At 38.8% G+C, this 72,089-nt stretch overlaps 2 protein-coding genes across 2 annotated transcripts; both read left to right on the forward strand.

The window, feature by feature from the left end:
* The first annotated feature begins 12,952 nt into the window (after positions 1 to 12,952).
* On the forward strand, positions 12,953 to 24,391 carry LOC308692232 (uncharacterized protein). Its single transcript, XM_081368059.1, has 6 exons — positions 12,953 to 13,014; positions 13,399 to 13,713; positions 13,811 to 14,146; positions 23,497 to 23,556; positions 23,702 to 23,782; positions 23,894 to 24,391. The coding sequence occupies exons 1-6, from the start codon at positions 12,954 to 12,956 to the stop codon at positions 23,947 to 23,949; spliced, it is 909 nt and encodes a 302-aa protein (XP_081224185.1). The 5' UTR covers position 12,953; the 3' UTR covers positions 23,950 to 24,391.
* An 18,581-nt stretch (positions 24,392 to 42,972) lies between these two features.
* Positions 42,973 to 45,648, forward strand: LOC308701954 (uncharacterized protein). Its single transcript, XM_081384449.1, has 6 exons — positions 42,973 to 43,060; positions 43,451 to 43,771; positions 43,869 to 44,207; positions 44,752 to 44,811; positions 44,957 to 45,037; positions 45,149 to 45,648. The coding sequence occupies exons 1-6, from the start codon at positions 43,000 to 43,002 to the stop codon at positions 45,202 to 45,204; spliced, it is 918 nt and encodes a 305-aa protein (XP_081240575.1). The 5' UTR covers positions 42,973 to 42,999; the 3' UTR covers positions 45,205 to 45,648.
* The last annotated feature ends 26,441 nt before the right edge of the window (positions 45,649 to 72,089 follow it).

Consider the following 72,089-nt stretch of genomic DNA (forward strand, 5'->3'; position numbering starts at 1 on the left):
GTTTACAGGTCTGCGTTTCTCTGCGTGGATCATTTGCATGTCAATCGCTCGTGCGCGCGTGGGTGTGGTCACATTGTAGTTAATTAGGACGCGTTTGAGAAACTGTACATGCCGCTGCTTTCGTATGGATTACTTAAAAATAGAATATTTGTTTTTTATATAATTTGCATACTTTAAAAATAGAGATTCCAAGCGTTGTATAGACATGCGTTTCAAGTCTGTGTGACAAACATTCGCTGAGTAACAGGTCATTTTCTGTCGCGTTTCAGAATGAGTTTCACATTGAGAGAGACGGCAGAACGCGCATCATGTTTATTTTCTTTGTTTTACGGAAAACACAACATTTTGTTTTTATTATGAGTGTACACAAATAAAAGAAGACATTTAACAGCTTTGAATGATGTACAACACAAGTATGTAAAATCAAAATCAACAGAGTATTTTGCACTGATATAAAAAAAAACGAGCAAGTGTGTGTGTGTGTGCCGACCTCAGGGGGTTAACATATATACTGAGGGTCACTGTGGTTCTCTGTCTCCATCTGCTGGTTACACGTGTTACTATAGCCTCTCTGTGTGTGTGTGTGTGTGTGTTCAGGTGTGTGTTTGTTCTGCTGTAGGATAATTGTCCGCAGTATTGTCCGCAGGCGTTGCAGAGCAGCTTTCCCTCAGCATCCCGTCTCCAGCAAGTAAATAAAAAATAAAATAAAATAAAATAAAATAAAATAAAATAAAATAAAACTGCAAAAACGTATGCAAAATAAACAATGCAAAAATAAAAATAAAACTGCTGCAAACACAGGAATATTTAAATTGTTTAAAATAAACACTGAAATACTAAAAATCATGCAAAAAAAAAAAAGAAACGCTGAAATTACAAAATTAAAACATGCTGAAAACACTGCAATTTAAATAGTACAAAAAAAAACTGAAATAAAACATTATATAACAAAATAATAAACTTGCTGCAACTGAAACACTGAAATAAAATTAAAACATGCTGAAATCATTGCAATAATAAAAAATTGAGCAAAATAATTAAAAAAACACTGCAAAAATAAATATCTAATAATTTATTATATAAATATTGATTTAATCTGTGTTGCACGTACAAGTTCTTATTCATAATTAAAATATCCGTGGCTTTACCTCGTGTCTCTCTGATAAACGTTCATGTGACTAACAAACCCTGGTTTACCAAATTAAGACGATACAGAAAGTGATATATATATATACATATATACAATTTTATGCACATGTTGATTTTAATGTCCTCCCCTTATTTTATGCAAGATGAAGAGAAATGTGCAGAGAAAGGCAGAATATTGGGTGTAAGTTTTACGAAATGAGAGGAAGGTGTTATTAGAAAACGCTTTATCTTCAATAGCAAGCTATATTAATATATGAACTCCTTTAAACATGATTACATTCTGCCAGTGTTGTTGTAAGCAGTTTAAAGGCCTCTTCACACCAAGGATGAGTCCACACTGCAGCTATTTAACACATAATGACACAGAGGAACAATATCGTTGGAATCGCTTTCAGAAATGTTGTTTTAGGGCTAGAGTGGGTGCAGTTAAGGTTATTAGTGGGTAGGTTTTAGTGTCAGGGTGGATATACCTATTGCCCATAGGTAGGTTTAGGTCCAAGGTGGGTATGACCGTAGGGTTTTCTAACGGCTAGATTTAAGGGCTAGGGTGGGTATATTAATAGGGATTACCGTGGGGTAGGTTTAGGGCGGGTATAGCTAGAGTTGATATAGCCATAGGAATTCTCAAGGGTATGTTTTTTAGGGCTAGAGTGGGTACCATCCCTGGGTTTTCTATTGGGTAGGTATAGGATTAAAGTATTTTTGGGAGGGATTCAGATCTGGAAGGACAAATTGAGCCAAGGCTCTTTTGTCTAAGTCCTTGATCATCATGTTCCCTTCCCTTTTTGGTGTGTTGAGTGAGTGACAGTAGTCTGTAGTGTGTGTGTGTGTGTGTGTGTGTGTGTGTGTGTGTGTGTGTGTCACCTGTCTCTGCGTGGGTCTGAAGTATCCGCTCGTGTCGCTGGACTCTGACGCTCCTGGTTTCTCACACAGTTCCACCGACTCGATCGCCCCGAAGCGGCTGAAGACGTGTCTGAGAACATCCTGCAAACACAACACACACATCTGTGTGTAACAACAACACACATCTGTGTGTAACAACAACAACAACATACATCTGTGTGTAACAACAACAACACAAACACACATCTGTGTGTAACAACAACAAATCACTGGCCAAATGCATCATGTAAAAGTGTGTGAATGTACGTGATCTGACTGGAATGGACAGCGCACTGCATCATGGGACACCTTGTTCTGCAGTGTGAGTGTGTGAGAGAGTTGTGTGTGTTGTAGAAGAAAATTGCTTCATCGTCCAGCTTAAGTAAGGCAGATCAACAATATTGTTGAATATTAAATGTCCCCATCTAAGCAAGCCAAAAGCCAAGGCAACAGTGGCAAGGAACCAAAACTCCATCAGTGACAGAATGGAGAAAGAAACCTTGTGAGAACCCAGGCTCAGTCGCTCAGTTCTCCTCTGGCTAACGAGCGAACAGTGTATGATTATGATCCAGGCAGCATTACAGGTCAGAGGTCAGATTGGTCGTGTTGATGAGGCCTTCACAGGGCTGATGAGGCTGGCACTTCAGGGATGCGTCATGGTTAGGGTTGGGTATTGGTTAGGTTTTATCCGATACCAGTACCTACTCGGTATTTTTCAAACGGTTCCGGTGCTTAAACGGTTCTTGAAACGGTACTTAAGAAAACTAAACCGCACACACTTTATCAAAAAAATAATACCTCTGTGTGTGTGTGTGTGTGTGTGTGTGTGTGTGTGTGTGTGTGTGTGTGATTTTCTGAAAAAGATTTTCTGATTTCTGATTAAATGAAAAATTGTGCCCTTTAAAAGGCTACTGATGAAGCACAAAACACTTGAGTTAAGATCAAATTTTTGTCTTCTCATATTATGACTTTTACAAAACAGAGAAATATCTGACACTGAGCAGAAATATTTAACACACAGTATAGCCATATAAATATACTTGATATTGATATACTTCATACTTGATATTCAAGATTTGCAGTTGGCATTAAAATACTAGACTTACCCGAAGAGGAACACTGGCAGCTGAACTTGAACTTTAGTCAAGCGTGTCAGAGGTTTTGGGTTCTAATCCGCATTCGTAGTTTTTTATTTATTTTTTTAAACCGATTATGCTCATCAGTGGTTGTATATCAAGCAGGGACACTTTGTGTCCATTATATTTTGAGATTTCACCAGAACGAATAGATATGAGGCGCCGTCTAGGGCTTAAATCAAACTTCATTCACGCACATATGAAACCCTTGCATACACATGTACTAGGTAGTCACACATACATGTATCCTGCTGAATGCTCAAACTAATACATATGAAATGCACAACTTCTAAAGTCGCTCACGCACACACACGCAAACTCTACACACACGAGACGCGCGGAACTCTCCGCGCACATACTCATCTGAGACGCGAGCACACACACACACACACACACACACACACTCATCTGAGACGCGAGCACGCACACACAAACTCTCCGCGCACATAATCATATAGACGGCGCCTCATAAATAGATCGATCTCCGCAACGTATTGAAGCGCGCGTCCGAGTGAAGCCAAGTGTGTGCGCGAGCCAAGAGAAAACACTGTATCCGCGCCACTGATCGCAGCGGCAACGAGCACTTTGATCACTTGATTTAAAAAACACATTTCAGCGCTAGATCTCTTATTTAACAAACGAACTAGATGAATGCTCTGCTGGTTAACTGGAGATGTTTTATTATTGGATCATTCGTGCCGCGAGATGTTTTATAGGGGGCGGTAAAAAACGTCAGGCACCGAAATCAGGCAACGAAAGTTTCGTTCTTATTCAGTCTGGTTACTACCGTTTACGTCGGAACCGGTTCCCTATTGGAACCGAGTTTCGGTACCCAACCCTAGTCATGGTTGGGTCCAGGTGCAGATCCACCATCTGATCTGGTTACGGCCGGGGTCCACCTCACTTCAGAAACGGAGAGACTGGTGGACACTTCAGGACTGCGTTGTCGTCGCGTCCAGGCACAGGTCCTTCATCGGCTCTGGATACGGCCTGGATCCGGCAGAAGAGGAGAGACTAGTTGACACTTCAGGACTGCGCTGTCGAAAGAATGAATCAGTCAAGCCTAACCCTAACCGAAGCTCATCATGCAAAACCTGGACTGTTATCATCATCACAAGCGAATATATACGCATGTTATTACATTTATAAACGTTAATGAACTGATTGTTACCAGTAAAACCTCCGGGAATGACCCACGCTTGTTGATCTCCGGACGGCGCCATCTTCGTTTACACGAGTCACCGGAAACAGAGACGCAATGGCTGCTGGGAACTGTAGTTCCTCTGAGGAATTGCGCTGAATGTGAAAATGTCTTCATCAGAAGAATATGATATGGAAAGTTTCTGTTGTGCTCTAAATGTACGAAAAATATCGTTACAATGTTTACATGGTACAATAACTGGTAGGTTACTGTTTTTATTATCGCTTGACACAAATTTTCAATAAATTTATTGTGATTCGATTTTGAAACAGATTTTGATTCAATATCGATTAATTTCGATAAATATTAGGCACAGATACATGTTAATTATTCTCAAGAAAAAAATCTCTCACCTAATGCTGTAAATATAATGCCCTGTCAGCTTTTAAAGGTTAAAAATAACAACTCAAATTAAATATATAATAGGGTTTTATTATAATTATATAATATTATAAAGGGATACTCCACTTTAAAATGAAAATTCTGTCATCATATACTCACCTTCATGTTGTTTCAAACCTGCATGAGTTTCTTTCTTCTGCTGAACAGAAAGGAAGATATTTAGAAGAATGTCAGTAACCAGACAGTTTCTGGGTCCCATTGACTTCCATAGTAGGAAAAAAATATACTATGGAAGTCAATGGGACCAGAAACTGTCTGGTACTTACATTTAATTAAATAAAACAGAATAATTCTCACGTTTTCGGTGATTCCCTAGTTTGTCGAGAGCCGGAGGCGGCACAAAATTTGACGGAGGCGGCCGCCTCATAATCCTCTATGCAGGAAAACGTAACGCGTAAACCCTGGTAACGTAACGCGTAAATGCGCTTAACTAGTGTAAATCAAGCAAGCTAGTCTGCATAGGCCATGAAGTCTTGGCGAAATAACACATTAGAGGAGTGGAATGAATAGGGAATTTTTTATAGGGAATAATAAAAATTATTGCACAAATTCAAGCACTTTTTGTCTCTATTTATGTTTATTTTCAAAAACTTTTTTTTCAGATTCACAAACTTTCAAAGATTTCAAGGACCCGTGGGAACCCATGACACCCCCCCCCCCTCTTAAGTTTAGAGCTATTGAGCTTTTATTACCATTATTACATATCTGAATTAAACAGTTATACAACCAAAATATAATTAATTTATTAATGAGCAATCTTATGAACATTGAGCTCACTCAAAAAACAAAACTCAGGTTACTGCAGCGTATTAATACAGTACAAACCACAGTTCAGTCCTTGTAGCTTGAGGGTATTTTCACTTGTCTGCCTGACCTGGTGATGTATTCACGTGGCTGAGACTCAGGCAATGCTGTGTTTTGTGTGTCCTTGTCAACTGTAGATGACTGAGTGTCAGTGACCTTGAGTCCATCTCACTATAAGTGTCATTAGGCGTGTTTCCATTACAGATTTGCACAAAACTTTTGCGATTTTTTCTAAATGTCGACAAAAAACTATTGTGAAATGATGGCGTTTCCATTAACCGATGTTATGCGACTAAAAGTTCATTTTTTCCTTTCGCGATCAGTAAAATCATTCCAAAAACCATGGCAGCGGACGTTGGTGGGTTTATGTACTATATCCCAGCCACTGCACTGGCCATTATTATTAATGGAAGGAGGTGTGTGTGTGTGTTTCCAAGCATTAATGGTGAGGAACGACTCTTATTATACTTTTGAGTGGCTCATATGAGGAGTTTCTGGGTGTTTCTCCCTGAGGTGAGGTCTTGATTGTGGCATTTATTTGAGGTTTAGAATCCAGTATTCCTGTAATTATTTCGTCTTTTATGAGTTTAATAAAGAGCTCTGTCTCGTATTCTGTCCAAACACACGCGTCGTCTACGTCAGCTGACCTGCAAATGCGCAAAAACTGTTTCCATTGCAGTTTTGCGAAATATTTATTTTTCGAATTGCCTGAAAAACCCCCTCATGTGAGCGTAAAAACTTTTTTGCGCTAAATGGGAGTTTTTGCGAAAATTACATGTTTCCATTGGCCGTATTTTCAATTCGCAATTTGAAGAGTAATGGAAATGCGGCTATTGACTGTGTTGACTCTGTTGCTGTTGTTGTGAGACTTTTGTCTCCAGTTTTTAGAAGATGTTTTCTGCTTCTCCTGTATGTTTACCCATCTGCAGTTTGTATGATCATGTGTTTTTATGATTCCTGCAGGTTTCCAGACATCTCCTCGTTGCACTCTCACTCTTTCTCCTATGTGGACATCTGGAAGCAGTCTCGTTTGCCTGTCAAAGTAGGCTTTTTGCTTGTCTTGTCTTAGTTTCAGGCTGTCTTGGATCTGTATGTTGCTCTCGGGTGACAACAAGGTGACTGAGGTAGGTATTTTGCATTTAACCGTCGTCCCATTAGTAACTGTGCTGGTGAGTACCCAATACCATCCAGTGGCGTGTTTCTGTGTTCCAACAGAGCAATGTAGGGGTCTGAGCTTTCTTTAACAAGCTTTTTATGGTTTGAACTGCTCGTTCTGCTTGTCCATTCATCCAACCAAGGCCAGAAAACAGGTCGTCAAAGTTTTTCAAAGGGTCATCTTTGATCTTTACTTCATATATTCGTCTCACCATTCCTAATTTTTCACAGGTTGTGCGTCCGAGAAGTGCAGGTACGTTACCATCGACCACTTGAAACTGAATATTATGCTTTTGTTTTCTGTAGGTGAAGGTAAGTTGAACTTGTCCCACAGGTGACATCTTGTGGCCAGAATATGTAATTAGGGGATTTTTGTAGTTTTCTTTGAGTTTCCAGTGACCTGAACACATTGTTGGGCATTATATTACATGCTGCCCCTGTGTCTAATTTAACCCTCTGGAGTCTGAGCGGTTTCAATGGGCCCTGGAGGTGTTCTGACATGCTCTGATATTTGTGCTTTTTTCAGTTATTTATAAACATGTTAATGGCAAAGGTGTAAATTCACTCTATATAGCACAAACAGGGCTACCAAAATATGTGATCACCATGCATGTATATGTTTAAATTTTTAAGAGAATAATGTTTATGCGTGGTTATTGAAAAAAAATAAAAATGAAAGTTGCTGAAATAAGACCACAAAACTCATAATAAATATCTGTCAATAAGACTTTTGACTAATGGATGGTGTTCCTTCGAGTTCTGGCTTCAAAATTATGTGAAAATAGTCTTGCTTTATCGTTGACATAAAACCATACATTGATTTAAATTGATGTAAAACAGGTTTTGCTTGGAAAGCCAATATGCGAGTGGGCGTGAGCGAGGAGTGGTTTACACCTTAGAATACAATGTCCCACCCACTCTGCATAATGACTCTGCATAATGAGCCATGCATTCAGGTGTGACACTGACTGAGCCACAATGCAAGGACAAAAGATATATTTAGAAGAAGACTTATATTGACCATTTAAGATTTTGCTTACATCTATCTTGTAAATATGTTTTGCTATTTTATTAAAAAGGTTACAATTACAACAATAATTACAATTTCAACAATATTTCAAGTGTACTCTTTCTTTGTAAAAAAAAAGAAAAAGATTATAGGCCTACATTTTATTTATGTATTCATTAGTTTGAATATAGCCAAAATTGGAACAGCTAACATCTTAGTTGATGACTTTATTTTTGACAAAAATAATATTTTATATAGCCTATATAGAAATTGCTAAACAAAAGCTTATTTGATGTGGCAGTATATTCTACAGTAAAAACTGTACTCAAATCTAGTCAACAAAATGTTGTAACGCTGTTTTTATTAAATATTAGGGCATATAAATGTTAATTTGCAGTTTAATACGTTGCTTTTACAAATAGCCTACATTTTATTTCAACATATTTCAGTCGATTTTTACTCATCTCAGTATAGTAATACAGTTTGCTAAAACATCATCATTCATTCACACACGCAATTTAAATTTAAACTGTCTTTTTGCGAGCTGTGGTAAACAGCGCGCATCTCTGCCGTTCATTCATTCATAATAGTCAGGGGGCCAATTCTGAAAAGGGCTTCCGTTAAGACTTTTGTGGACATGGTTTGGTACAAGCTGTCACCCTATTTTTTTAGTTAGAAGACACCCATAGGTAAGATATTAGGGTGGTTGTCAAGCTGATTTTTTTTTTTTTTTGTGACTTGTACAAGCAATTTCAGGCCAATTTTTTGGTTCCCTGCTCAACACGACATGCCAACAGTAAATGTTGAATATCTCCACAACCACAAGGACCATATTCATAAAAATGGTATCAAATGAAAGCCAACACTCATGGGATGTCTGCTGAAGTGTCAGAATGAACATTTATTGTACAGTGTAAGAGACAACAGAACTAGAACATGAAAAAAACAATCTCCGCCTAAAGAGAACCAGTTTTCAAAGTGAATATCAGCTTGGAAACATAACCTAGTATCCCAAAACCTCTTTCAATCAGAACCCATATCTATGGGAATGAGTCAAGCCAAGTTTAAAGCTTGTAGGGAGAGACAGTGCAATGCTGCACAAGTTATAATACTTTAATGTCAAGGCGGAAATTTAGAACTGTAGATGATGGTCTATGGTGCTATTTGACCATATATAGTGCTATAGTGTACCAGGTTGTAACACAAATTATATTTAATTCACATATCACTATAGTTATTAATTCCATCCTAACAAAACTGCTCTCTCACTTCTTTAGGGTTAGGGGTTAGTAAATAGTTAGTAGTAATAACTATGTAATAGTCGTATGGCAAAGGTATGTTTTTCCCCATCAAAGCAGTGGCTCTCAGGTTGTCAGAGGTTGGCTCTCAGGTTGTCAGTCTCATCCCTCTGAGACTGAATGGATTGAATAAGCAAGGTCAAGCTAAGCGCAATGCAAATAATGGTGTGTGTCTATTATATTGCAAAAATATTGCACAATATTATACTACAATAATCTCCAGAAAGAGACCACTTCCTGAAAAATCACTTCAATCAAAGGGCTTTATCTTGGCTGTATTTTCCATATTTGTCTTGACAAATGAAACATTTTTCCCAATCAATATCTCTTCCTATTTGTTTTTCTTTGGACGCTAGGCTTACAGCTCCCTCTGGATCCATGTTATCTCATCTGAAGGCAAAGAAATTTTTCACTACACTAGTCTGATTGGTTTCTGAGTGGATCACTACAATGTCCTCTGACATAAGCTGAGGGCTTTGCTATCTAACAAACTTATTAACACTTTTAGCTATAGCAGACAGTAAAATAGGCTGCTGTGCAGCAAATAAATTAAAAACATAATATTTCCATTACACATCTGCACAAAACTTAATTTACCTATTAGTAAGTAAGCTTGTAATTATGAAAGTAAATTAGCCTAGCTATACACTCACCTAAAGGATTATTAGGAACACCTGTTCAATTTCTCATTAATGCAATTATCTAATCAACCAATCACATGGCAGTTGCTTCAATGCATTTAGGGGTGTGGTCCTGGTCAAGACAATCTCCTGAACTCCAAACTGAATGTCAGAATGGGAAAAGGTGATTTAAGCAATTTTGAGTGTGGCATGGTTGTTGGTGCCAGACGGGCCCAGAGAATGACGAGTATTTCACAATCTGCTCAGTTACTGGGATTTTCACGCACAACCATTTCTAGGGTTTACAAAGAATGATGTGAAAAGGGAAAAACATCCAATATGTGGCAGTCCATGTGGGCGAAAATGACTTGTTGATGCTAGAGGTCAGAGGAGAATGGGCCGACTGATTCAAGCTGATAGAAGAGCAACTTTGACTGAAATAACCACTCGTTACAACCGAGGTATGCAGCAAAGCATTTGTGAAGCCACAACGCGCACAACCTTGAGGCGGATGGGCTACAACAGCAGAAGACCCCACCGGGTACCACTCATCTCCACTACAAATAGGAAAAAGAGGCTACAATTTGCACGAGCTCACCAAAATTGGACAGTTGAAGACTGGAAAAATGTTGCCTGGTCTGATGAGTCTCGATTTCTGTTGAGACATTCAGATGGTAGATTCAGAATTTGGTGTAAACAGAATGAGAACATTGATCTATCATGCCTTGTTACCACTGTGCAGGCTGGTGGTGGTGGTGTAATGGTGTGGGGGATGTTTTCTTGGCACACTTTAGGCCCCTTAGTGCCAATTGGGCATCGTTTAAATGCCACGGCCTACCTGAGCATTGTTTCTGACCATGTCCATCCCTTTATGACCACCATGTACCCATCCTCTGATGGCTACTTCCAGCAGGATAATGCACCATGTCACAAAGCTCGAATCATTTCAAATTGGTTTCTTGAACATGACAATGAGTTCACTGTACTAAAATGGCCCCCACAGTCACCAGATCTCAACCCAATAGAGTATCTTTGGGATGTGGTGGAATGGGAGCTTTGTGCCCTGGATGTGCATCCCACAAATCTCCATCAACTGCAAGATGCTATCCTATCAATATGGGCCAACATTTCTAAAGAATGCTTTCAGCACTTTGTTGAATCAATGCCACGTAGAATTAAGGCAGTTCTGAAGGCGAAAGGGGGTCAAACACAGTATTAGTATGGTGCTCCTAATAATCCTTTAGGTGAGTGTATGTCTGGTAAGTATATAGCTAGTTGGAAAACAGTTTAGCTTAACTGTTTCTGCCAACATTTGATGGTAGAATGGTATAATCTTGAGGTAAATGTTTGTGTAGACAAATAGATCAAGTTAATCTGTTGTGTGATTGTGTGATTCACTCCTTTATAAAGTTTTGTTCAGACTGTACTGTTGACACCTGCAGTGATCATCTTCTCTGGATCTGCTGCCTCAATCTGCTGCCAAATCGCAGCTGTGCTGACACAACAGTGCCCCTTGTTTATTTTTTAATGATCATGCTTGCACATAAGTTGGATTATATTGCACATTTGCCCAAAATTACAATAGGTAACATGGAAGAAAATGGAAGCACTTTGGGAAAAAAATCCGCTTTTACCACTTTTAAGAATATAGTGTTAAAATGGACAAAAAAACATTTTCTAAGCTGACAACCTGGCTAGAACACATGTTGAGGGGTTAAATATTAATACTGTATAGGTTGTATACTTGTACCAAAAAGTGTCCGACAAAGTTTTAATATCAGTTTTGGCCCCCTGACTATAAACAGAAACCCGATTCACTTGAGAAGGAAAAAAAACTTACTAGCCTACTGTATTCCTCAGCTCGCTCCTCGATATACCCGCACTTCTGAGGTACATTTTCCATTATTATTATTCATCACAGCGCTGCGAGACGGTGTAAACAAGTAATGATCTAAACTTGTGTTTTCTCGAGCTGATGGGGGCGTTCACAGGTTTGCGTGGATTGCCTCAGCCATTTGCGCTTGAATAGCGCGCGCTCTCCGTGGGCGGGGTCACATTACATTTGAATTAGCTGTAATGAGTTCGACTGGAATCGCTCTCTTTTGATACAGATTTCACAAGATGAGAATATTTGTTTTTTATATAAATTACTTCATTTAAAAGAAGAGAATTCAAGCTTCATGCCTGTGTATATGTATGCCTGTTTGACTGAGTATTCGCTGAGTTATTGTTCATTTTCGGACGCGTTTCAGAATGGACTACACTGACAGAGAGAAGGCAGAACTCACATCACGCTTATTTTTCTTTATTTGGCAAAAAGCACAACACTTTGTTTTTATTGTGAGTATACACAAAAATAATGCACATTTAACAGAATCGATTGATGTATGAAACCTGTTTGTAAAATCAAAGTCAAAAGAGTATTTCGGGTCTCAATTCAACTGATTTGGAAAAAAGCGAGCAGATCACGCCGGCGTGATTGCCGACCTCAGAGGGTTAAATGTAATGTTCTTGTTGTTTATTTTCAGGCTTTCAGGCCATTCTGTGTTTCAGTGGTGCCTGTGTGCACATTTTTCATTGTTTGTGTTGTTTGCACATCAGTGTTTCCAACAAAGAAATCATCTTGCTCATCACTTTGTTCACCTTGTTCTACAGTCTGTATTTTCCTGGTGGAGACTTGCATTCTGCACATTTTCACAAAGTGGTTTCTTTTGTTGCATGCTTTGCAAATTTGTCCATAAGCTGGGCATTTTTTGTGTTCATGTTGGTAACCACATCTTGAACATTTCACGTTTGCTTTGTGGTGACTTTCCATTGCATGCTGTTTACTTCTCTGTTCACGCTTTTCCTCCTTTTTTCTTTGTCCTACTCAAACCAATTAATTATTTTGAGCGTTAGGGTTTACAGTGTGAGGATATTTGTTCTGCATGATATCAGCATTGACCAGCAGGTGTCGCTGTGTGCATTCCAAACTTGGAGAAATCAACCACTTTTACACACATCAGGCTGGAAAGCTTTAAAGCTTCATGAAGCTTCATCTCACCATCACTACCTTCAGGTTCACTCAGGTCAACAGTTATACGCTATATTAGCAATAATGATTATTTTGAGAGACATGGATGAGCTTTGATTGGTGGTTCCCATCATGCACTGCAACATTAGGCTTTATGTTTATTTCACCAGTGATGGTTGGTTGGTCAGATGAGAGGAAGTTAATAACCACAGGAGGAGCTGATGATGTTTAAAGGAGGAGCTGTAACTATATATAATGAAGAGGAAGACTGACAGAAACAGAAAATGGCTGATAAGTGTGATCTGTGTCTGCTGGGACTGATCATTCTCTCTTCACTTCTCACAGGTAAAGAAATCTGTATTTTCTCTAAAGACATTTAGTGGAATTAGTCTGGAGAGAGTTCATTTGAACATGCTCAGTTTATTCTTGCACACATTCATGTTGTGATCTCAGAGTTGTGTATTGATACACACAGATCATACTGTATTATTCCTGATACTGGACATAGTGTCACTCAAACATCTGATGATGAAGAATTATCTTCATATTAAGAGTGTGTCAGTGATTTGAACAGCTCTCTGATAAAGACTAATAGTTTATTCTGGAGAGTGTGTTGTTTGCTTTAAGTCAGGAAAAATACTATGATTTAAAACTTCTGCTTCTGCTTTGAAAATATGTTTCATTTATTAATATATATCATAATGATCACTGAGATATACTGTGTTTCAGGAACCAGTGGAGTGACTAATGTGTACATCAGTTCTGGTGAAAATGTCTCTCTGTCCTGTAATAAAACTCTTTCTGACTGCAAATCAACTACATGGACCAACAAGAACAGCTTCAGTTATTCAGGAGTTGAACTGATTACTGGAGGGATAAAGAATAAAAACACAGAGAGACATGAGAGACTGAGTCTGGAGTCTGACTGCTCTCTGAACATCAAGAACGTCACAGGAGAAGATTATGGATTATACACCTGCAGTCAATATGTGAATAGAGAACAACAAGGACCTGATGCTTATGTTTATCTGCATGTTCTTCATGGTAAGTTTATGATTATGTGGTCAATTTAAAAAGGGCAGATTCTCCCTTTAAACTCAGATGATGATTGAAGAGTCTGTGATTTGTGTGTTGTGTTCAGTTTCAGTGTCTTCATCATCATCATGTTCATCCTCACAGACTGAGATCAGTCCAGGCCGCTCTGTGACTCTCTCCTGTCAGTTGTATTCAAATATTGGAGAGTCATGTAATGCTTGGGTCCGTTATGAGGGATTAAAGCTGTTGTGGGTGAATCAGGCTGGTGTTGATCTGAAGACAGACTCCAGATATCAGATATTATCATCATCAGCTCAATATCCCTGTATCCTCACTCTGACTACAACACTCCTGAATGAAGATGACAACAGAGAGTGGAGATGTCAGCTTACTCGCAGAAATCAACTGGAGACCTCAGTCAGATACACTGTCAAGTATTCAGGTGAGAAAACTCTTTTCTGACAGATTTGTGAAAACTTCCACAGATTGGCTCTACTCTTTCTGAAGGCTTCATACGTTTTGGAGTTGTAAACTATTAGTGGTCAAAGTCATAAACTGCATAACAATCCTTATAATTCCCAATATTGGCCTCCTACATGGGTCATACATGATAAATTGCATAAATCAGACGAGTGTATTAACCCCCTGGGGTCGGCGGTATCGTCGGCGATACCAGCTCGCTTTTTATTTTTTATCAGTGTAAAAGAGATTCAAAATACTCTGTTGACTTTGATTTTCCATAGGAGTTTCATACATCAATCGATTCTGTTAAATGTGTATTATTTTTGTGTATACTCACAATAAAAACAATGTGTTGTGCTTTTTGCCAAATAAAGAAAAATAAACACAAAGCGAGTTCTGCCTTCTCTCTGCCAGTGTAGTCCATTCTGAAACGCGTCTGAAAATGAACTGTAACTCAGTGAATACTCAGTCAAACAGGCATACAGACACACAGGCATGAAGCTTGAATTCTCTTCTTTTAAATGAAGTAATTTATATAAAAAACAAATATTCACAGTTTATGTAAAATGTATGAAAAGAGAGAGATGTCAGTCGTTCTCATCTCAGCTAATTAAGTTTTAATGTGCTCCGCCCACGGAGAGCGCGTGCTATTCAAACGCAAATGTGAGGCGATCCTGCAATCCTGTGAAACGCCCACATCAGCTTGATAAAGTTCTATGCTTTGTTCTAATCGCAAGTGTCTGTACAAGCAAAAAGACTGTTTAAATATGAATCGTGTTTCTGTGCGTGAATGAATGAACACACAGATGCGCGCTGTTGTGTAGCTACAACAGCTGGCACAAATACTGTTTCAAAATGAATCGCGTTTCTGTGTGTGAATGAATGAACAGCTTTTACCAAACTCTATTGCTATACTGAGATGAGTAAAAATCGACTACAAAAATCGGATAGATTATAAAGTTCTCTTACGAGAGGTTCTCTCGTATTTGCGTAAGCTAGCTTACGCTACGGGAAAAGTCATCTTTTTCTCGAGATACTGAAGCCAAAAATTATCCTTAATTTTTCATATATTGTCAACGCAGTGCAGCAGGCAGCTCAACAGAGCTAGAGCGGCCAATACTGCGCGCTCATTGGCTGCCGCGTGGCAACTGCTTAAGACTACTAGTGAGCCCCGCGTGACGTCACGCCCTCACGCGTCACAGCCCGCCAGAATGGGCGGCGTCAGAGCGTATAAAAGGAGGGCTCGGAGGCTAAAATCTCTGATTTCTGTCTCTTCAGCGAAGCGCTCGCATCGCTGTTCTCCGAGAGAAGCTGCCGCCGTTGAAAAAGCACCGAGCCAGCTTAGGACAGCGCCTGAGGAAGCCGGACGATCTCTCGCCGCCTTCAGCCTGCCGTGCCAGCTCAGCTATCCGGCGACATATATCCTTTTCTTGCTGTGTGTGTGTGTGTGGTCGTTCACGCGACACTACTAAAAGTCAAGTCAAGTCAACTTTATTTATATAGCGCTTTTCACAATACAGATTGTATCAAAGCAGCTTCACAGTATTAAATAAAATAGTACATCAGTGTTTGTTTCTAGTGTAAAACATCCATGTTTGGTAATGCTGATCAATAGTATTGTTGATTGATTAATTAAATTAAGTAACCCCAACTGAGCAAGCCAAAGGCAACAGTGGCAAGGAACCGAAAAACTCCATCAGGTGACCTAATGGAGAAAAAAAAAAACCTTGGGAGAACCCAGGCTCAGTCGGGGGCCAGTTCTCCTCTGGAGTTTATGAGGTAGAGACCGGATTTAACTGTAAGATTAAAAATATTATATAAATGCCTGGCTGAAGAGATGCGTCTTTAATCTAGTTTTAAACTGGGAGAGCGAGTCTGAGCAACGAACAGTATCAGGAAGGCTATTCCAGAGTTTTGGAGCTAAATGTGAAAATGATCTCCCACCTTTGGTTGATCTGGATATCCTAGGTATAACCAAAAGCCTCGAATTTAGTGATCTTAAAGAGCGCGATGGATTATAGGGCGATAGAAGATCCGTTAAATAGACTGGAGCTAAGCCTTTAGGGCTTTATAAGTCAGTAGCAATACCTTGTAATTAATACGGAACTTTATAGGTAACCAATGCAGTGATGATAAAATTGGTGTTATATGGTCAAATTTTCTTGATCTAGTAAGAACTCTAGCGGCAGCATTTTGGACTAACTGTAGCTTGTTTATTGAGGATGCAGGACAACCAGCTAATAAAGCATTACAGTAATCTAATCTCGAGGTCATGAACGCATGAACTAACTTTTCTGCATCAGAAACAGATAGCATATTACGTAGCTTAGCAATGTTTCTAAGGTGGAAAAAGGCTGTTTTTGTAACATATGAAATATGATTTTCAAAAGACAGGTTACAATCTAATATAACACCCAGGTCTTTTACTGTAGAGGATAAAGTAACAGGACACCCTACTATGTTAAAGTTGTATTGTAAGAGGTTTTGTGGGCGGTTTTTTGAACCGATAAGTATTACCTCTGTCTTGTCTGGATTTAATAAAAGAAAATTGCGCGTCATCCAATCTTTTATATCTTTAACACACTCTGTCAATTTGGATAATTTAGCGCCTTCATCCGGCCGTGATGAAATATATATTTGAGTGTCATTAGCATAACAATGGAAACTAATTCCATGTTTCCTTATAATATTTCCAAGTGGCAGCATATATATTGAGAATAATAGAGGGCCTAACACAGATCCTTGCGGCACTCCATAGTTTACTGGAGTTATGATCGATTTTTCTCCATTTAAATAGACAAAATGGTATCGGTCAGATGGGTATGATCTGAACCAGCTTAATGCTTGTCCTTGAACACCGGTATAATTTTGTAGTCAATCTAAGAGTATTGTGTGATCTATAGTATCGAACGCAGCACTAAGATCAAGTAAAACTAGTATTGAGATACAGCCTTGGTCAGAAGCTAAGAGTAAATCATTTGTGATTTTAACGAGCGCAGTTTCAGTGCTATGATGCGGCCTGAATCCAGACTGAAACTTTTCATAGACGTCATTTTCTTGTAAGAAAGAGCCTAGTTGGGCGGACACAACTTTTTCTAGTATTTTGGACATAAAAGGAAGATTAGAAATGGGTCTATAATTTGCTAGGTTATTTGGGTCTAATTGTGGTTTCTTAATGAGTGGTTTTATAACTGCCAGTTTAAATGTTCTTGGAACATGACCTAAAGTTAAAGATGAGTTAATAATATTGAGGAGAGGCTCTTCCACTATAGGTAACACTTCTTTCAGTAGTTTAGTTGGTATGGGATCTAATAAACATGTTGTTGTTTTAGAGGAAGTGATAAGTTTATTTAACTCTATTTGTTCTATAGTTGTAAAGCACTGTAATTGTTCTTGCGGGGTGATAATCGAGGCTGAATTATAAGGCGCGATTGAGGATTGAACAAGAGCAGAGGCGTTTGTTGCAAAATGCCTCACAATTCCTGCGGCTCGTGCCGCTCTCACCTCAGCGACAGAGACCGCCATGTGATCTGCGCTCTCTGCCTGGGACGTGACCACGCTGCCGTTGCTATGTCTTCGGGCGGCTGTGAATTCTGCGAAGAACTGCCGATGTCGACCCTGCGGGCTCGACTCGCCTTGTTCAACGCTGAACCCGCTCCAGTCTCCGGGCCGCGCAAGAAGCGCCGCTCTCAGAGACCACCGGAGACCGAGACGCGAGCCAGGCTTTCGCCGGAGGCCCTCCCGCGAGCCTCGCTCTCTCCCTCTCCGCCCCCGCTTCCCGACGCGCAGCCGCCGGCTTTCGCCCGCAATGCCGTCGCCTCAGGGGATGAAGCGGAAGACGCTTTACTGGACAGCTGCTCTCTACTGGCGTCAGATAGCGAAGGGTGGTCCGGCTCTCACCGCTCCGCCTCTTCTTCTACACGCGAGTCTGGTAGGGCCCATGCCAGTGTGGACACCGAGCTTCTCCGCCTCCTCACTATGGCCGTCGACAACCTGGGCCTTGAATGGTCCCCGCCTGCGGCGCCCGCGACGAACAGGCTTGACGGGTTCTTCTTGCCCAGCCGCCACCAGTCGCCAACATCCAGATCAGCGCCCTTTCTACCAGAGCTCCACGCAGAGCTCTCTAAGTCGTGGGACGCTCCAGTTTCAGCCAGACTTCGCTCTCCAGCCTCGGCGGCCCTCTCGCACGTGGACGGAGCCGCGGAGAAGGGATACATCAACATCCCTCCGGTTGAACAGGCGGTCGCAGCGCACCTTTGCCCCCCATCCGCGAGATGGCGCTCAAAGTCTGCCCTCCCGTCTAAAGCCTGCAGGACCACTTCAGCCCTTGTCAGCCGCGCTTTCTCCGCCGCTGGTCAAGCCGCTTCAGCCCTGCATACCATGGCGGTTCTGCAAATTTTTCAGGCCGATCTCCTCCGTCAGCTGGATGAAAAGGGCCCGGATCAGACCGCTTTGACGGACCCAGGTCGCGGTCATCCAGCCAGCACAGGCCGCTGGCCCCGCGGGGTCCCCGGCCTAGAGTTTCTCTGAAACCGGAGCCTGCAAAGTCCTCCTAGCACGCGCTGGGAGGAAAAGACGGCTGAGTCCCGCCGCGGCCGGACCACCGTCCAAACTCTTCTGCCTTCCTCTGCCAGTCCCCTTAGTCAAGGCTACTGCAGTAGTGTTTTCCGCAGCCAACGAGCCAGTTCCTCAATTCACTCGCCTGCACCCAAACGCCGTTTTTACGGCGACCCAGATAATTCGCAAAGAGAGCTCAATGTCTGGTCATCCGGCCCACGCCGGCAGTGTTATGAGTGTAGTGAATATGCCCACGTCCCAGTGTTCATGTCTACACACAAGCACGATCTCCCCTGTGTGTCCCACAGAGCACACTCACATAAAGCGTGCAGTTGCCACTCGAGTGTTAAACGTAGGAAATGTGCCCACTCCCCAGTGCTCACGCCTACACACTGCCCACTCTGTCTCACATACTCAGGGTCTAGATCTCATAAAGCCCCATGCCATCGGCCGTGTGTTAATAAAGAGTCCTGTGCCCGCTCCTCAGCGCTCACACTCGCTTGTAAACACCTCCATGCCAGAGACCGTGTCTGTGAGCACTGCTCAGCCGGTTGTCGCTATCAGCGAGCCCCCGCTCCCCAACACCGAGTCTCTGTCGCCGCTTCGAGTCTCCTGCCCCGCGCAGAGCAGCGGGCGAGACCCAGAGGCCTTTCGATATGAGTGCAGAAGCATGGAAAGCTATTCCGGGCGTGTCGAAATGGGTACTGAGCACAGTAATACGGGGTTATTCGCTTCAGTTCCTTCGCCGTCCTCCGCGCTTTCGGGCGCGCGTCGAGACGGAGGTAAACGCAGAAGGAGCCCATCTGCTTCATACAGAAATAGCGAAACTGTTGCGCAAAGGGGCGATAGAGAGAGTTCACCCTTCTTTAACCGAGGCAGGCTTTTACAGCCGTTATTTCCTCGTTCCCAAGAAGGACGGAGCGCTCAGACCTATATTAGATCTGAGATATTTGAACAAAGCTCTCATGAGCCGGCCGTTCAAGATGCTCACGACCAGGCAAATCCTCGCGCATATTCGCCCGAGGGACTGGTTTATCTCTCTCGATCTGAGCGTGGCTCAGGCTGCGCCCGAATCAGAGTGACTCAGGGCTGTGTTTCAGCCCTGCAGCCCTGGTTGGCAGCCGATTGGTACCAACAGGGAGTTACGTTGGGAGCGATCTCACACCGCAAACTGATCTCGACAGACGCGTCCAACACGGGTTGGGGAGCGCTTCACGAGGGCAGACCGGTCTACGGCCGCTGGTCGGACCAGGAGAAAAGCCTTCACATAAACTGTCTGGAGATGTTAGCGGTCGAGAAGGCGCTGAAACACTTTCTCCCTTACCTGCACGGGCACCATGTGCTAGTCCGCACGGACAACATGTCAGTGGTGTCTTATGTGAACCGTCAGGGAAGAACCAGATCCAGAACTCTACGCGCTCTGGCAGAGCGTCTTCTGATCTGGGCTCAGGGCTTGCTGCGCTCTCTGAGAGCCGCGCACGTGCCCAGGTCGCCTGAACGACGGACCAGACAGGCTGTCCAGAGACAACGTTCCCCCCGGGGAATGGGCTCTACACGGCCAGACAGTCCAGACGCTGTGGCGTCGCTTTGGCAAAGCAGAAGTCGACCTTTTTGCCACGAGCGAGAATGCTCAGTGCCAGAGGTTCTTCTCAAAGAGCGAGGACGCGCTGGCCCAAGTTTGGCCCAGCGTCCCATTGTACGCTTTTCCCCCGATCTCGATGCTGCCGCAAGTGATAGCGAAGATCAGGGAGACGCGCTGCGCAGTGCTCCTCATAGCCTCGCGCTGGGAGAACCAGTTTTGGTTCCCAGAGCTGACAGCGCTGTCAGAAACAGCCCCGTGGCCGATCCCGGTGAGGACAGACCTTCTCTCTCAAGCCCGAGGCTCAATTCTACATCCCCATCCAGAGCATTGGTCTCTGCATGCGTGGATAATCAACGGATATTCGTTGATCTGTCAGAAGGGGTAGTTAACACGATCGCGCAGTCCAGAGCCCCCTAGACTCGGCGGAGTTGAAATACTTGATGTTCAAAACCGTTTTTCTGTTAGTCCTGGCTTCAGTAAAATGCGTGGGCGACTTACACGCGCTATCAGTGAGCGCTACGTGTCTTGAGTTTGGACCTAATGACTCGTTAGTCATTCTCAAACCAAAGCACGGTTATGTCCCCAAGGTGTTGGGTACTCCGTTTAGAGCTCAAGTTATTTCCCTTTCAGCCCTGCCGTCAGGCAGTGGGGATGGCAGCAGCCTTCTTTGCCCTGTCAGGGCTCTAAGGTGTTACGTCACACGCTCCGCCACCTTCAGGCTTTCGGAGCAGCTCTTTGTTTCGTTTGGTGGGCGCACCAAGGGTCTCGCCGCCTCGAAACAGACGCTATCCAGATGGATAATGGACACTATTGCAACAGCTTATGCGTCCAAAGACCTGCAGTGCCCTTTGGGCATACGGGCTCATTCCACCAGAGGCATGGCCTCGTCGTGGGCATGGTCCAGAGGAATTTCCATTCATGACATTTGTATGGCGGCGGGCTGGGCCTCCCCCTCTACATTTGTTAGGTTCTATAACCTGGAAGTTCCCGCCTTGCAGGCTAAACTTTTGTCAGTCTAGTCGGGTATATGCCCTGTTCATGTGTGCACAGGCTAGTCACTCGATTTAGCTCTCCTGGATGAGCTGCACTTGGGTATGTCAGTTATATATAGACCGGCTGTGCCGCTCTATTCTTCCCTATGGGTGCTTATGAACGTGTGTTGGCCCGCCCCGCTGGCCACCTGTTCTTTCCACTTCTATGCTTCCCGGGCTTCCAGGAATGTTGTGTGGATATAAGGCGCGCACGGCGTTGACAATGGGGTTCCCGTAGCGTAAGCTAGCTTACGCAAATACGAGAGAACCTCTCGTAAGAGAACGATACTAGGTTACTCACGTAACCTCGGTTCTCTCTAGAAGAGGGAACGAGTATTTGCGTTCCCTGCCATGCTCACGTCTCGAGCTCATGTCGCTTCATTCGACAGAAACCAGAGATTTTAGCCTCCGATCCCTCCTTATATACGCTCTGACGCCGCCCATTCTGGCGGGCTGTGACGCGCGAGGGCGCGCGCGCCCTCATTGGGCGTGACGTCACGCGGGGCTCACTGGTAGGCTTAAGCAGTTGCCGCGCGGCAGCCAATGAGCGCGCAGTATTGCCCGCTCTAGCTCTGTTGAGCTGCCTGCTGCACTGCGTTGACAATATATGAAAAATTAAGGATAATTTTTGGCTTCAGTATCTCGAGAAAAAGATGACTTTTCCCGTAGCGTAAGCTAGCTTACGCAAATACTCGTTCCCTCTTCTAGAGAGAACCGAGGTTACGTGAGTAACCTAGTATCGTTTTTACTGTAAAATACTGTCACACATCAAATAAGCTTATAATGTTGCCAATTTTTGCTCACGTGTTTAATATATATATATATATATGTTTTGTCAAAAATAATATACTAAGATGTTACAGTGTTTGTTCCAATGTAGGCGATATTCAAACTAATGAATCCTTAACTTTGAAATACGTATGATAAAATGTATTTTTACAAAGAAAGATTACACAGGAAATATTGTTAAAATTTTAATTGTTGTAATTGTATAACCTTTTTAATAAAATAGCTAAAATATATACAAGGATAGATGTAAACAAAAACTTAAAAGGTCAATATAAGCCTTCTCTTTAAATAATTTTTTATTGTATTTTATTAGTGACACATTTGGGTAGAGAATATATTCCAAAACTTTCTGAAAATACAGCATGAGAATTAACTGCACAATTACTAGAAATGTTTACCTTGGATATTATACAATTTGCAAGCACAATTTGTGAAAAAACAACAACAACTGTGTTTTCAACTGTGAACCAATTATATATATATATATATATATATATACAGTCCTTGCATTCTTTCCTGTGGCTCAGTGACACACCTGAATGAAAGGCTCATTATGGGTGTGAACTTCTTAGGTGTGAACCACTAAATATTCATGATGGTGTTGGATCGTTTACGCCCATCCGCATATTGCCTTTCCAAACTAAAAGTGTTTCACAAAATTTAAATCAATGTATTCTTTTATGTTAATGATTAGGCAGGATGATTTTCACATCATTTTGGAGAAAACTCTAGGCGACGACATCCATTAGTCAAAAGTCTTGTTGAAACATATTTAGTATGTGTTTTGTGGCCTTATTTCAGCAACTTTCATTTTTAGTTTTTTCAATAACCATGCATAAACATTATTCTCTCTGAAAACATGTACATACATGTTGCTCACATATTATGGTAGCCCTGTTTGTGCTAAATAGAGTGTAATTACACCTTTGCCATTAATATTTTTATAAGAAATTGAAAAAAGCACAAATGTCAGGGCATGTCAGAACATCTCAAGGACCCCAAAAACACCTCAGACCCCTGAGGGTTAAAGCCTAGTATGACCCATGTAGGAGGTCGGTTTTAGGAATTATAAGGCTTATGTCCTTCATTCAAGCTAAAGGTTTATTTGCAGAAGCTCAACTGTGTTTCACTCTCATATAAACCAGGAATAAATTATACAGTAATACAGTTATACAGTAATACAGTACAGTCTCTTCTCAACTACTGCCATTCTCCTCCTGACAACTTGAGACTGAAGTAAGAAGATAATAGATGACAGACTCGTGCACATATTCATCATTTCTGTGATGTGAAGCTCCAGTATTATGTGATGATGATGTTGTGTATATGTGGCATTATGTGTTGAACTGAACTAACAGACGTGATCCACAGATCCAGCTGATACAGCATCAGAAACTGGAGTCAGTGTGACTGCTGGATCATTATACAGAGGTACGACACATTCATTTATACTGACAGCTTTATAACATTAAAATATCAGTCAGTCTGTAAATGCTTCATCAATAACTGTTGATAGTTGAATACCCTTGACTTCAGTCATGTACAGTTTCTCTTCTTCCTCTCATGTTTCCTGCAGTGATTGTGATTATTGTTGAGATCGCAGTGTTTGCTGCTCCTACTGTGATTCTTCTTCAGATCATCTGTGCAAGAAGAGCTGGTGAGTTTTGAGCCGCACACAATCTGATGATTCACACTCATCTGATCTGGAACAATCTGCAATCATGATAAAAACACATACGAGAGGTCAGTCAATGCTTTTATTTTGCAGGGAGGAAGGACTCGAAGCACCCAGAGGAAATAGAGATGCCGACAATATTAGAATAAAATACTGATGAGTTTAGAGCCAATCTGCAGCAATATTTACAATAGCAAAAACTTACAGAGGATTGTTCATTGTTTTATTTTCTTCTTCTCAGAAAACAGAGAAAAAACTCTGAACACTTATAGTGACCTAATCAAGTTTAGATTAAAATGTGTTTTTTTTAACATATAAAAAGCCAGATTTATCTTAATTTATATGGATTTTATGGATATATTTGCTTACAGTGTTGAAAGTCATTCTCTTGTGCTTCATATGTAAACTGCTTTAAATATAATATTAATACAGTAATGGACAGCCTCAGACTGTATAATCTCTCTTTGTTCTGTGTGATGGAGCTGATTTGAGGATTCTTGGATCTTGTCGGTTCATTCCTGTTTTTAGCATCTTTTTTCATTTTGAATGATTGCTGTAATTTTCTTAATAAAACCTCTGCAGTTGTGTTTAATAAGTCTCCTTTCCTGAGATGTTTGTTCCGCTTCATGAGCTCGTAATGTATCGTAATATAGAATAGTAAGTGTGAGTATTAATGGGTCGAGTGTTGATGAAATATATGTGTTTTCAGCCGTTTCTTGAAGATGGCTAAAGCCTCATCAGCTCAGGTTGAGTTCGGCAGGTCGTTCCTCCAGCAGGATCAGTCCAGGTGAAGGTCTGTGAAAGTGATTCTGCATCTCTTTGAGATGATGCACCACAAGACACCGTTCACTTGCAGAACACAAGCTTCTGGAGACTCATCGGTCTGGAGTAGTGAGTTTAGGTGTAGAGGAGCAGAGCCAGTGGTTGTTCTTTAGTCAAGTCATTGAGAGCATTACAATAGTCCAGGAAACTGCTAAAATAAGGAAGGGAGACTAACAGCAGAAATACTCTCATGTGCAAAATCTATCCTTCAGAGCTAATATCCATCGTTCAGAGCAGGTGTGTGTTGAGCCAGTGCAGTTCACAATATGCACTTCTCAGACATGTGTCACACACACGTTACACAAAACTTCACTGTGGGATTGTGTAACTAAACAGTAACTCTAGCAGGGTTTCAACACTCAGTTGTTCAGATGAGAGGAAGTTAATAACCACAGGAGGAGCTGATGAAATCTCTAACTAGATACAACAAACTGCGTTGGTGCTTCGAAGCTTTTGACACAGTGCTCAACTTCGCCATTTGATGGTCAATAATTCCTACACCAACTGTGTCATTCAAATGTTTTGTTCAATGGGATGTCATTGTAAGGTTTATTTGTATATTTAATATGCATATTTGTCATCAGCAAGAAGGCAGGCCAAATTTCAGTGTATTGCACAATTCAAGGACAATAAAGACTTTCCGTTCATCATTGTTACTCACCTTCTAAATACAATGTTTAATACGCCAATAAATTGGGCCTATGTGATTTTTCATTGCACCATTTTTGGGCCTGCCAGTATTTGAGAGGGTCCTTGCTTCGAGGGAGTTATGTATGATTGATGTGTCTCTTGACCTCTATGGTGGCATCAGCATTATAGCTTTGATGCCGTTGTGTCTCGCTGACCCAGCTATCCAGGAGCTCCCACATGACACATGGATGGATTGAACTTTACTGTTGCTTGTTGATGTACTGCTGAAGAGCCATCCCTAAGGATGGAGCAGATGCATTTCTTGCCAGGGCTGTTTTTTCTGTCACCTTGTGCTGAATCATCCTAATGATTGGGATGATCTTTGAAGCTGACACTCTCTTCTCCCCAGAGAGCTCTTTAGTGTTATGCTTGAAGGGTGCCAGTACTTCAAGGCTTTCAGAAATGATGTCAAAATCAGCACTTGAAAGTGGCATGATGTCGCTTGACAAACTAGCCAAAGCCGAATCAACAGGCTCTCTGAGGTCAATGAGTGTTTGCAGCAGATCATGCATGCTGTTCCACCTGGTGTCCACTTCATGGAGAAGCTTCAGGGGCTGGCTGCCCATACTTTCTTAGGCAAGGATTAGCTTTTCAGTGGCCTTAGTGCTGCTTACCAGTCACCAGTCTCCTGGCTCTGCTACGGATGTCTGCCAAAACGTCATGTTCTTCAAATTCCCTCTGAACAATTAGGTTGAAGGTATAAGCAAAGCAAGGAAGATGGCGTAGTCCCAGCTTCTGAATTCCTGACACCATGTCAGTAACCATTACACAACTCTGTAACCATCGCTGCAATGGTCTCATATGCAGCAAACCCAGGCGGCAGCTGCCATCAGACCCAAGAGTCTCTGAAGCCTTTTCAGGGCGACCGCTCTTCACAAAAGAGGCCAGTGTATCGTTAATGAACTGGATACTCTGTTCTGATGAGCTCGAGAGTCCAAAATCATACCCAGAAAATCTATCAGGAAACTATCTATATACGAAAATCTGGAATTTCATTTGAAATGTGGTGTGCTTTTTATTTTGATCTATTCTTATTTTCAACCACTCTTAGTTTCAAGTATTTACTTTTTTATCTAGCCTTTGTTGAGAACTGCATTATTATTGTTTTTGTCTTGAACAATGATTCAATTAAAATTGATTGTGAATACAAAACCAAACGAGTGAAAAATGTGTTACTGTCTGACACATTCTGAGTGCAGTGTGAATAACTAAATCCTCTGCTGAATGCATATTTCCAAACAATTACATTATATAATGTACAAAATACATTATATGGATTATGTTTTAAAACCAATACCATCATTATTCCATGGTATAATAAAAAAATAATGCATTCATATCTGAAAACTACATGTCTTATTGTGCAGTGCCAAGACAGTATTTATATTCCAGTAATGAACAATGTGACTAACACTTTTTGCTGTCTTACAGTGGGACTGTCTTACTGTGTGTGTGTGTGTGTGTGTGTGTGTGTGTGTAAAGTTGGAGTCTTGTATGACAGTTACAGAGACTGACTGAAATGTTGTGTTTCAGTATATCATTCATCAGTTCTGCTTTATTCTTGGGTTCTGTTTCTGTTACTGATTTGTACAGCACATTGTCTTTCTGTTTTCTGTGCTTGATGACTGGACTCATACAATGTTTTGAAATATGAAAAAAAAAATATTTATATATATATATATGCATTGTAACTAAATGCATTTAATGATATGTTTACTGCTGAGAAATTCAGATGAAGCCACTTGATAATTGGGAAATCTAGTCAAGAATTTCCATCCGTTATGAAATCACCCATTCATTGCAAAACTTCTGTTATTGCTCTGAGAGATCTCATCATCGCTATGGAAAACCCATCTTTGCTACACTTTTAAAAACAATAAATTGCAGAATTTAGCAAATTAATCATGATTCCTTCCCATGGAGTCCCACCCTTTGCACACACACTGGTATTCCTATCACTATGGGGACTCAACATAGACGTAATTAGGAAAATAGTCGATCTCCGAATGCAAATGAACCGACTCTGAATATTACTATTGTTTCTTATATGAGGATCCTTTTTCAAAAACAAGGTCAATATTGATTTTCACTAACGACAAAACGAGAAATTATCCGTGAATTTATTTTGAACTAAGCTTTAGGAGCTCCCCATCTTTACTCTCCTCCCTGTTACGGAGATCGACTATTTTTGACTGACAAATTGCCGGCGGACGGAAACACAGTGAGTTGTTCAAAACCTTTCTTTTTAGTAAAGAAAGTTTCTTTTTAGACTTCAAATGATGCAGCCTATGCGTCCTCCGAAGGACGCACCATGTAGCCTCCGTAGGATTTCCTAATTACGCAGTCAGGTGTTCCCGATTACCGGTGGGAGAGTATGCTGCCATCCTGATAATTCATTTGATATAATTGAGTAAACAGCTATGGAGCCAGAATTGGCTATAGTCATTTTTATGTTTTATATTTTACTGGAGGACATGGTAAGGATGTTTCAGGTCGTGTACTTTTGGCTTAGCCGAAGATTCAAATGTTCATTTATATCTTACCTTGATGCGATTTTGTAGGCTAGTGTATTCTTTTTATTATGCACATAAATGGACCATGGTAAATATATTTACAAAGGTTTTCAACCGTATTTGAATATAAAACCCAGTTGAATATAAAAAGTCCAGTGCGAATGTTACTCCTGCTCGTCATCGGCAGCTGTCAGTCACTGTTGCTAGGCGACAAGAACAGTCCTCCGTAGGCTAGACCGGTCCGAGCGCTTCAGATGCGCCCTTTGAAATGGGACGGAGCTGTAGTTAGCAACAATTTGTTAATATTGTGGCAATAAGCCTACATTTTGTTACTTTAATTTTCAAAATAACCAGTGGTGGTATGTAAGGAACTACATACTTCGTTAATACTCGAAGTAATTTTCCCACACAGGACAGCAACACTACAAAATTATTCTTTTACAATATGATGCATTGTTTTACATTAAACTACACAAAAGTAAATAGTTTAAATGTATCAACCTTGAAAATATTCAAAAGTAGTCCCAGATGATGTCCCACCAGCAGGAGGCCTTACCAGGGTCTCTATTGTGGAGCCCATCCCGGTCCAGCAGCACACCAGGGTCTCCCTGCTCAGCTCAATACAAGTCTACATCATTTTTTCTTATTTTATGTACTGTAAATTTAAATGTTTATGTTGATTTTGAGATGTTAAACATATGTTGTAAATAGTTGGGGGAAAAAGGTATAGAATAATTTGTTTGATGTAGAAATTATGACTGTCATTACAAAAATAAACAATGTTCAGAGCAATGAATTCTCTTTTATTTACACATTTAAAGTTGCATAAAAATAAATAAATGTACAGATTTTTTTTTTCCTTTTAAAAAATATAAGTGAAAAAAGTTAAATATATATATTTCTCAATCATTCTTTCAAGAAGAGAAAACAGCCTGTCCATCCTCTCCTGTGCTCTCCTCGCCTCTGCAGTCCCATGTCTTCTCTAATCAAGTCCAAAAACTCGTCCTCTCTGTCTCGCCACCTTCGTGCTGCTGCCCCTGGCTCCTCCTCTTCTTGTGTGTGAAACCCCATTGCCTTATCTACTGCTTTTCTTATTGTTTTAGGCTTTATAGGGTGAGTGATATTTCTTATAATACACAAGTGAGATAGACTAGAGCAAATATTACAAATAGGTCTTTAAACTAATAACGTTATTACCACAAGTTTTGCCTAAAACTACCTGACAAATGAAGCCACGCAATGGTGATGAAGGAGTTAAGATGAAGTTTATAATAAACTTTAACTCTGGTTTCGCTAGCTATTTGAGTAAATGAAAACATAATACTTACATTTAAATTTGAATTTGCTGTCCACCACCGATCTCTAGTCTCGACCGCCTTTAAAAATAAATAAATAAATGCTGTCGTCAACAGCGCGTACTGAGTTATGGGGTAGGATAGGGTTGGATAGGCCACTAAGTGTCCATTTATGTATCCTTTCTTTCACGGGGAAACGAAGGGCGCATTTGGCGTCGCTTTTGAATCAGGGTAGCCTTCGTCGCGTCGCGATGACGCAACCGTCCTTCGAATACGACCTTCCAAGGATGCAGCCTTTGAATTGGGACGTCCTTCGTCGCGCCGCTGTGACGCAATCGGCCTTCTAATACGGCCTTTGGAGGATGCAGCCTTCACATTGGGACACAGCTAATGACTGCTTGTCCGTGTTTCGCTCGGAGCGCGCACAGCATCCTATCCGTATAATTCAGTTCTCTTTCGCGACTTATCGTGCTTTTAATATTTCTTTTCAATATAAAGCACATTCTTCTCTTTTCTTTCTCTTTCATTCATGATTTGTTATTAACTTTAAACAGAATCATCAACTGAAATCTGCGCGGATTATCAAAAATACGACACATTTATAGGACATAAAATTGTCTCTGCGGCAAAAGTGAAAGTAAAAGCACAGCAAAGCACCCGTTTCAATAAAAGGATACATTAAAGTTTATATAGCCTACTTTTACATTTTCGCTGCTGTTCTATTGGCTTGAATCCCAGTGCAGGAGCTGTAGGTTACAATTTACCTCAGAAACGTAAGTGGTTGATTGCTGTGGTGACTCGTGACACTCGCGAACAGCACTGAACACGCACTTTTGCCGGTACAACTTGAATATTATTATTATTATCATAAACTTTTCATTAACTTAGGTAGAACAACAAGGGAATTGTAATTGGCTGCTTTTTCTGCAGAGAGCCGATCTCTGTTGATGTTCCTCAGCCATCACAACCATATTTTGTTATTGTGTGAGTGTGACCAGTAACGCGTGAACGCAGCGTGATCTGAATGAAGGGAAATACACGGAAGTGAATCGCCATCATTAAGAAATGAGATCGCATTTATGTTTGAATCGTGCAGCCCTAGTATGCGTGTATATCTGTGTGTGTGTGCATGATAATGTGTGTGTAAGCATATTAATGGAGTAATCATGGAAAAATGGCCTTGCTGTAGTGGAGATTACTGGTAGAAACAAACACTTTCAAAATAAAATAATTTGATTCCTTAATTTATTCATTTTGATCAAAACGATATGGATTCCAGGATATTTTGATTACCAAACAATAAAACAATGCATTTTGGGAAAAATACTGAGCCTCAAAAGAAATGATGCCTAGTCTGTAAGATACAGTATACTACACTCACTGGGCCTGTACCCTCAAGGGTATACCCTTGGCATAGGGTACATATTTTTACCCTTGTGATTTGTACCTTAACAAATACCTTTATTTTTTAAATCCAGCACAAAATTAAATGAGGTTTTATTAACAAAGTTCGGGAGGAGCATGTTCAGATAATTAACACAAGTGGAGAGCACTCAGCAATCAATGGTAAGAGGTATATATACACTCAACAGTCTCACCTCAATCCATTGACAGTTTTGCAGTTTCCCCCACCACCCCTTCTTCACGCTTCTAGTCCTAACACTTACATACGGGGGGAGTACTCTGGGTTCGGGCCGAACTCCGAGCTCGGAGCCCTTCCTCTGGACAGCACGCCAAATACGCATTAAACTTTACCCCCTCATTTTGTATGTAAGTGTGAACTCGTGAAAGAGATGCATGAGCTAAGGATGTTCTCTGACCCCAAATAAACAGATAATGTAATGTTCACAATCTACAATATACAGTTAGATATTCTCCTACTTAGTATGTGTGTAAATAGTTGTGCTTAAATCTTTGGGTGTATTTTTACACGCCAACATATTTTGTCACACCTAATCTACAGCAAAAGAAAACATTTACAAGAGTTGCGAATGTGCGTTTTGTATGTTGAAATGTATGTTATTAAATTAAAAATGCCACGAAACAAAGACAAGAACACATCTTTCTATAAGTGACCCTCAAAATCTGTGCATACAACAAAACGCATGTATGTGTACAATGATTTATCAGAAAATTACTTTTGTCTCTTTGTTTGAAGAAAAACTTAAATCAGCTGGTGCTTAATAACTTCTGAAGCTATTAAACACCCCTGAATTCGGTAATGACGTGTTTTATGCAATATTTATATCACGTTTTAATTTCAACTCAATACATTTGAATGCGCTAAAGGGCTATGAACTTTAACATCTTAATATTTGGTAAAATTAACTCAAAGCATGCGCAAATTGAAATACATCCTAGCTACTTGTTTAATGTTTGTAATGTTTGTTACAGAACTTATTGCGAACAATTCACAAACATAAAACAAAAACCTCTTTTGATGTTATTAATAGTAATCTCTCTGGTGGCATATGCATAACTTCTCCATGATGCTACTTCTGATTCAATGTGGCTTTAATCCTATATAGCTGTTTACGACGTCATGATGACGACACCCCTATACAACCCGGTTTTCCTAACTGAAGGGCTCTAGCTCTACTAGCCGTGGACTGCTGTGCTACTGCATCATCTCATTGATCAAAAGTTGAAGGAATATTGTCTGGTTGTTACATGGACTGTCAAAGTCCGCTTCAACATTCCTGTTTGTCTGAGCCTGACGCAAACTACACTTCTTCGACTCACGCTTCTGACCCAAAAACCCAAACTTCCGAGCGTTAACGCACTAGGTCTAGACGATTGTGCTGCAAGGACTCACTCAGGAGATTCCAGGAACTAACAGTATTTTTCATCATCGGATAGGGGACTATTAGAAAATCTAAAAACTTCTGAAAACTTCTGAAATGGCGACGCAAAACCTGATGGAGAGCGACTCCCGCTGAGTTCTGGCGATGCTGTGCACATGCAGCCGGAGGTGTGTGAGTGCGCCACGGGCAAAGAGTGTCGTTTAAGAGCTACGCTAGACTGTATGTTTAAAGATCATTTTAGAGGCCAGATGGTTGGCTTGATGCACAGGATCATCGATGCTGCGTGTGATATGAAAAACCATTGTGCTCGGGATATCAAACGTGTGACAAATCTCAAAAATGAATGGATGTCGTAAGAGGCCTGACAAATTCTTGGACAGATGAGTTACCTCCATTTTTTTTAACGGTAAAGAGCCGATCGGCGTAATCCTCAGAAAAGTTCTGGATGTGTTGCGTGTATGTAGTGGCGAGTTCGGAGTCATCGAAATACTCTGTATGTGTACATTTGTAGATCTCTGTGTGTCACAGGTGTCAAAAAATGCAAAAACTGACATTGGTGAAATAGGTGCAAGTCTGGTCAGCTATACCCTAGAGCAAAACATGATAGCCTGCAGAGATTTTCTATTCTGGTTAAACAATCTGTAAATATCGTTATTGTTTTACTTTATGTATGTAATGCCGGTCTATCATTTTCTTCACTACCTCAATGTATGAATGTATACTCAAAAGTATAATGTTGAAATTATTAAGGTCAAAAGGTCAAACCCATCAATAATAATTAATTAAAAAGCCATCAATCATTTTGACACAAGCTGGATCTTAATACTACTAATAAAACAATCAGGGCAAGCTTTCATGGTCTCCGTGAACTGGAGCGCGTCTCAAAAATAAACAGAAACACAGGGTAGGTTATAGGCTACTAGAAATGTATCTAAAACCATAAAATATATAATAAAATATATAAAATCTAAAATATATATATATAAACCCTGTACACGTCCATACACTTGAGATGCACAGAGATGATCAGATACAGGACATTTCTGATTACACACACTAGATGTGTTCAGAGATTTCCAGTATACCAGCAATTGCTGATGTTGTAATGTTTAAATCCTGGTAAGCATGAGGCCAAGAAAGTTCTCAATTCTTATAGATTTATTAAGATCCTAAAGCAATCCAACAGTGCCAGATGTTACATAATGGTCAGCATGTACAACACACTTCAGCTCTTACTCTACACCTTTTATAGGTGACAACATGTGGACTACAGCGCCATCTCCTGACTAATACACAAACACTACATTCCCCCATTACTTAAAGGATTAGTTCTCATCAAAATGAAAATGTCCTGATCATACACTCACCCCAATGCCATCCAAGATGTTCATGTCTTTCTTTCTTCAGTGGAAAATATATATTTTTTTTAGGAAAACATTTCAGGATTTTTCTCCACACGATGGACTTCAACGGTCACCAAATTGCTGAAGTCCAAATCAATGCAGTTTCAAAGGGCTCTGAAGTGTTTCAAAGGGCTCTGCACGATCCCAGCTGAGGAATGGGGTCTTATCTAGCGAACATTCGCACATACCACTCTTACGCACACACACTGCACACATTGCCGCATATTTAAAAAGTGCGGATTTCTTTCTTGTTTCTTTTTCTTTCTTACGCTTTTAAAGTTGAATTGTGGTTCGGTAACACTTTATAATAACTGCACGCTATTAATCATTAGTTAAACATTAGTAAACAGTTAATTCATCATTTATAAAGCATGGATCGACATTAATTATCAGTTTATAAATACAGCTATAAATGCTTTATTTTTTTTATTTATAAGCATATCTATAATGTGTTTAATAATTGTATTTTCTCACTTTTTAATGATCAATTTATCATTTCTAAATGAAGTATTGCATTATTTACTAACCGGTTATTTAGGAGTTGTTGTCAGTGGTTCATAAGATCACTTAGAAAGTGTAAGTAAATAATAAACTATTTAAATGTACATTCATACATCTTAAATATTTCTATGTTCTGTATCTCTGTGTTGTGTTTGTTTCCTTTTTCTGTTTAGAAGATAACAGTAAAATCTCCTTTGTAAAAGCTTTACAAGGCATAACTAGTCCTCACTTTAGATGAGCTCACAAAAAAAGTTAACTGACCACAACTAAATGCTTTATAACTACCTGAATTAACCATTAATTATTGACACACTAAGTAACTATTACAATATGTCTGAATAATAAGATGTATGAATGTACATTTAAATAGTTGATTTATGTAACTGTAACTGGTGGCTCGCGCCACCAAAATGAATGTTAAATATGTATGGTTTACATATGTTTATAAATGTTGTAAACACTGATTTATTTTTCACACAGGTAAAGGATTCACACAGGTAAAGTAATCAACAGGTTTATTCGATTCAAATTGACTCCATTTACAAGGTTATATTGTTCATTATGAATTTACTCTAAAATTGTGTTTGGTTTATTAAGTTATGTATACATATAAAGATCGGATGCACTTTCTCAGGCAAATGTTTCAGACATACATTCAGCTGATGTTATACTGTGTTATTTCCTGCCGCTGCAGAAAGAAAAATGAATGTTAAATATGTATGGTTTACATATGTTCATAAGGATCTTATGCATAACATGTTCAGTCAACATAATTGTTATATGCATAAAATATGCTTTTGACTCATTTGAGTCGATGTACAAGAGTCTGTACAAAATGTATTGCCAAGACAGAACACCTTGATCAAGCCAAAACACTACTATCAAGTCACTAACTATCCCTATAGCTTTAATGCTTTGAATCTTTTCCACCTGTGCATTTACATATGCCCCTATAATCACCATGTATTTTACAGGTAACAAACCAAAGGAAGAAGACTGCAGCATTGCTGTGTCAACTGTGGTAAATAGCCTACAGAAACATCCTTCATGAAGATAGCTATGTGCGGCAAGCTTAATATTCAAGATTACCTTTCTCAATTTGCATGGGTCTTGGGTTTGCATGGGTCATTTATCTATATTTGTGTAATTGATAAGTTATGTTTAATTCCCTGTAAAGTAGCAATACAAATGTTCTCTATTTTTAATCACTTTAAGCCCAGTGTCAGTGAAGATGGTGTGGTCAGTGGAATCCTGGTGTTTGTGGGAAATAGATAGAGCCTTGCCCAGCACTACGATGTGACCCTGATGACTGAGGTAATTCATCACACATTCATCAACAGTTAGCAGTCAAAAGTTTACGTACGTTTTGCAGAATAAACTGCTTCATCAGGGTAGTACTAAATAAAAAGAGAACATATACATTTTTGTGATCCCTCTTATTGCTAAAATTATTAACATTTTGCAGATACTGCAAGGTCTATAGAAACTTTAAAGCACAACTGTATATCAATTTCATTCGAGACAAATATAATAATGGACTGGATCTGTTTTATAAACAAATGTTTTCCTTCTGTTTTTTTTCCCCCCCTCAAGGTATTTTTTCTGACTTTTCTGCCTCTTTGGAACATTTCCATTCACATTTACTCTGGAGAGCTTCTGGGACATTGACATAAACAGCACTTTCCAACAACTTCAAAAAAATTGGTGACATGATTTTGGTTTTCTTGTTTTTGTGCCTTTGGATTTCTTCAGTTTTTGTTTTGTTTTTAGACAAACTTATATTCACTGTAATGCTGGAGTAAGCATTTTGTCCTGTTTAATGTTGGTGCTATGTAAAGTGTGCTATGTTAATATTAGTTTATGTATTAGCCAACATGATCTAACAATGAGCTTTTTTTTTTACAGTATTTATACATTTTTGTTAATATTAGTTAATTAAAATATAGTTTAAGTTAGTTAATACAATTTATAGTCATTGTTCATGTGAGTTCACAGTGCATTAACTAATTTTAATACACAACTTTTGAATATAATAATGCATTATTAAATGTTGAAATTAACATTAACTAAGACTAATAAATGCTTAAAGTATTAGTCATTCTTAGTTCATGTTAACTGAAGTAGTTAACTAATAATACCTTTTTGTAAAGCATTACCCGTTTGAATCTTAGTGTTGTACATGGAATGATACTTTTCTTCACATTTTGTTTGTATTAATTCATGGGTTGTGTGTTTGAGGTACTGTGTGTTTGCTTCTAAAATGATGTGTGTACTGGTAATCCATAGGTTATGGGGACCAAATTACCCCAAAAGTATAGTAATACCAGTAAATTACATGCAAACAATCTTATAAATCCACACAGAATGATGTTTTCTGAAAATGTAAAAATGCTAAATGTTTTCTGTGATGGATAGGTTTAGGTACCTTTGTATGAGGGAGAAAATGATTGTGCATAATAAGCATCATTGTCCTCCAGACTCTTTATAAATGAGTTAAAGGGATAGTTCACTTTAAAATGAAAATTCTGTCATCATACTCGCCCTCAAAAGTTGTTTCAAACCTGTATGAATTTATTTCTTCTGCTGAACACAAAGGAAGATATTTAAAAAAATGTCAGTAACGAAACAGTTAACTGATCCCATTGACTTCCATAGTATTTTTTTTCCCTACTATGGAAGTTAATGGGACCAGTTAACTGGTTGGTTACTGACATTTAAATTGAATTTGTGTTGATTGTAACTAGGTTAAGATTTTTTTATTCAAATTTGAAATAAATTGCAACTTTATAATTTTTTTTTTAATTACAAATGTATTTATATAATAGTGTACATGTATATTACATTAAAGTATATTTTAGTCCACATTAATTGCTTGTCGGTATATTTGGAAGTACAATTTTATCATATTTCAAAGTTCAAATAAAAATGTATGAAAGTCCCACTTAAGTTGTTCCAAAAAAGCACTCTTAATTTCAACTAATTTCATTTAATTTGAGCTTAATCTGTGATACATTTGAAATCAATTACATGCAATACGTTTGTAGAAAACATTACACTTAATTCACAATTAAGTGTATTGTTAGCTGACATTAAAGTATATTTTAGTTCACATGAATTGCTTGTCAGTTCATTAAACTACACTTTAACTATATTTTAAATACACTGAAAGTACTTATTAAATATGTATTAAAGTCCCATTTATGTTTTAAAAAAGCATTCAAAAGTTCAACTAATTGCATTTAATATTAACTTAATTTGTGATACATTTGAAATTAAATACAAATAAAATTCACTTAAGCGGTGACATTACATTTAATTCACACTTAAGTGTATTGTTAACTGACATTAAAGTACATTTTAGTTCACATTAATTGCTTGTCAATGCATTGAGCAGTGCACTTTAAATCAATTTTAAAGACACTAGAAGCAATTATGAAAGTAAATATAAAGTTGTATTAAAGTCCCACTTAAGTGGTACCAAAAAAATCACTCTTAATGACAACTTATTGCATTTTATTTCAACTTAATATGTGATATATTTCAAATCAATTATACTAATGTACATTCAGACCGGTGAAAACATTGCATTTGAGTTACACTTAAGTGTATACATTTAAAGTATATTATTTGTATAATAAGTACACTTTATAAAAGTACACTAAAGTGCATTTTTTTTCACAAGGGGTTTCATATCAATAGTAACCTTGTCTGTCGGTGTCAGTCCTCTTTGCTTCATGATTTTCCTCTGCGTGAGAAACTGGATGTGTGTCGTGAGAGCGAGTGAAAAGTGTCGATTGCGTGATTCTCAGCATTGGCAGCCCTGCATGAAGTCAAATTAATTTCCATAACACACCACTGAGGATTTGTTCTGCATGATATTAGCACTGACCAGCAGGTGTCGCTGTGTGCATTCGAGACCTGAAGAAATCAACCACTTTTACACACATCAGGCTGGAAAGCTTTAAAGCTTCATGAAGCTTCATCTCACCATCACTACCTTCAGGTTCACTCAGCTCAACAGTTATACGCTATATTAGCAATAATGATTATTTTGGGGGACATGGATGAGCTTTGATTGGTGGTTCCATCATGCACTGCAACACTGTAAAAAAAAACTGTAAATTTACAGGAAACGGTCTGTATTTTTTTACAGAATTTTGCCGTTTTGTCATTATACAGTGAATACCTGTTATTTTACAGATATTTGTTGTAATTTAAAGGTCCACTATTAAATTTACAGGTAATTGCTTTTATTTTGGTTTTACATTAATTTTACGTTTTTTAAAGGAAATTCTCTGTAATTTTATATGGTTATGTGTAATTTTACATAAAAAATTAAGTAATATTTTACAGATTATTTCTGTGGAATTAGAAAACAAAGAAAATAAGGTATAACTGCAGAAATCAGCAGTCACTTAACATGTTTTCCTTAAAGATTATTAAGCATGTGGGGGTTAAAGTGAGTTTTAAGATTTGTACACACATTAGGCAAGCCTATTTAATTATTTATAGTCTTTTAATTTTGTCTTGCAAATAGATGTTCATTTTGATCATCATTTGTATTTGCCCGTAAATTTCATATAGGCCTATATTTTATGTCTTTTATGAATCGTTTTTCCAAATCTGCGTGGCTTTGTGTGCGTTTGTATGTATGTATGTGTGTGTGTGTGTGTGTGTGTGTGTGTGTGTGTGCCCGCGCGCGCGCAGATTCAAATTATCCGCCATTACGTTTCTTTGCTGCTAGTCCCGCCCACAACAGTTAGCTACAGGTCTGTCTCTGTCGTCGATCTGTGTCAAGGGCAAGCGGGAGATTTGAAGTTTCAGTCTACGCTCGTGAAGTAGTCGTGGATTGTGATCACAGTGGTTCAAAGCTATAATCGTATTCGACAGAAGCAGCCAGCTGTGAGCAGGAGCGCTGAACACATATTAGTTGTTTGTAGTCTGGGTGTCAGTCCAGAAATAACGCGCCCTTTTTCAGTGAGCCTGGTTCGTCGTCACAGCAGACCTCATCCCGACCGATCAACGGCTGAGGTAAGAGTCTCATACTACATGTGTGTACGATATTTTATATTACATTTGTGTTAAGTGGTTAGACAGTTTCCATGCTAACGTTAGCATTCTTAAATGATGTTCAGTTATAACTGGGTCAGGGCAAAACACTGAAAATGCAGCATGCGTTTTTTAATTATCGATCTGTGTTAAGAAAGATCAGTTGAACCCAACCCACATCTCTACTTGTTAACTTAAAGACCTAAAACAATCTTTTGTAGACTTGTTATTCATATTAAAGTCCATAATTGTGTATAAAATCTTCGTTATGATAGTCAGTAACATTAAACCAATAAATGGCGGGATATTTTGAAACACTGTCTGGAAGCTGAAAACTTTTCTCTTAAAAAACATACTTTATTTTATTATAATAAAATTGTAGTAAACACGTTTTTAGCTGATTTTTTACCATTGTAACGTTAATAGCCACAGTTTTACTAAAAATAGGCCTACCGTGTTTCTTTTGTTTATTTCGTAATAGTTAACATGACTAACTTTATTAAGACCGTTAAGAAATCGAAATACTGTAACTTAACGTACTTGTTAATGATACAGGAAAGCCTAGAACAGGAAGACTAGAATATGAATACAACATGATGAACCCCTAGGACCTAGGTGTGCAGCTAGGTCACAGTAAATCATATTCATTTAACATTACTTTCTATAAATGTAACTTAGCTAAAATCACATGGCAGCTCAAAATATTACTGTTAGCCTTTCCAGCTCAGCTTCAAGATCATAGTCATTTGAGTTTTTGCATTGTCCCAATGGAACATATTCTGACATGTGTAAATCTAATACTGAGTTTTAAAATAACGTGTGTGTGTGTGTGTGTGTGTGTGTGTGTGTGTGTGTGTGTGTGTGTGTGATTTCAGGTCACGTGGAAAGCAGATGATCATGGCAAACAAGGTATGGGAAGAATTCACTAAAACATAAAAATCATAACAGTTCTGATTCCATATGTTCATAACAGTCTTCTGATTCCAAATGATTGCACTAAAAGTATGCACAAGGTTTGGATTTGCTACAGCAAGATTACGATTGTGTTAGATTCCACCCATCTTTCTTTTTTTCATTTTTTTTTAACTACCCACTAAGCAAAATGATGTCTGAAAGACTTCTTTTCAATGTCTTTGTTACAAAAATCAGACGTTGAAATGCCGTCCACTGAGGAGCCAGAATGAAAGTTATGACGTCTTTTTTTGACGTGTTCTGCACGTCCGATATAGACGTTCATCGAACCTTCGTACAAGGTTAAAACTAGTTCAGATGTGGCCATTGTGGACATATTTCAACATCATTTATGGTCTCATTTAGACATAATTACTTTGACTATTGCTGTCTTATGATCTTAGTGAGAATGAACAGAGGTTTAGATGTTGATATTCGTTTAATTTGAAGTGTCACCATTGTGGTGATCAATGTTTGCTTCAGTTGGGCTCTTGGTCCCCGTTCCTTTTATTTTAACTTTTCTTTGGCTGCTGTAACAGTGTGTTTGTGTAACACAATTGTTGTGGCAGAGAAAGCCTAGAAAAAGTATGAGGTGTTATCAGTTCAATGTTGATGATGACATAATTATCACAAAAATGGGCCTTTAATATTGTGTTTAAAGTTTTGTGTTTATATTTGCCGTTAATAACCACCAACCTTTTGGAACTGCATTATTGGTGAAGGTGTATTTATTTGAAGGTGTATAAAAAGCATGTGCACATTATGTTTTGAGCAAGAGTATCATACAGTCACACACAGACATCAAGATTTTGGATATGAATCACAACAACGGTGACAACCAAAAAAAGCTTGGGAATTAAGGATGAGTTTTGTACTATGAAAGCTACCCATCATGCATTGCAGCATGAAGCTTTTTTTTAAATTGTCACCATTGTTGGAAATCATATGCACAATCTTGATGTCTGTGTGTGACTGTATGATACTCTTGCTCAAAACATCATGTGCACATGGTTTTTATACACCTTCAAATAAGTGATCATTTTAATGTTTTTGGCACCAATAATGCAGGTTGTTGGTTATTAATGGCAAATATAAACACAAAACTTTAAACACAATATTAAAGGCCCATTTTGTGATGATTATGGAGTCATCAACATTGAGCTGATAACACCTCAAACTTTTTCTAGGCTTTCTCTGCCACAACAATTGTGTTACACAAACACACTGTTACAGCAGCCAAAGAAAAGTTAAAATAAAAGGAACGGGGACCAAGAGCCCAACTAAAGCAAACATTGATCACCACAATGGTGACACTTCAAATTAAACAAATATCAACATCTAAACCTCTGTTCATTCTCACTAAGATCATCTAACAGCAATAATCAAAGTAATTATGTCTAAATGAGACCATAAATGATGTTGAAATATGTCCACAATGGCCACATTTTAACTAGTTTTAACCTTGTACGAAGGTTCGATGAACATCTATATCGGACGTGCAGAACACGTCAAAAAAAGACGTCATAACTTTCATTCAGGCTCCTCAGTGGACGGCATTTCAACCTTCGATTTTTGTAACAAAGACATTGAAAAGACGTCTTTCGGACATCATTTTGCTTAGTGGGGCTCTGTCATTTAGAAACATGACTTTTCCTATCACTACTATCTTAATGACACATATCTTTTAATCCAGCTAGATGATCTGACGGTTGCTGCTCGCATCTCAGCCTACCTGATGGAAAATTCTTGCTGGATGAATGACCTTCACCTTTAAATCAGCCTTGCCAAGACAGAACTGCTTATGGTTCAGCTTTCAGCCAAAACATACTTGCTGTGATCCTGCTGATTTGCCTTATCATTAGGAGGATCAGGCCCTTCCTATCGGAGCTACACAACTCTCTTGTTCTATCCAGACTGGGCTATTGTAATGCTCTCCTGGCAGCTCTTCCAGTGTCAGTCAAACCTCTGCAACTGATCCAGATGCTGCAGCAAGAGTTGTCTTTAAAGGTAGCCCTATGCCTAAACTCACTGCTTCCGATCTATGTGTCTCCAGAAGCATGTGTTCTGCAAGTGAACGGCGCCTTGTGGTGCCATCATCCCAAAGAGACACAAAACCACTTTCACTGACATTTACCTGGACTGTTTCCTGGTGGTGGAATGACCGGCGCAACGCAACACATTTTCAAGAAACTGCTAAAGATCCATCTTTTTCATAAACACTTCACCCAATAATACTAAATCTTTGTTAAAAAAAAAAAACACCTTTCTATGTGTACTGTGCTAGACTAACTGGGACTTGTCACTGCACTTGTTGCTTTTTATTATCTTTAATTATTATCTTAATTGGTTAGTCACTTTGGATAAAATGTAATTGTAAATGTTAAAATAAGTTATACTGTAAAGGAATACGGTAATTGCTTTTTATTGTGGATATTTTTACATGTTCTAAATTATATACTAAGCTTCTATTTCCTATCAATCACTTATCTTGATGTTTAGTGTTTGTTCAATTACTAATACTGTAAATATGCAGGTAATTTGTACTCATACATTTAGTTAATTTAAAAGAAATTGACTGTACATTTGCTATTATTAAGAACTTAATTAGAGATGTTGTGAAATTGGATCTGTACAAATAAAAATTAAAACTGTAAATTTACAAACATTTGTATTTGAATTTATGTACTTGTGTGCATTTTTATACATATTTTCATTGTTATTTTACACATAAAAACTATATTAAAAGAAAATTACTGTAGATAGACAGCATTATTATATAAAATAATTTTATAAAACCTTAAATTTACAGTATTTAATTGTTTTAAAGGTGTATATGACTTTTTAAAACATTAAAAATCCCAATAATTACATAAGATTTAATGTAATATTAAAGATATAATCTGTTATTTAATTATGGAAAATTACTGTATTTTAACGAGATTGTTTTTTCCTGTTATTTTACGGTAATTTTCTGGCGCCCCAGCTGCCGGAATAATACCGTTTTTTTACAGGTTTTTTTTTTACAGTGAACATAAGGCTTTATGTTTATTTCACCAGTGATGGTTGGTTGGTCAGATGAGAGGAAGTTAATGACCACAGGAAGAGCTGATGATGTTTAAAGGAGGAGCTGTAACTATATATAATGAAGAGGAAGACTGACAGAAACAGAAAATGGCTGATAAGTGTGATCTGTGTCTGCTGGGACTGATCATTCTCTCTTCACTTCTCACAGGTAAAGAAATCTGTATTTTCTCTAAAGACATTTAGTGGAATTAGTCTGGAAAGAGTTCATTTGAACATGCTCAGTTTATTCTTGCACACATTCACGTTGTGATCTCAGAGTTGTGTATTGATACACACAGATCATACTGTATTATTCCTGATACTGGACATAGTGTCACTCAAACATCTGATGATGAAGAATTATCTTCATATAAAGAGTGTGTCAGTGATTTGAACAGCTCTCTGATAAAGACTAATAGTTTATTCTGGAGAGTGTGTTGTTTGCTTTAAGTCAGGAAAAATACTATGATTTAAAACTTCTGCTTTTTATGCTGGTGTGTTTTATAGTGTCATTTATTAATATATATCATAATGATCACTGAGATATACTGTGTTTCAGGAACCAGTGGAGTGACTTATGATGAAGTGTTCATCAGTTCTGGTGAAAATGTCTCTCTGTCCTGTAATAATGCTCTTTCTGACTGCAAATCAACTACATGGGTCTATTCTAACAGACATTCAGGGAGAGTTGAACTGATTACTGGAGGAATAAAGAAGAACGACACAGAGAGACATGAGAGACTGAGTCTGGAGTCTGACTGCTCTCTGAACATCAAGAACGTCACAGAAGAAGATTCTGGATTATACAGATGCAGACAATATGTGAATGGAGAACAACAAGGAACTGATGATGCTGGTATTTATCTGCATGTTTTTCATGGTAAGTTTATGATTATGTGGTCAATTTAAAAAGGGCAGATTCTCCCTTTAAACTCAGATGATGATTGAAGAGTCTGTGATTTGTGTCTTGTGTTCAGTTTCAGTGTCTTCATCATCATCATCTTCATCCTCACAGACTGAGATCAGTCCAGGCCGCTCTGTGACTCTCTCCTGTCAGTTGTATTCTGCATTCTCCTGTTCTTATTGGGTCTATTCTGGGAGAGTTAAGCTGTTGTGGGTGAATCAGGCTGGTGTTGATCTGAAGACAGACTCCAGATATCAGATATTATTATCATCAGATCCAGATCAAGATCGCTGTATCATCCTCACTCTGACTACAACACTCCTGAATGAAGATGACAACAGAGAGTGGAGATGTCAGCTTACTCTCAGAAATCAACTCAAGACCTCAGTCAGATACACTGTCAAGTATTCAGGTGAGAAAACACTCTTTTCTGACAGATTTGTGAAAACTTCCACAGATTGGCTCTACTCTTTCTGATGGCTTCATACGTTTTGGAGTTGTAAAATATTAGTGGTCAAAGTCATAAACTGCATAACAATCCTTATAATTCCCAATATTGGCCTCCTACATGGGTCATACATGATATATTGCATAAATCAGACGAGTGTATTAAAGCCTAGTATGACCCATGTAGGAGGTCGGCTTTAGGAATTATAAGGCTTATGTCCTTCATTCAAGCTGAAGGTTTATTTGCAGAAGCTCAACTGTGTTTCACTCTCATATAAACCAGGAATAAATTATACAGTAATACAGTTATACAGTAATACAGTACAGTCTCTTCTCAACTACTGCCATTCTCCTCCTGACAGCTTGAGAGTGAAGTAAGAAGATAATAGATGACAGACTCGTGCACATATTCATCATTTCTGTGATGTGAAGCTCCAGTATTATGTGATGATGATGTTGTGTATATGTGGCATTATGTGTTGAACTGAACTAACAGACGTGATCCACAGATCCAGCTGATACAGCATCAGAAACTGGAGTCAGTGTGACTGCTGGATCATTATACAGAGGTACGACACGTTCATTTATACTGACAGCTTTATAACATTAAACTATCAGTCAGTCTGTAAATGCTTCATCAATAACTGTTGATAGTTGAATACCCTTGACTTCAGTCATGTACAGTTTCTCTTCTTCCTCTCATGTTTCCTGCAGTGATTGTGAGTATTGTTGAGATCGCAGTGTTTGCTGCTCCTACTGTGATTCTTCTTCAGATCATCTGTGCAAGAAGAGCTGGTGAGTTTTGAGCCGCACACAATCTGATGATTCACACTCATCTGATCTGGAACAATCTGCAATCATGATAAAAACACATACGAGAGGTCAGTCAATGCTTTTATTTTGCAGGGAGGAAGGACTCGAAGCACCCAGAGGAAATAGAGATGCCGACAATATTACAATAAAATACTGATGAGTTTAGAGCCAATCTGCAGCAATATTTACAATAGCAAAAACTTACAGAGGATTGTTCATTGTTTTATTTTCTTCTTCTCAGAAAACAGAGAAAAAACTCTGAGCACTTATAGTGACATAATCAAGTTTAGATTAAAATGTTTTTTGTTTTTTTTAAACATAAAAAGCCAGATTTATTTTCACTTATATGGATTTTATGGATATATTTGCCTACAGTGTTGAAAGTCATTCTCTTGCGCTTCATATGTAAACTGCTTTAAATATAATATTAATACAGTAATGGACAGACTCAGACTGTATAATCTCTCTCTGTTCTGTGTGATGGAGCTGATTTGAGGATTCTTGGATCTTGTCTGTTCATTCCTGTTTTTAGCATCTTTTTTCATTTTGAATGATTGCTATAATTTTCTTAATAAACCTCTGCAGTTGTGTTTAATAAGTCTCCTTTCCTGAGATGTTTGTTCCCCTTCATGAGCTCGTAATGTATCGTAATATAGAATAGTAAGTGTGAGTATTAATGGGTCGAGTGTTGATGAAATATATGTGTTTTCAGACGTTTCTTGAAGATGGCTAAAGCCTCATCAGCTCAGGTTGAGTTTGGCAGGTCGTTCCTCCAGCAGGAACAGTCCAGGTGAAGGTCTGTGAAAGTGATTCTGTGTCTCTTTGAGATGATGCACCACAAGACACCGTTCACTTGCAGAACACAAGCTTCTGGAGACACATCGGTCTGGAGTAGTGAGTTTAGGTGTAGAGGAGCAGAGCCAGTGGTTGTTCTGTAGGAAAACATCAGGGCCTTGAATCTGGTGTGAGCGGCTGTTGGAAACCAGCGCAGGTTTATGAGGAGAGGAGTGGAGAAGGGAGAAGAAATTAGATTTCTGATTGGCTACAGCAGTCAGATGACATCACAGGTGCCCTGATAGGCTGTAAAACATCATCAGCTCTTTTGTCTTCAGAAAGCTGTTTGTCTGTAAAAGTGTCACACAGATGGATGGTTGGGTTAAAAAGTGCATCACGTCATGGAAATGCTCCACTACACCTGATGATGTGTGATCTGTTTTGGAGCAAAGCAAGCTGGGTTAACTCTCGAGGGTCTGGCTGTACTCAGTGCGATCGATTCACAGTGAAGAAGCTCCGCTCCCGCCTGGCTCTCTTTAAGAGGGATGGGAGCAAAGCATTTGCACATAGCGGTCCTGTCCCACTGCTTTGTTTATGAGGCTCACAGGTGGAGCTGGCGGAGGAGTTTGAGTCGGATCTCTGCCTTTATCAAAACTCAGCCGCTAGCTCCTCATGCCCAAACCAGAAGCAGCGGCAGGCCCGTCCGATCCGGCAGAGAGCATGTTGTTGGCCCAGTCTATCTCTGAGGAGAGTTGAGACAGATGTTTTAAGTAAGCCTGTCTCCTCCCTCTCTCCAGGAGTTGGACATGACGACCCTTGCCATGGCCGGTGGAAAAGAGGAATCTCCTCCAGATAGATTAGAGGAGTGATTCCTTGCCAGGCATGTGTGGCAGTGGGCCCGGCTGGAGGAGATTCCTGTTGCACACCAAGGCGATGTTGCAAGCCGACTAAATGAAGGACCTCATCAAGGCGAGGGAGTGTCTCCAGATGCAGTCCTGGAGCTCCGGCGCTCCATAAACCTCCTGAAGTCCTGAGCCATCGGCCGCTGTCTTCCTGCAATAGTTGCCATTGAGTGGCATCTGTGGGTAAACCTTTTGGGGCTCAAGGAGGAATAAAAGTCTTCCGGGCTTTTAATAACACCATTGAGACAGTGGTCCAGAAGTTCAGGGAGGCAGAAGTTAAATCAGTGGTGCTTGAGAAATACATCCCAGATCTATCTTCCAGAACATCTGTAGTGTTGATAAAGGAGGCTAGATCTGATCTTTGTTCCTCAGAGTGAACAGCACATTATAATCCATGTGTAGCAACACTCCCTGAGACAGATTAAAGGGGGGGTGAAATACTCATTTTCACTCAATCTCCTGTTAATCTTGAGTACCTATAGAGTAGTATTGCATCCTTCATATCTCCAAAAAGTCTTTAGTTTTATTATATTTATAAAAGAAAGATAGGCTGTACCGAGTCTTTCCGGAAAAAAACGAGCGTCTGGAGGCGGGCCGTGTGGGCGAAGCTAAAGCTGTGCTAACGCGCCGAGCTAGTAACACACAGAGACAATAGAAGCAGTTTTACTCACCGAACCTTTATCATTGTGACTGCTCGATCCTTAACCTGTTAACCGTTGCCAGTGCGCGGGCGCACTGAAGCGTTTTTTTTTATATATAGTTCAAAGTTACTATCAGATTTAATGTTATACCTTGACAAACTATACATCATTAAAAAGATATAAGACTCAAGTTTCAGTATTTGACCACTATTGTATTCTGAGAAACTTATAGCGACAGTTATTTCTTAATTTGTGTCAGTTATGAAATGAAAAAATGAGTCGATACCTTTGATATGAATTATGCGCGTCAGCCGCTTTCATTCATAAAAAAACTCCCGTGCTGTCGTCATGACAGCGATACACAAAACAACTTCCCTCAGGGCTTTAGCTCAAAAATGTGCATATTTGGAGAAATATTGATATATTCTCATAGGTTTACATCCGATTTCTATAGACAGGAATAATATTTATTGAATTTATACCCAAATGCGTCGATGTAATCATTATGAGCGCTTCTTACTGAGATGTGTTGTGTTTTCAATTCATACCAATAGCCTGAGGGCGCTATTATGCACAATAATAGTCCATATATGGAACATGAAGAAGAGCCATGATCATGTGACATTCCAGGACGTCACTGATACACACAAAGCTAACAAGATATCGCTGTAACATGCAGATAAAGATGTTTTGAAGACAATAAACATGTTTGCAATGATATTTGAGTTACCTGTGTTTTTTCAAGCCATGCCAGGTATTTCCATAATAATAGATTGTCTTTATAATGTAATGCTAATCTATATAGACTGTCATTGTGCAGAATACCATACAATAGTATATTTTCTGTCTGATCTTTTTATCTGAAGCCAAATTAGATCACAGAAGATTATTTAAAACACTCGACTTGCGTTATAAATTAAGTTTGAAGCACAAACATGGTTTTAATCTCATAAATTGTCATGTATTGATGGTGTGCTAAGCTAACATGCTAGCTAGCCCTAGGTGCACCTGCAACCTAGAAATTTATACTTTTATGATGTTTTGAATGCTTACTGAAAGTTTCTTTATTCAAGAAATGCATTTGATACAGTTTAAATGTGAGGTGAACTTTGAGAAAAGAAATTAGGGACTGAAACCCTATGAATAGCCTGTGAATAGCCAGTCGTTAGTAACTATAATGCAGACAAAAGAAATGCATATTTAGAGCCATAACCAGGCTGGAGAGGTGTGAATGTGTGCAGGGGGAGACTGAGACTGAATGGGGCTTGTCTGCACCACAAAACAATAGAGACAATATACTGGATAGATGCTTAGAAGATGACAATAAACATCAGTAGCATTTTAGCGTCAAATCCAAATAAAGTCATTGACATGGTCTTGAAAAACATTTAACTAAATACAGAGTTTTGGACTTATTATCTTCCGATTTTAAACATAAAATGTTTAGACATGTGGCTTTGGCTGTAGTGCATTTCTAGATTGCTGCAGTGCCAACTTCAATTTTATTTTCATAAGGATGTTTCATAAAAAATAATTTCTAATAACTTTACAAAACTTTGAAGCTATTTATAACAATTTTTTTCATTATGACAATAATTAATTCTACATTTACAATAAACTGCCAGGTGTCAGCTTTCAAATGAGATCATACTTGTGCTTTTAGTGCAAAGGGTTCATGAACTGTATCTGTTTCAGTTTGGGTATGTAATTTCTGGGGATTTTTTAAAAATGGGGTTGCAGCTTAACAGGTTAAGCATTAGACGATCTGCAAATCCGTCGATCTGGGCTTTGTTTATAAAACAATCATCGTCGAAATGCAGGGAACAAACAGTCTACACAACTCCGTTTATGCTCAGGAAAAACAAACTCCATCCACTGGTGCCATAACGCCGGGTTCTTTGGGAATCTGTGCAGGGTTGTCTTGCCCTGGCAACCAAAAACACACTTCTTTGGTGACATTGGCTTCCCAAAAGCCGGGCAGGGCGCTTTGATGGCGAACTGCTTTCGCTCTCTTGCTCTGGTCTACGAGTGCGCGCGCCCGCGCTATTGCGGCAGAAGTGCCCTTAGGACCCATATAAGGAAATTCCGTTACATCTGACGTCACACATGCCAATACTCGAAAAAAACTTTCCGAAACTTGTGACAAACCGGAAGGACAATTTTTGGCACAGAAATACTCCTTCAAAACGTACAATTTAATTTTTGAAACTTTGTCCATGTTTAGCATGGGAATCCAACTCTTTAACAGTGTAAAAAACTCAGTATGCATGAAATAGCATTTCACCCCCCCTTTAATCTCTTCTTTAGAGACGCTCATGTAGTGTGTGCAATTACTTTCTCTTTGACCAAACTGGAACTGATGCTAATAATTACATTTAAAATACTTTTTCATAATTCAGGAGTCATGGATAGTGGATATCTTTTAAGTAACAAAACAATTTTATCACAAATAAGGTAATGATTTTATTTCTAGAATTTAACTGCATGCAGGAAACTGCTAAAATAAGGAAGTGAAACTAACAGCAATGCTCTCGTGTGCAAAAGAATATCCTTGTGTTCAGAGTACATGTGTGTTGAGCCAGTGCAGTTCACAATATGCTCTTCTCAGACATGTTTCACACATATGTAAAGACACTTAACTGTGGTATAGTGTCAATAAATATCAACTCTAGCATGATTTACACACTCAGATTATCAGGAGTATGACAGCGCCAACATGTGTATTACATGGTTCATGATACTTTAACATATACACAAGTAACGCCCTATCCCTTAGATTTAAGCGGGAGGGGTCCTGGTTTATTTGGAAAAATTCCATTGCCAGATGATGATAATGTTTATAATAAATAGATTTCTCTTTACAGCGTGGTGTCTGTGGGCTGTGCTCTAAGTGTGACACTACATGATTTCCGTAGTGTTTTCGTAGCTATGATCTCACTGTTGAGGTCTGGAAACATGTTACTGCTGAGTGAGAGAACTCACAGTTTGACCACAATAGAGCCGTGATCATCTCTGAACCCAGTTGATGAATTTAAAGACTGCCCTTCTGCTGGTTCTGGCATCGGTCCAGAGAGTTGGCGATCTGTCTTATCTACTCTTTCAGTGGACGCATCGTGCCTCAAGTTTGGGCCTAATCTCCAGTCATCCTAACACCTGCCCTCTAGACCCCGTCCCCTCTATACTCCGTCCCCTCACACCTTCTACAAGCCGTCTCTCCCACACTTCTACCTCACACACTTCATCAACTCATCCCTCCATACTGGCATCCCTCCCCTACAGCATTCAAGCAGGCTCGGGTAACTCCACTGCTTAAAAAACCCACATTAAACACATCACTTCATAGTGAAAACACTTGAACGAATTGCTTTCAACCAAGTATCATCCTTCCTGTCTCAGAATAACCAGCAGGATGTCAAACAATCTGTCTTCAAGAAAGGACATTCAACCGAGACAGCGTTACTGTTGGTCACAGAAGCCCTGCAGATCGCCAAAGCTGCTTCCAGATCATCAGTTCTCATTCTCCTGGATCTGTCTGCTGCTTTCGACACTGTGAATCATCAGATCCTTCTGTCCACCCTCTCATCACTGAGTATCACAGGTACTCCTCTCCACTGGTTTGAGTCCTATCTCACAGGTAGATCCTTCAGGGTTGCATGGAGAGGCGAGGTATCCAAAGCACATCAGCTGAGACCACAGGGGTTCCCCAGGGTTCAGTGCTTGGACCCCTCCTCTTCTCCATCTACACCACATCACTGGGACACATCATACAGGCTCATGGTTTCTCTTACTATTGCTATGCTGATGACACACAACTATTTCTCACATTTTAACCAGATGATAAGCCACAAAATCACTCTCCAGAACATTCTCATTCACGGTTCCTTGCTGGTGGAATGATCTCCCCACCCTCATCCGGAATGCAGAATCCCTGACAACATTCAAAAAACAGCTGAAAACTCATCTCTTCCGTGAGCAAAATAATTATTTTATTTTCCTTTAATCCTCCCTTGTCTGACTTATGCTACTCTAAGCAGTGCTTAGAGCTGAACTTTGTATTTTGAGCACTTGTGTTGTTTTTGCCTCTTCATGATTACTCGCTTGCTTTATTCCTCATTTGTAATTCGCTTTGGACAAATGCATTGTCACGGGATGCACACATAAAGGGTAAGATCCATGTGCAGTTTAATGGGGTAATCCGTAATCATAAACCAGCCAGGCAAAGGGTCAAAATCCATACAAAGACAGTCCAAAAACAAGAAACACAACATGAATGGAACTCAGAAGTGCAATCTGACATCAAACAAGGACTCCATGACAATAACTGAAACAGACAGGGTATAAATACACAGATACAAACAATGTGAGTGGGAACAGCTGTGTGCAATGGTCAGTGATGAGTTCAGACAAAGGATTATGGGAAATGCAGTTCATGATGTGGTGATGACGGTATGGGGAAGAGACCTCTAGTGGACACCCAGGGAACACCAACCAGACACTGTGACAGGCATCTGCTAAATGACTAAATGTAAATGATTGGCTCGCCATGTCCAAACCACAGACAGAGCATCCATGGCAGGGACAGATCAGGATTCAATAGGGCAATGACTCAGATGACATAAGAAATAGAAAAAAAGCAAGAAAAACAAAAACCCCGGCTTTGCAGAAACAAAGCCAAAAATAATCATTATTCAGCTGTTCAATAAACTGTTTAAATTAAATAAACTGTCAGTTTCATCACTTTTGATTTGGCCTTAATCTAGATAGTTTCATTCTTCATTCATGTGTATTTCTAACTTTTCCCGTTCGTCTCGATCATTACGTAACATTGCCTCCTAAAAGAATGACAGGTGACAGGTGAGCTCAAGTTGAGCCGAGCTTCCGCTCTGCCAATTATCTCCCAGGGGAGAGGTTTTCGGTTATATAGTCACTCATCTTACTATTGAGTCAGAGGAGGAAAAGAGCTCTTTTGATGAGGCACAGAATGTTTTGTTTATTGCAACAGAATAACGCCGGCGCGTTTTGCTGGATTTTCTTCACATTGTAGCAATATACTGTAAGCCACGGACTTCAAATGATGCAGCCTATGCGTCCTCCGAAGGACGCACCATGTAGCCTCCATAGGATTTCATAATTGTGCAGCCAGGTGTTCCCGATTACCGCTCCAGGCGCCAAGCAACGGTGCGAGAGTATGCTGCCATCCTGATAATTCATTTGATATAATTGAGTAAACAGCTATGGAGCCAGAATTGGCTATTGTCATTTTTATGTTTTATATTTTACTGGAGGACATGGTAAGGATGTTTCAGGTCGTGTACTTTTGGCTTAGCCGAAGATTCAAATGTTCATTTATATCTTACCTTGATGCGATTTTGTAGGCTAGTGTATTCTTTTTATTATGCACATAAATGGACCATGGTAAATATATTTACAAAGGTTTTCAACCGTATTTGAATATAAAACCCAGTTGAATATAAAAAGTCCAGTGCGAATGTTACTCCCGCTCTTCATCGGCAGCTGTCAGTCACTGTTGCTAGGCGACAAGAACAATCGTCAGTAGGCTAGACCGGTCCGAGCGCTTCAGATGCGCCAAATGGGACGGAGCTGTAGTTAGCAACAATTTGTTAATATTGTGGCAATAAGCCTACATTTTGTTACTTTAATTTTTTAAAATAACCAGTGGTGGTATGTAAGGAACTACCCAGCAAGCAATAGCCGTCTTTTCAACGTCTGGGTTAAATATAGACCCGATATAGTCCGGCTATGTGTAACCCACTTTTAGCCCAAATAACATTTAATCTGGATAAATGTATTTTTTTCCAAAATAACTTGTGAGATGTATGATATTCCATCATGTAAGCAAAGTCTACCGTGATTACAAGTTGTTTGGCTTACTTTATTTTAGGCTACATGTTATAGGCTGTGCGTAGCCACGATTTAGCTCTTATTCAGACCCGGCTATGCGTAACCCACTTTTAGCCCAAATAACATTTAATCTGGATAAATGTATTTTTTTCCAAAATAACTTGTGAGATGTATGATATTCCATCATGTAAGCAAAGTCTACCGTGATTACAAGTTGTTTGGTTTACTTTATTTTACATGTTATATGTGTAGGCTGTGCGTAGTCACGATTTAGCTCGTATTCAGACCCGGCTATGCGTAACCCACTTTTAGCCCAAATAACATTTAATCTGGATAAATGTATTTTTTTCCAAAATAACTTGTGAGATGTATGATATTCCATCATGTAAGCAAAGTCTACCGTGATTACAAGTTGTTTGGCTTACTTTATTTTAGGCTACATGTTATAGGCTGTGCGTAGCCACGATTTAGCTTGTATTCAGACCCGGCTATGCGTAACCCACTTTTAGCCCAAATAACATTTAATTTGGATAAATGTATTTTTTTCCAAAATAACTTGTGAGATGTATGATATTCCATCATGTAAGCAAAGTCTACCGTGATTACAAGTTGTTTGGTTTACTTTATTTTACATGTTATATGTGTAGGCTGTGCGTAGCCACGATTTAGCTCGTATTCAGACCCGGCTATGCGTAACCCACTTTTAGCCCAAATAACATTTAATCTGGATAAATGTATTTTTTTCCAAAATAACTTGTGAGATGTATGATATTCCATCATGTAAGCAAAGTCTACCGTGATTACAAGTTGTTTGGCTTACTTTATTTTAGGCTACATGTTATAGGCTGTGCGTAGCCACGATTTAGCTCGTAGGCCTATTCAGACCCGGCTATTGTAGCCCACTTTTAGTCAAAACTGATTGTAGTTTTTTGCCAGGCAGTGCATGAAATGGTTGATATTCCATCATGTTCGCATTGGTATGATATCTACAAGGTTCAATATGTCATTTCACGACATGGTCGATCTGTAGTCACGATTTAGCTCCGAATTGGACGGCTATATGCTGTCTGCTTTAGCCCACCTGGCGAAATCAAAGCAATCTGGTCTACGTACGGCTTGGCTATAGCCCAGATTCAGACCAGCGATCTAGTATAAGAATATTAGTCTTTTAAATGTTTTCGCTCACACAGCTTAATATGTTTTATGTCAAACATTCATACACAATCTACGATAAAAAATCAAATCAAATGCAATTGCATTTCCCAACCGCTAGATGGCACAATCGAAACACTACTGAGACATGTCTACTGGGACTACTGGCATTGCGCGACTAGATCACTTTAGCCAAATTTCGCGAAAACATTTTCCGCAATTTTATTTTACACGAGGCAGCTGTCGGAGAGCAACGGTCTGAGTGAAAATCTGAACATTTATACTTCGATCTTGTAAGTATGCGTGTTATTTTTGATATGTTCATTGTTTAAATTAGTTAGTTGTTATAATGTGTAGGAACCGTGACATTTTAACATTAACATTGCAGAGTACTATTTTTCTCCAAAAAGTTAACGTTACCTGCACGTGTTATTGCAAATGTATCTAAATTAAATGAATGTGGTAAGCATGAAACTATGAAACTTATCATTACTATTTTTTTATTATTAATAAGATACCAGTATATTTTGGTTTTTAAATTACAGTTGATTTAAAGCAAATTTTGTAAGTACTTTATATACAATTTAACAGCAGCATAGTGCAACACGAAAAGAAAAAAAACATAAAGTCTTGTTTGTAAATAATTAAAATATGCAGCATACATTCAGTTTTCAGTGAATTTGTTTCAGATATAAATCTGAATGCTGCTTCTCCATGTTTTGTTTTGACTTTGGAGATATAAAAGTAGCTGGCTACTGTCCCAGATGTCCTGAGAGGTCTGCTCTGGATGGTTCAGTGCATCAGAAGATTAGAAATTCACTTTGGTCTTAAAATGTTACTTTAATAACCAACTGTAGTTTTTTTTATATTAATTTTTTGACAGACAGATAGCCAGTGTAAAAACCTCAGAACTGGAGTGATGTAATCCACTTTTTTTTATTTAGACACTGTTTATTGCAAATTATCCTGCAATCAGTCAACAAAGTACTTGTCAATGACTACCATTAAATGTCTTGTTACCAACATTCATCAAAATATATTTTTTTTGTGTGTGTTCAACAGAAGAAAGACATATACAGGTTTGGAACCAAGTGAAAGTGAGTAAATGATTACATGTTTTTTTTTTTGTTTTTTTTTAAGTGAACTACGCCTATAAGTATCTTTTTATGTTTATTAGAGTTATATGAGTAAGTGATAAAGAATGATTTATAGTGATAGTTCACTTTGAAATTAAATTTTGATATGTTTTAGCTCACCTTATGGGCATCCAAGATGTAGGTGTCTTTGTTTCAATTTTTATATTTTTAGGTCAAACTGTTCTTGTCTGTCAGTCATATAATGCAGGTCTATATGGTCACCACCTGAAAGAGCATGCACAGAGAAGTCCAAATTAAACAATTCCCCACCATAAGTACACACTGATGGCCTAAGACACGAAACGAGCGGTTTGTGTCAAAAACGAACAGTATTTGTATTGTTTTTACCTCTTATACACAGCCACGTCTAAGTGATCTGAGGGCGCGCGTGCTTCGGTGTGTGCGCGTTCTGGCTTAGTCTAAGTGCGGCGCTTGCGCGAATTAAGCCAGAACGCGGACGCATCACACACCTGGAAGCACGCGAGCCCTCATATCACTTGGACGTGGCTGTGTACAAGAGGTAAAAACGATATAAATACTGTTCATTTTCTCACACAGACTGCTCTGAAAAACGCTTCAGTGAGCTCAATTATAGTAACGCCACATTTTTAATGACAGTAACGAGAACGCCGTTTTTAATGGAGGAAGCAATAATTAGATTGATTACTCATTATTGAAAAAAATAACGCCGTTTATTTATAACGGCGTTATTCCCATCACTGTATATGTATATGAAGAGTTCAGATGCAAAAGCCTCTAAGTGCCATCTGAAATTTTCTTCTCGAATGTTCATTTTTATCAAGCTCATATATGTAAGTTCAGTAATTTCACTTAAATGACAATTAATAGGTAATTTTCATTGCCATTTAAGTGAAATTACTGAACTTGCATATATGAGCTTGATAAAAATGAACATTCGAGAAGAAAATTTCAGATATATATGTATATGTATGTGTGTGTGTATATAGCCTATATATGTATGTATATATATATATATATATATTATATATATATGCCTTGTACAGAATTGTTCAATACGCGTATCGTTACACCCCGTATTGCATCACCATTACGCGAGCAAAAATGTTCAATTATTGATATTAATTTATTTATAATATTGATATAAATTATTGTCTATATTGATATAAATTATATAGTCTCAATCTATATTCTGTTAACTCTATATTGGCCAGCTCTAGTGTGCATCCTAGCAAAAGTGATTGACTGTAATTAGTTAAATGACTGTCAACAATGCTTTTCTTGAGCAATAATTCTTTCCTTTTTCTCATTTGGCAGACGCAGTGATGACCAGCTGTCCATCAGCTACGGAATGTGAAATAAAAAACGTTATTTCAAATCATTTCAAACAAGCTCCAGGGAGGGCAGGGGGTGGGGGTTATGGATCTAAATAAACAGTTGTTAATTAAAAATTTTAATATCTTAATTTGTTTTACATATTTTTCAAATGTTTTATTTGTTCATTTTTATGTTTGAATGTTGTCTATATAATTGTTCAAAATAAATCCCTTTATATTCAATTAGTTTGGATGGATTTTCATTTATGAGAACCTGTTATATTTGAGTGAAAAGAATCCTTATGCCTCATTTTGTTGTCTATTACATGTATATGTAGTGTAATTGATGACTAGTCTATTCTTGGGCTATGGTTAGACGTCTATTAGATTTTCACTGACAGCCCAAAATAAGCCTTGTTTTAGCCTAGACCCATATTGCCTGTCTATTAGACGTATATATGTAGTCGTTTAATAGTGGTCTAATTGATGACTAGTCTATTCTTGGGCTATGGTTAGACGTCTATTGGACGTATAAATATAGTCGTTCAATAGCTGTCTATTCTTGGGCTATGGTTAGACGTCTATTGGACGTATAAATATAGTCGTTCAATAGCTGTCTGATTGTCTATTCTTGGGCTATGGTTAGACGTCTATTAGACGTATATATGTAGTCATTCAATAGCTGTCTATTCTTGGGCTATGTTTAGACGTCTATTAGATTTTCACTGACAGCCCAAAATTAGCCTCGATTTAGCCTAGACGTCTGGGCTGTGTTTAGACGGCTATTAGACGTCTATTAGACGCGAAATTGCTTGCTGGGTACATACTTTGTTAATACTCGAAGTAATTTTCCCACACAGGACAGCAACACTACAAAATTGTTCTTTTACAATATGATGCATTGTTTTACATTAAACTACACAAAAGTATATAGTTTAAATGTATCAACCTTGAAAATATTCAAAAGTAAAATGCAACATATGCAGTAATATAAAAGCAGAACCATCATAATTTTTTTTTTCCTGCAGAATTCTTTTACTTTTACTCTTGATGCCTTAAGTACATTAGATTATGCAAGATAATTTTGCTTAACTAAGGTTTGAAATATATGACTAGTAGTTTTTCCACAATGTGGTATTAGTGGTTATTAAAAGTACTTTAGTGTAATAAAGTATCTCAATATGTATTCCATGAGTCAGCCCTGCAAACCTGTTGGTAGACAACTCAGTGGATTGTGAAAATATCTAATATAGTGATGTCCCACCAGCAGAGGCCTTACTAGGGTCTCTATTGTGGAGCCCATACCAGATGATGTCCCACCAGCAGGAGGCCTTACCAGGGTCTCTATTGTGGAGGCCATCCCGGTCCAGCAGCACACCAGGGTCTCCCTGCTCAGCTCAATACAAGTCTACATCATTTCTTCTGATTTTATGTACTGTAAATTTAAATGTTTATGTTGATTTTGAGATGTTTAACATATGTTGTAAATATTTGGGGGAAAAAAAGGTATAGAATAATTTGTTTGATGTAGAAATTATGACTGTCATTGCAAAAATAAACCATGTTCAGAGCAATGAATTCTCTTTTATTTACACATTTAAAGTTTTATTTACACAGTTAAAATAAATAAATTTACAGATTTTTTTCCTTTTAAAAAATATAAGTGAAAAATTTAAACAAGAACATATATATATATATATATTCCTCAATCATTCTTTCAAGAAGAGAAAACAGCCTGTCCATCCTCTCCTGTGCTCTCTTCGCCTCTGCAGTCCCATGTCTTCTCTAATCAAGTCCAAAAACTCGTCCTCTCTGTCTCGCCTTCATCGTGGTGCTGGTGCTGCTGCTGCCCCTGGCTCCTCCTCTTCTTGGTCACACACTGCTCAATCCTCAGGGATTGAAGCAATGAGGACAGCAGGGTTGGTGCAATGCCTCTGCCCCAACACCGCATCCATGAGGACAAACCAGGGCCAAGTTTCAGCAGTGGGTTTCCCACTCACTCCCTCTCCTGTCCCAGGACACTTGCAATCCTAAGGCAGAGCAAATTAACCATGGCTTGTTAACAACAACAGCACAATACATTTCAGCAAAGATGTGTGTATTAATTTTCTTAAAATATGTATATTATTTTGTGCCTGTATTGGAGTTACGTTCCCCAGACCCATTTTTCCTGAATTGCTCTAAAAAAGCAGAAAAGGGTACTTAACACAGGGGTGCAATCTTAAGTGCATTGTTAACACTGCAAAATATGACACATCAAGACATGCAAAATATACTTAATATTTCTGTATACTCAAATTTGGTTAAAAACACATAGCTTGCATGATAGCACTACAAAAACACATAAAAGGGAAACCCCATTGCCTTATCTACTGCTTTTCTTATTGTTTTAGGCTTTATAGGGTGAGTGATACAGTATTTCTTATAATACACAAGTGAGATAGACTAGAGCAAATATTACAAATAGGTCGTTAAACTAATAACGTTATTACCACAAGTTTTGCCTAAAACTACCTGACAAATGAAGCCACGCAATGGTGACGAAGGAGTTAAGATGAAGTTTATAATAAATTAGCTATTTGAGTAAATGAAAACATAATACTTACATTTAAATGTGAATTTGCTGTCCACCACCAATCTCTAGTCTCGACCGCCTTTAAAAATAAATAAATAAATAAATGCTTTCGCCAACGGGGTAGGGGACTTATGGGGTAGGATAGGGTAGGATAGGCCGCTAAGTGTCCATTTATGTATCCTTTCTTTCATGGGGAAACGAAGGGCGCATTTGGCATCGCTTTTGAATCAGGGTAGCCTTCGTCACGCCACTGTGACGCAATCGGCCTTCAAATACGGCCTTTGGAGGATGCAGCCTTCACATTGGGACACAGCTAATGACTGCTTGTCCGTGTTTCACTCGGAGCGCGCGCACAGCATCCTGTCAGTATAATTCAGTTCTCTTTCGCGACTTATCGCGCTTTTAATATTTCTTTTCAATATACAGCACATTCTGCTCTTTTTTTTCTCTTTCATTCATGATTTGTTATTAACCTTCTGGGGACCAAGGTGTTTTTGGGGTCCTTGAGATGTTCTGACATGCCTTGACATTTGTGCTTTTTTCAGTTATTTATAAACATGTTAATGACAAAGGTGTAAATTCACTCTATATAGCACAAACAGGGCTACCATAATATGCGAGCAACGTGTATGTAGATGTTTGTATTTTTAAGAGAATAATGTTTATGCATGGTTATTGGAAAAAATTAAAATGAAAGTTGCTGAATTAAGACCACAAAACACATATTAAATATGTGTCCACAAGACTTTTGACTAATGGATGTTGTCCCTTTGAGTTCTAGCTTCAAAATTATGTGAAAATAGTCTTGCTTTATCGTTCACAAAAAAAAATACATTGATTTAAATGGTGTAAAACAGGTTTTGCTTGGAAAGCCAATATGCGAGGGGGAGGAGTAGTTTACACCTTAGATTACAATGTCCCACCCACTCTGCATAATGAGCCATTCATTCAGGTGTGACACTGACTGAGCCACAATGCAAGGACAAAAGATGTATTTAGAAGAAGACTTATATTGACCATTTAAGATTTCGCTTACATCTCTCTTGTAAATATGTTTTGCTATTTTATTAAAAATGTTACAATTACAACAATAATTACAATTTCAACAATATTTCAAGTGTACTCTTTCTTTGTAAAAAAAAAAAAGAAAAGATTATAGGCCTACATTTTATCATATGTATTCATTAGTTTGAATATAGCCAACATTGAAACATCTAACATCTTAGTCTATGAATTTATTTTTTACAAAAATAGTATTTTTTTTGCAGTTTAATATGTTGCTTATACAAATACATTTTATTTCAACATATTCCAGTAGATTTTTACTCATCTCAGTAGGCTATAGCAAAGCAGTTTATTCTTTCACACACAGACACGCGATTCATATTTAGGCTAAACAGTCTTTACAAATATGTCCCCTTCATTCATCTCACAGAAAGGCGAGTCATATTATAGAAATGCGATTCATCTTTTTGCGGTTTACATAGGCCTACACTAACGTTATTCCATAACGTTATTCCACACGTGAGAAAAGAAAACAGCCTACCTCACTCCTCAGCGGAATCTGCTCCTCATTTCAGGAGATATTGCTCCTCATCAGCACTGTTCTGAGGAATCTTTTCTCCATAAGGTAGGCTATAATGTCTCACTCGCGAGGAGTCGCGACGCGCTTTGTTTACAGCTGATGTGGGCGTTTCACAGCTCTGAAATGGTTCTCAGAATTTGCGTTTGAATAGCACGCGCTCTCCGGGGAGTGGTCACATTACAGTGAATTAGCTCGTAATGAGCTCGACAGGAGTCGCTCTCTTTTTACACAGATTACAGAAGCTGATAATATTTGTTTTTTATATAAATGACTTAATTTAAAAGATGCGATCTCAAGCTTTATGCCCGTGGGTCTGTTTGCCTGTTTGACTGAATTTTCGCGGAGTTATAGATCATTTTCGAACGCGTTTCAAATGGGAGTTTACTGACAGAGAGAAGGCAGAAATCGCATCATGTTAATTTTTCTTTATTTGTCAAAAAGCAAAACACTTTATTTTTATTGTGAGTATACAGAAAAAAAATAGAAACTGAACAGGATCGATTGATGTATTACACGAAAATGAAAGATCAAAATTAATAGAGCATTTAGTGTTTATTTTCATTGCTAAAAAAAAAAAACTAGCAAAACGCGCGGGCGCGTTTGTGGTCCCCAGAGGGTTAATAACTTTAAACAGAATCATCAACTAAATCTGCGTGGATTATCAAAAATACGACACATTTATAGGACAGAAAATTGTCTCTGCGGCAAAAGTGAAAGTAAAAGCACAGCAAAGCACCCGTTTCAATAAAAGGATATATTAAAGTTTATATAGCCTACTTTTACATTTTCGCTGCTGTTCTATTGGCTTGAATCCCAGTGCAGGAGCTGTAGGTTACAATTTACCACAGAAACGCAAGTGGTTGATTGCTGTGGTGACTCGTGACACTCGCGAACAGCACTGAACACGCACTTTTGCCGGTACAACTTAATAATTTTATTATTAAGTGTGCTTGCTGAAAGCAGCACACTTACTGTTCTTCTTAAGTTTTCTTCTTCTTATTATTATTATTATTCCCGGGAGAAAAATTTTGGCCAGCTCCTGCGCCTAGGCCCTTTGAGACAGAGACACCGTTCCAACTTTAAAACGTACGGTCAGTACCGGTTTAAGTTGCTCGCGAAGATGACATCACGAGTCCATGTCGTTTGTCCGCCACACTGGATTGAACAGAAAGCGAAACTAAATTTTCACAGGTCACAAATTTAGTCCGAACTTCACGAAACTAGACGTACATGATCCTTGGACCAAGCCTCACAAAAGTTACTAGAAGGATTTTTGATTTTCGGAAGCGTTTGCCCGTCACAGCCAAACGAAATCTGCGGCGTAGTCGCCAAAACAGGAAGTAGTTCATATTTCAGGAACTCTATCACGTATCGAAACCAAACTTTGTACATTAACTCAAGACTCCAATGTGAGGATGTACAAGATAAAAAATTTTTTTTTAAAAATCCAAAATTTTACATAATTTGGCAACCCCCCCCCCCCCCAGCTATTTGGTCAGCTCCTGCGCCTAGGCCCTTTGAGACAGAGACACCGTTCCAACTTTAAAACGTACGGTCAGTACCGCTGTAAGTTGCTCGCGAAGATGACATCACGAGTCCATGTCGTTTGGCCGCAATATTGGATTGAACAGAAAGCTAAACTAAAGTTTCACAGGTCACAAATTTGGTCCGAACTTCACGAAACTGGACGTACATGATCCTTGGACCAAGCCTCACAAAAGTTACTAGAAGGATTTTTGATTTTCGGAAGCGTTTGCCCGTCACAGCCAAACGAAATCAGCGGCATAGTCGCCAAACAGGAAGTCGTCCATATCTCAGGAACTCTGTCACGTATCGAAACCAAACTTTATACATGAACTCGGGACTCCAATGTGAGGAAGCACAAGATCTGAATTTTTTTTTTTTTTTTTTAATTTCAGGCTAATAGACAAACCCATTTACCTATGTCTATGCAAGAGTTTCACCTTTTAATGTTAATGCATTTAGACAGTAGGTGGCACTGTTGTATTACATTTCACAGAGCAGCCAAGTCAGTGTATAGACTGCATTCGTTTTTACCAGGTTTGTCTTAAAGGTGCCGTAGAATGGATTATTTTATTATTTTATAATGTTTCCTGGGGTGCCCTTATAATGTTAGTATGTTTTTTAGATCAAAATTTGTTATAATTTAGAAATAAAAGGCATATTTCCTAGCCTGATTTCATTCCCTGGATTGAACACTCTGTTTGAGGGGGCGTGTCTGCTGTGAGACTTCAGTGTTGTTGCCCACTGCTGTGATTGGCTGACATGCTTGCATATGAAATATCTGGCATTACATGTAGAGCTATCTGGAAAACTTTTACTATTACAGCTTTTATACGTTTTTACTATTACAGCTATCGGGATTAACGAATCATGAGAAGTTTTTTAAGTATTTAGATCTATTCCAGCATTGAGCAGATGACAGCCTGTTGATCGCGTGAATGAAGATCTTATCACTGCAACGCGATCTACTGATGCATAAACAGTGTTGAACGACTTTGAGAGAAAGATTATCTGTCTGAACTTGAACAATTACACATCAGAAATTCACATAACCCACTGGTTCTCCAGAGGCTCGGATGAAGGAACTAAAAAAATAATTTTGTGTTCATTTGTACATCCAAACACTGAGCAACTGCCATGCTTCGTTCGCTCGTTTGCAAGCCACGATGTCTCTCGAGGAAAAAACAATATCGCGCTGGATCTAGATAACACAGTGTAAATTATTGTTAATAAAATCACTACTTACCGCTTGCGGGAATATAACGTTAGTTGAAATTGCCCCCTTCGTCTGTTTGAGACGCCAAGAGAAGCCTGGCTGCTTGATATATGTTCCAGGTTAGAAAAACAGTCCGTGGTGAAACGGGCAGAGCAACTAACAACTTCGAATTAAACTGTAGCGGTATCCGATTATAGATAGATCTGCCATTTTCCCTATGATCCTCCTCCTGCTTGTTTCTTCACCTGCAGAACTTCTGATGATTCGGCTGCGCAGTTCCGCCTGGCACTGAGCATGGGCTGGCATATGCAAATTTTTAGAGGCGTACATATTAATGATCCCAACTGTTGCGTCACAGTTGGTGTTATGTGGAGATTCGCCTGTTTTTCAGGGGTGTTTTTCAAAAACGAGATTTAAATAAGAAAGGGAAAACTATGGTGTTTGAGACTCACTGTATGTCATGTCCATGTACTGAACTCTTGTTATTTAACTATGCCAAGATAAATTCAATTTCACATTCTAGGGCACCTTTAATAAATGCAGGCATGAATTTCGTTTTTTGCATTGGTCTATTTTAATCATCTTCATTTATTAATATATACAGATTTGTATGCATGAATTGTGCATTTCCAATCCTCAAAGCAGTTAATAAAAAATAAAAAAAAATAAAAAACTTTATACAAAATACATCATGCTCTTCTTCGATAACCGAACAAACAATTCATTGTCTGTGGCTGTGTTTGTGCGTACGGGAAATATGCTGCGCATAACAATAGAAAACAAGGAGAAACGCGCAGTCACATGCTCAAACAATCAACAACGTCGCTCTAGAGGTGCGTTGTGGACTGCGAAGTGGACTTCACAGGGTATTCCGCCATCTTAAGTTAGATTCTAATCCGAAGGGAGCGAACATGTTCAGTTCGAAGGGCACGGCCTAGGGAATAAGGGAACATCGATACATCACTTCACAGGAAGTGGAGAGCGATGATCACACACCCAACTGTCATTTCGCGCACCACGTCATCACCAGTCAGAACGGTCATAACTAACGATGGAGGAGTTTACGTATGTGTGTAAGTAATACATTTCGCCATTTTTAACGGTTATTGTTGTGAATATTACATATACTATTTTTGATGATTATAATTTACCTCAGTGATTGCAGCCAGCTTAGCTAGTTTGTGAAGTAAAGTGATTTTATTTTAGGAAGTTATAGCAATATAATTGTAAATATATAATATAATAATAAAAATTAAAATATGAATGTAGTCCTATATATATTTGTTATATCATAATCTGCGCGACTCCGTCGTTGACTTTCTTTAATGACATTTGCTGGGCGTTTCAAATGAACGGTTATTGTCAGTGAAGTCCACTTCAACTGATATACTGTGCTCAGGGAGTAGGGGAGCAGTGAACACTGCATATGGACCCTGTCGAATGGAACACACATTAGATGTGTAAAAACAAGTGGAAAGCGCGAGCGCGCCGCTGTCTCCTTTCCACAAGCGCTTGTTCTCCTGTGGCGTCTGTCGTTGCTATGCAACCATGAACTGCGGTCTCCATGATGACAAGAGCTGTGTCTGAAATCGCTCCCTATCCACTATATAGTGCACTATTTAGGGTGTCGGCCATTTTGTAGTGGTGTCCGAATTCTGAGTGAACGACATCATTCCCTACATTCTTCACTACTTTTACCCACAATCCTCTCTGAATTCGAGTATACATACGATGTACACTTGCTGAGACACTATTTCCCACAATCCAACACGATAAGGCGATAGAGCGCGAATGAAAAATAAACAAAAATGTCACCATGGCAACAGTGCAAGCGAGTTAGAAAACAATCATTTATAAGACCAGACGCCTGGTTATTTATTTATATATACCGTTATATCTATATTTGAATAAACAAATGTGTTGTGTAGTGTTTTGTTCTCTTTTATTTTCACATATAAATGTAAAAAGTAAATAAATATGACAAGCAAGTGTTTTTATTATCTTTTTTTTTAATCAAATAACGCAATAAACATGAAAAATACATACATACAATTGTTACATACAATTCATACAGCCAAAAAAAGGAAATATTAAAGATGGGTAGGTAATGTTTATAACAAATTGTCCGAGCTCTCTGGCGCGTGATAATTATGTCAGCGTCCAAATTCTTTGCTGATGTAGTGCACTCAACTGCCATTCACTATGTAGGGATTAGTGAACGAGTGAGCGGTTTCAGACACAGCTAAGGAAGTATCAGCAAAAGATTACTAGATTTCTAGCCCTTGCATTAGCTTTACTACTAGATATATTTATGGAGATGAAAAATAATAAGGCAGCTATGATCAGCTTTTCGGCCGAGCATTCAATGTTGTTACGCTGCAAGCTGATGGTTCGTTGCTGCCGCGCTCTATCACTCGCACACCATAAAGAGCAAATTGTTTTTTAATGTTTCAATTTCGTGATTAAAATGACATAATTTGGAAGCGGATAATTTCTTCACAAACAGCTCATTATGACTCAATGTTAGAATGCTGCACCTACACTCAATAGTGTGAATAAAATCAGCGCAACGCAGACCACTGCATTGACAGGGTAAAACATATGATCTGTCTACGGCCAGGGCTCAGCGGAAGACAGAAAATGCCGGTCCAGCGCTGATTGAGGAATTAAATTCGAAAATAAAAGACAGTTTGACATCTTTTTTCTCGCATTCTCGCATTTTTTCTCGCATCTCGCATCTCGCATCTATCCACTACCTGCTAGCGTTAGTGCACTGCACCCAAGCAAGCACACTTTGCAGTTCCTCCGGAAATGCATTTTTCTAGTTATTATTATAAACTTTTCATTAACTTAGGTAGAACAACAAGGGAATTGTAATTGGCTGCTTTTTCTGCAGAGAGAGACGATCTCTGTTGATGTTCCTCAGCCATCACAACCATATTTTGTTATTGTGTGAGTGTGACCAATAACGCGTGAATGCTGCATGATCTGAATGAAGGGAAATACATGGAAGTGAATCGCCATCATTAAGAAATGAGATCGCATTTATGTTTGAATTGAGATCATGATTTTTTTTTTTTATTAATCGTGCAGCCCTAGTATGCGTGTATATCTGTGTGTGTGCATGATAATGTGTGTGTAAGCATATTATTGGAGTAATCATGGAAAAATGGCCTTGCTGTAGTGGAGATTACTGGTAGAAACAAACACTTTCAAAATAAAATAATTTGATTCCTTAATTTATTCATTTTGATCAAAACGATATGGATTCCAGGATATTTTGATTACCAAACAATAAAACAATGCATTTTGGGAAAAATTCCAGGAAATACTGAGCCTCAAAAGAAATGATGCCTAGTCTGTAAGATACAGTATACTACACTCACTGGGCCTGTACCCTCAAGGGTATACCCTTGGCATAGGGTACATGTTTGTATCCTTGTGATTTGTACCTTAACAAATACCTTTATTTTTTAAATCCAGCACAAAATTAAATGAGGTTTTATTAACAAAGTTCGGGAGGAGCATGTTCAGATAATTAACACAAGTGGAGAGCACTCAGCAATCAATGGTAAGAGGTATATACACACTCAACAGTCTCACCTCAATCCATTGTCAGTTTTGCAGCACCCCCCCCCCCCCACCACCCCCCACCACCCCCCACCACCCCTTCTTCACGCTTCTAGTCCTAAACACTTACATACGCGGGGAGTACTCTGGGTTCGGAGCTCGGAGCCCTTCCTCTGGACAGCACGCCAAATACGCATTAAACTTTACCCCCTCATTTTGTATGTAAGTGTGAACTCGTGAAAGAGATGTATGAGCTAAGGATGTTCTCTGACCCCAAATAAACAGATAATGGAGTGTTCACAATCTACAATATACAGTTAGATATTCTCCTACTTAGTATGTGTGTAAATAGTTGTGCTTAAATCTTTGGGTGTATTTTTACACGCCAACATATTTTGTCATACCTAATCTACAGCAAAAGAAAACATTTACAAGAGTTGCGAATGTGCGTTTTGTATGTTGAAATGTATGTTATTAAATTAAAAATGCCACGAAACAAAGACAAGAACACATCTTTCTATAAGTGACCCTCAAAATCTGTGCATACAACAAAACGCATGTATGTGTACAATGATTAATCAGAAAATTACTTTTGTCTCTTTGTTTGAAGAAAAACTTAAATCAGCTGGTGCTCAATAACTATTGAAGCTATTAAACACCCCTGAATTCGGTAATGACGTGTTTTATGCAATATTTATATCACGTTTTAATTTCAACTCAATACATTTGAATGCCCTAAAGGGCTATGAACTTTAAAGTCCGCGTGAACCGGAAGTTGCAAACGACTTTTCTCCAGTGTAGTGACGCATTTCCCAGTGAAACGGAATATTGAACAGAGGGAACATTGTCTGGTTGTTACATGGACTGTCAAAGTCTGCTTCAACATTCCTGTTTGTCTGAGCCTGACGCAAACTACGCTTCTTCGACTCAAGCTTCTGACCCAAAAACCCAAACTTCCGAGCGTTAACGCACTAGGTCTAGACGATTGTGCTGCAAGGACTCACTCAGGAGATTCCAGGAACTAACAGTATCTTTCATCATCGAATAGGGGACTATTCGAAAATCTAAAAACTTCTGAAATGGTGGCGCAAAACCTGATGGAGAGCGACTCCCCGTTGAGTTCTGGCGATGCTGTGCACATGCAGCCGGAGGTGTGTGAGTGCGCCACGGGCAAAGAGTGTCGTTTAAGAGCTACGCTAGACTGTATGTTTAAAGATCATTTTAGAGGCCAAATGGTTGGCTTGATGCACAGGATCATCGATGCTGCGTGTGATATGAAAAGCGATTGTGCTCGGGATACCAAACGTGTGACAAATCTCAAAAATAAAAGGGATGTCGTAAGAGGCCTGACAAATTCATGGACAGATGAGTTACCCCCATGTTTTTTAAAGGCAAAGAGCCGATCGGCATAATCCTCAGAAAAGTTCTGGAGGTGTTGCGTGTATGTAGTGACGAGTTCGGAGTCATCGAAATACTCTGTATGTGTACATTTGTAGATCTCTGTGTGTCACAGGTGTCAAAAAATGCAAAAACTGACATTGGTGAAATAGTTGAAAGTCTGGTCAGCTTTACCCTAGAGCAAAACATGATAGCCTGCCGATTTTCGATTCTGGTTAGACTATCTGTAAATATCGTTATTGTTTTACTTTATGTATGTAATGCCGGTCTATCATTTTCTTCACTATGTATGAATGTATACTCAAAAGTATAATGTTGAAATTATTAAGGTCAAAAGGTCAAACCCATCAATAATAATTAATTAAAAAGCCATCAATCATTTTGACACAAGCTGGATCTTAATACTACTACTAACTACGGACATCTCGACATGGATGAAGGAACATCACCTGCAGCTCAACCTGGCAAAGACTGAGCTTCTCGTCCTCCCTGCCAATCCGTTTCTACAGCACAACTTCACTATCCAGCTAGACTCATCATCAATCACCCCATCAAGGTCGGTCAGAAATCTTGGAGTAACGTTTGACGACCAGCTGACTTTCACAGATCACATTTCAAAGACAACCCAATCATGCAGGTTTGCACTGCACAACATCAGGAAGATCAGGCCTTTCCTTACTGAGCATGCAACACAACTTCTCGTCCAGGCCCTGGTCATTTCTAGGCTTGACTACTGCAATGCTCTTCTAGCTGGACTTCCATCATGTGCAACCAAACCTCTACAGATGATCCAGAACGCTGCAGCTCGTCTTGTCTTCAACGAGCCCAAGAGGGCACACGTCACTCCTCTGTTCATCCCTCTGCACTGGCTACCTCTCGCTGCTCGCATAAAGTTCAAGGCATTGACGCTTGCTTACAGATCTATCACAGGCTCAGCTCCCTCCTACTTTCACTCACTCCTACGAGCCTACATCCCTACCAGAAGCCTACGATCGGTCAACGAGCGACGTCTCGTGGTTCCATCACAAAAAGCCACAAAATCTCTTTCCAGAACATTCTCATACACAGTTCCATGCTGTTGGAACACTCTCCCCACCCTCATCCGGAATGCAGAATCCCTGACAACATTCAAAAGACAACTGAAAACCCATCTCTTCCGTGAGCACTTAACCTCTTAAAAAAAAAAAAGAAAAAAAAAAACCTTCCCTTTCCCTTTAAAAACCTCGCTTACCGGGCTTATGCTACTCTGAATAATGCCTGAACTTCGTATTTTGAGCACTTCTTGCGTTGTTTTTGCCTCTTCATGATGACTCGCTTAACTTAGTCCTAATCTGTAAGTCGCTTTGGATAAAAGCGTCTGCTAAATGACTAAATGTAAATGTAAATGTACTAATAAAACAATCAGGGCGAGCTTTCACGGTCTCCGTGAACTGGAGCGCGTCTCAAAAATAAACAGAAACACAGGGTAGGCTATACGCTACTAGAAATGTATCTAAAACCATAAAATATATAATAAAATATATAAAATCTAAAATATATATATATAAACCCTGTACACGTCCATACACTTGAGATGCACAGAGATGATCAGATACAGGACATTTCTGATTACACACACTAGATGTGTTCAGAGATTTCCAGTATACCAGCAATTGCTGATGTTGTAATGTTTAAATCCTGGTAAGCATGAGGCCAAGAAAATTATCAGTTTTTCTTGATTTTTCAAGATTTATTAAAATCCTAAAGCGATCCAACAGTGCCAGATGTTACATAATGGTCAGCATGTACAACACACTTCAGCTCTTACTCTACACCTTTTATAGGCGACAACATGTGGACTACAGCGCCATCTCCTGACTAATACACAAACACTACATTCCCCCATTACTTAAAGGATTAGTTCTCATCAAAATGAAAATGTCCTGATCATACACTCACCCCAATGCCATCCAAGATGTTCATGTCTTTCTTTCTTCAGTGGAAAATATATTTTTTTTAGGAAAACATTTCAGGATTTTTCTCCACACGATGGACTTCAACGGTCACCAAATTGCTGAAGTCCAAATCAATGCAGTTTCAAAGGGCTCTGAAGTGCTTCAAATGGCTCTGCACGATCCCAGCTGAGGAATAGGGTCTGATCTAGCGAACATTCGCATATTCCACTCTTACGCACACACACTGCACACATTGCCGCATATTTAAAAAGTGCGGATTTCTTTCTTGTTTCTTTTTCTTTCTTACGCTTTTAAAGTTGAATTGTGGTTCGGTAACACTTTATAATAACTGCACGCTATTAATCATTAGTTAAACATTAGTAAACAGTTAATTCATCATTTATAAAGCGTGGATCGACATTAATTATCAGTTTATAAATACAGCTATAAATGCTTTATTTTTTTTTATTTATAAGCATATCTATAATGTGTTTAATAATTGTATTTTCTCACTTTTTAATGATCAATTTATCATTTCTAAATGAAGTATTGCATTATTTACTAACCGGTTATTTAGGAGTTGTTGTCAGTGGTTCATAAGATCACTTAGAAAGTGTAAGTAAATAATAAACTATTTAAATGTACATTCATACATCTTAAATATTTCTATGTTCTGTATCACTGTGTTGTGTTTGTTTCCTTTTTCTGTTTAGAAGATAACAGTAAAATCTCCTTTGTAAAAGCTTTACAAGGCATAACTAGTCCTCACTTTAGATGAGCTCACAAAAAAAGTTAACTGACCACAACTAAATGCTTTATAACTACCCGAATTAACCATTAATTATTGACACACTAAGTAACTATTACAACATGTCTGAATAATAAGATGTATGAATGTACATTTAAATAGTTGATTTATGTAACCCAAGTCATTAACTCGGGTCACTAATATTAATATTTAGCATTATTTTATTTATATCGCTATAAAACTAACAGTAAGAAAAGAACATGAAGTAAAATGTATTTATTTTATTATAAATAATCCCAAAAGAAAGAAAAGGTTCCTGAGCTGATTCCTGATTGGTGAGGTGAAAGATTAGCCCCGCCCCCTGTTGGAGAGTTCCAGAAGATTGCGCACAAGCAGAAATGTAGAGAGATTGCGAACGACACGAGAGTGAGAGCAGATGCGATTGAGTGATTTGAGGGAGAACAAACTGTTTAATAATCCAGCAATAGATTATTTACAAGTTGAGAAGTAGATTTATGAGGTATTAATTCTTTAAAAAGCCCACGCTTTGAGAAGAGTGCGATGTGAATCTGAACGCGACGAGAAGAAAAGACAGTGACGTGATAGGATCTGAACTAAATCTGTTTCTTTGAGAAAATACTTTTTTTTGTCTCTGGTTTATATTTCTCCTTGGTGAGTACCAGTTTCTTCATAAGAGATGTATTTAGGTAATGTGGATACTG

Source organism: Scardinius erythrophthalmus (assembly GCF_964197995.2).
Source record: "Scardinius erythrophthalmus genome assembly, chromosome: 1".
In the NCBI taxonomy this organism is placed as follows: domain Eukaryota; kingdom Metazoa; phylum Chordata; class Actinopteri; order Cypriniformes; family Leuciscidae; genus Scardinius; species Scardinius erythrophthalmus.

What these genes read in the sequence shown, in the direction of transcription:
- LOC308692232 (XM_081368059.1), top strand. Translation starts at nt 12,954, where the DNA reads ATGGCTGATAAGTGTGATCTGTGTCTGCTGGGACTGATCATTCTCTCT. An exon ending in TCTCTCTTCACTTCTCACAG is followed by an intron (nt 13,015 to 13,398) that starts GTAAAGAAATCT and finishes ACTGTGTTTCAG; the next exon opens with GAACCAGTGGAGTGACTAAT. An exon ending in CATCTGTGCAAGAAGAGCTG is followed by an intron (nt 23,783 to 23,893) that starts GTGAGTTTTGAG and finishes TTTATTTTGCAG; the next exon opens with GGAGGAAGGACTCGAAGCAC.
- LOC308701954 (XM_081384449.1), top strand. Translation starts at nt 43,000, where the DNA reads ATGGCTGATAAGTGTGATCTGTGTCTGCTGGGACTGATCATTCTCTCT. An exon ending in TCTCTCTTCACTTCTCACAG is followed by an intron (nt 43,061 to 43,450) that starts GTAAAGAAATCT and finishes ACTGTGTTTCAG; the next exon opens with GAACCAGTGGAGTGACTTAT. An exon ending in ATACACTGTCAAGTATTCAG is followed by an intron (nt 44,208 to 44,751) that starts GTGAGAAAACAC and finishes CGTGATCCACAG; the next exon opens with ATCCAGCTGATACAGCATCA.